Source organism: Microcaecilia unicolor, chromosome 3 (genome assembly GCF_901765095.1).
Source record: "Microcaecilia unicolor chromosome 3, aMicUni1.1, whole genome shotgun sequence".
Taxonomy (NCBI): Eukaryota; Metazoa; Chordata; class Amphibia; order Gymnophiona; family Siphonopidae; genus Microcaecilia; species Microcaecilia unicolor.
In genome coordinates, this window is record NC_044033.1 from 197,520,966 (window position 1) to 197,575,976 (window position 55,011).

The window sequence follows — 55,011 nt, forward strand, 5'->3', positions numbered from 1 at the left end:
AGGCACATGCTGACCTAATTCAACAACCTCCTGCCACTTTTGCTACAGCACTGGAGAGTCTCAGCACCATTCGGGCCTATCTGGAGAACACTGGATGTCAGTGCTATGACAGATTTTACCGTCTGGCAGACTTAGTCTATGAAACTCAAAGACACCGTAGTGTGCAGAGGACTATCCCTGATTATTTCAAGAAAGCGATAGCACGGATGCCGAGATATGCGCCTACACGCAGGCAACGGCTGACGATGAAGCAGATGATCAAACGAGCAGCAAGGCACATGCTGACCTAATTCAACAACCTCCTGCCACTTTTGCTACAGCACTGGAGAGTCTCAGCACCATTCGGGCCTATCTGGAGAACACTGGATGTCAGTGCTATGACAGATTTTACCGTCTGGCAGACTTAGTCTATGAAACTCAAAGACACCGTAGTGTGCAGAGGACTATCCCTGATTATTTCAAGAAAGCCAAATGTCAGATAACAGAGACTGTATAGTGTACATTTAATAAAAAGTACTGTTCATATGTTTATCAGATGTCAAGCTTCTTTGGCTCACAACGGTTAAGCGCACGCTCCTGCATGTATTTCTGCATGTATTTCTTCGGTCCCAGACCCCTGCACTTAAGCGGATTGCATTGTATTTAATATATGTTTTATTGTACTCAGATATTTAATAGGCTGATTAGATATATTTTAAATAAATAGTCTGACATTGGGCTGCAAAGAATCCAGCTTCAGGGTGAAAGGGGTGGACTTGGGAGAAATCAAAGGTAATATTTCTTTCCAGAAAGGGTGGTGGTGGAAGGGAAGACTGTATTTGAATTTAAGGATCTCTGAGGGAGAGGAAAGAGTTGTAAAGCTGAGCAGGTGCTATGGATAAGCAGACTGGATAGGCTAGGTCTCTTTTTCTGCTGTCAAGTTTCCATGCCAGCTCTGAAAGTGTGGTGCGGATCGCTACTCTAGGTGTAGGCATCATATACCCATGAGCCCATGTTCAGCCACAGGTGGTAGACTGTGCAAGAGACAAAGACACAGCACATAAATCATTCTCTTTTCCTTCTTCCTAGGGGGCTTCCAAGTAGCTGAAAGCCGAGGAGTGCCCTCTTAACCAATGATGGGGAGTAGGAGAGACGTGGCAACCTCCCCAGACCAGAACCTGAAAGACCCTGGTACAAACAGAACTAGGACTCTACAAATCTCAGCCGTGCCCTGGGAATAACCAGAGCCCTTCACTATACTCTTCAAGGGTCCACCCAAAGCCCAGAATAGCTCAGCAGATGTAGACCTCGCAGGACAGCTCTGTGGGCACTTGAGGGATGAGGATGGAAGTGGGAAGAGTTTCTGCCTTTCTTTTACAGCAGAAACGCACCTAGAGCACTTCTTTTTTTTTTTTTAAAGTGGGAAAACTCTGCCTTAAACATTGCTCGAAGGAGAAGGGGACTTGCTGCTTTTCTTAATTCCCCTGCTTTTTTAGTCCCACTCTGCACTGAGAATTGCCCTGCGTAGCAGCTCCCAATGAGCTCCAGGGTAGTATTGTAGGGGTAGTCATCCAGCCATCGGCAGCAGCAGAAGAAACTCACCCTGAAGGAAGGCAGTCGGCCTGAACAAGGGCTTTCTGCAGCAAAATAAGCTCTGTGGTCTATGGAATGCTAAATATTATAATGAAATATATTTTAAGCACACTAGCAGCAGCTGCAAACTAGGCTGGAATTATTAAGAAAGTAAGAATGTGTAGGAATTTCAGCTTTTTATCTATATTTGTCTAGGTTTTAAATTTTTTTTACCACTGCATAAGCAAACATTGTTGCCTCCAGGCCCTTACTCTTCAAAGAATTGTTTCTGGACTTGCTTTTTGGTTTATCATTGAGAGAGATTGGTAGTGTTTATACTCACAATCCCTCTTTTAGAGTCAGGACAGAATTTGGTAGTTTATATCTATGCCATGCAGAGAGTAGGGCCATGTCTCTCACCCATGCTCCTCTGGCCACCACTGGGGCAGACTAAGGTGCCCCGCTCTCTCCTCTACAGCAGCCATGAGTACTGATGGCAATGTGACTTGATACCCTTATCACTTTAACGCCCAACTACTTGCTTGCAGCTAGAAACAAGGTGGATGACTGCACTATGTCTTCCATGACCTGTATATAGGAACTAGGAAGGGCAAGATGAATTAATGTAAACCACATCTCCCTATTTTTCGACCCATTTGTGCAGGGTTGTATTTCCACAACAAGCCTAGCCTAAGCCAAAAGTCACACCCTTCCATTTTAGCACACCAGGTCCATGTGATCTGTTCCGTATTTACTTACCTGAAAATAATCTGCTCTGTAACTTGGCGCTTTGCAATTTTTTTTGTCCGGTTACTCATTCTATGTCCCTGCTGCTTTGTGTATTTCTGTGCAGTGCAGGAGGCAGGGCAGTAGGCCAGAGTAACTAGGCAATTCAAAACAGGGTAATAAAGGAATCCTTTTATAGTCTGTAAGTTTTGCCTATCTAAACTATTTAAAGAAATATTTTTGCTACTCAGAAAGCTTTGAAAATTTCCACCCTTACAGCCACTGAGCTTAGCAGTCCCTTTTCTGAGAAGAATCTGCTTACTTCTGCTGCTGTAGGGGTGTTTTAGCTGGTATCCTGTTGTTTTTTTTTTTAAATCTGATAATAATCGCACTTCTCCTCGACTGTAATCGGAGCTAGTATTTGCACTTTCTATATAATTATCTGGTTGCCAAAGAAAAGAACTATGTGTTGTGATACTTTTTTTTATAACCCACCCAAATAAAACTGCCAAATGATTTGGTGTTTTTTTTTTTTTTTTAATCAAGCGTAAAACAGTGGCGTAGCCATGGATGGGCCTAGGCCCACCCAGTAGAAGCACACCTATGATGTGGCTGGCAGGGATCTCCAAGCCCTGCCAACTGAAAACTCCCGACAACTCTCCTTCCTGTATACCTTTTTTTAAATAACAGATCTTCGCCAACAGCGATTGATACACACTGCTTAGGCCAGTCTCACAGCCTTCCTTCTGACATATTCCCGTCTATGTGGAAACAGGGCATTGCATCGGAGGGAAGGCTGTGGGGCTGGCATGAGTAGTGGGCATTAGTCGGTGCTTTCTGCCAGTGCAGATCTACTGTCTAAAAGGTACATAGGGGAGGGGTTTGAAAGATAGTATGGCAGGCGGGAGAGGGGGAGACTGAATTGCCTATGGGGCAGGAGTGGGGAGGATTTCTTCTGCACACCCAAAACTGACTACACCCCTGAAAAGGCTGTGTGTTTCTCCTTTTAGTCTAGCATCTGTCCTTTTGCTCCTTTTCAGCTAATTTATTATATACAAGTGCCAGAGTGGAGATTTTTCCATCTTTATTCTAATCTTCCCAGTAGCGTAGGGAGGATCTCTAGTGCCTGGGGTGGGGGACAGACAATGTTTGTATTTTGGTTTCTTTCCCTCTTCCCTCACCCCCACTGCTACCCAGTCCCAGGGTTTTTGAATTTAGCTCATGCCTTTTTCAGTAGCAGCTCAAGATGTTACCTTCAGGTACACAAGAGTGCAGTTGGCAGTACAGTGCCTAAAGTGACTCTCTAGCCCATACGGTTCATGGCTCAGATCACCTCTTTGGCCTTCTTGGTACCCCATATATTTCAGCAGTGAACCATGTTGTCTAAAGAGCTTTGAACGAGGAAGAAAAGGTACTGGTAGCATGAAAACAGGTCAGATAACTGTTTGCCTATCACACTGTTAAGTTCATTCGTCTTTCACCTGGGATCGGGCTGCAGGAGCAAGAAGGAGACCAGAGAGAATGGTGAAGGATGGTGCCACTGAGCAACTGCACAGGCAGAGGAATTGCTAGGTACTTAAAAGAACCAGGACTCTGGCCCACAGAACCTTCTCTCCCCATCAGGAATGTGATAACTAAAACACTGATCGCAACTTCCACATTCCATTACTGATTTTATAAATAAATTCTCAATATTACATGAATCCCAATCAGGATTCCGCCCCCTCCACAGCACTGAAACAGTACTAATCACTCTCCTAGCCAAATTCAAGCAAGAAATAGCAACAGGCAAACGCATCCTTCTCCTCCAATTCGATATGTCTAGTGCATTCGACATGGTAAACCATAACTTATTACTAAGACTACTAGATTACTTCGGGATTAGTGGAAACATACTTAGCTGGATCAAGGGTTTCCTAACCACAAGAACATATCAAGTGAAATCAAACTCAAATATATCATCACCGTGGAAAGCAGACTGCGGAATACCTCAAGGATCGCCACTATCACTGATTCTCTTCAACCTAATGATGACCCCACTAGCCAAGTCATTATCCAACCAAGGCCTGAACCCTTTCATCTATGCAGATGATGTCACAATATACATTCCTTACAAACATGAACTGACAGAAATCACCAACGAAATCAAGCTCAGCTTGAACATCATGAACTCATGGGCAAATGCATTTCAACTAAAACTCAATAAAGAAAAAACACACTGTCTCATCCTCTCATCCCAATACAGCATGGACAACCCCACAAGTATCAACACTCCAAACTACACCCTCCCTATCTTAGACAACCTGAAAAGCCTTGGCGTTACGCTAGACCATAACTTAACACTAGAGAGCCATGTGAAATCCACAACAAAAAAAATGTTTCACTCAATGTGGAAACTCAAACGCGTGAAACCATTCTTCCCGAGGGCAACATTTCGTAACCTGATACAATCAATGGTACTAAGCTATGTAGACTACTGCAATGGAATTTATGCGGGATGCAAAGAACAAACCTTAAAGAAACTTCAGACCGCCCAAAATACAGCAGCCTGGCTTATATTTGGAAAAACGCGATTTTAAAGCGCAAAACCTCTCCGTGAAAAACTAAACTGGCTCCCAATCAAAGAACGCATAGCCTTCAAAATCTGTACCTTGGTTCACAAAATTATCTACGGTGAAGCCTCGAGATACATGACAGACCTCATTGACATACCAATCAGAAACATATCCAAATCAACACGAACATATCTAAACCTGCACTACCCAAGTTGCAAAGGACTTAAATACAAATCAACTTACGCATCCAGTTTTTCTTACATAAGCACACAACTGTGGAACGCATTACCAAAAGCCTTGAAAACAACATATGACCACCTAAACTTCCAGAAATCACTAAAGACTAACCTGTTCAAAAAGGCATACCCCGCAGACCCAACTTAAATGCCTGAACTCTGCAACACAACATAAGTAAAGTATGTAATGGACATACACAACTCTTCCGTTGACTGTGCCACATGAACTTTGTCTTACCACAACATCACATTGTATTTGTTATCACTGGAGTTGCAAATGCTTCTCTGGTACCATGTAAGCCACATTGAGCCTGCAAATAAGTGGGAAAATGTGGGATACAAATGTAACAAATAAATAAATAAAATTATTATTTCTGCCCAAAAGAATGATCCCATAGAAACATCTAATTAGACATAATTAACAGCAACACGCTTCCCTCCTCTGCCAGGCACATTATAAAGTAACGCAAAACCCAAACACACTCCCAACCTATAGCAAACCTGCCCTACTATAAGAGTACTCCTACTCCATTAAAAAATGACTTCTTGCCCACAGCAGTTGGCATTAATGTTGACCAGCAGAATTAGCCCTGGCTATTCAGAGCTGACCCATGTTCAGGTATAAGCCCTTAATACACTGAACTAATTCCTGCTATGGAAGCTGCCAGAGCTTATACAGGTCCTGGATTATATTCTGCTGGGGCCTGCAGAAGCATTTCTGGCCAGGTTCTGAACTACTTCCCCCCCCCCCCCCCCCCCCTTTCAATTTTAACTTTTGGGAAAAGGTATTTAGAATCAAAATCCACATTCAATGTATATACCAGCATCTGGCAAGACATATGTCTACCCAGCTTTCTCATCTTCTAAACACGGCCCTCATTTAACTGAGTAATACACTTTATCTTGATGCTGCCATTCCCTTGCCTTCCAATGCAAAGATGTTGCTATAGCAATATGTAAACCGGGATAAAGAGAAGTAAAATGAACGCACAAGATCCACCTGAATGAGATGTTTTCAAGCAGAGATCTGGAGCCCCCTAGCGTTCTACAAGATTTGCAAGGGATGTCAAATCTAATAAAAACTACTGAAAAATAAATATAAGACAAATAATTTAACTAAATTAGATGCAGAAAACAAATATGAATAAACAGACACCTCACTTTATAATATATATTCAGATATACACATTAAACATGCACACGCAGGTACATGTGCATTTTCAAACATGCAGCTATTGACATACATGTACACAGATGTACAAATCCACCACCAGTTCTATACACACACATCGTCGGATATATCTATGCAGACATTCATCAGTTTTGTGTACAACCTAAGGAGGATCCTGAGAAATTTTGGCCAGAGCTCTGATAGACCACTGAAGCTATATTTATAAGAATCACAGACACCAACTGGATCAAATACCCTGACGTGTGCAGGAAAGTACAAAAGTGAGCATTTGGTTTTATTTTTATGTGCAAAAGTTAAAAAATATATATACAAAAGGGAGAACATATGACTGTTGTAATTTTAGTGATAAAAGACTCCACAGCATGAGATTTAGTATATTTTGGGTACAAGTTGGGTGTTATTTTGTGTAATCTGTACTGAAGAGATATGCAGCGGCATAATCAAAAGAGAAGGACGCCCATTTTCCAACACAAATCGGGAGATGAGTGTCCTTCTCTCAAGGTCGCCCAAACCGGCATAATCGAAAGCTGATTTTGGGCGTCCTCAACAGCTTTCCGTCACGGGGACAACCAACGTTCACGGGGGCGTGTCGGCAGTGTACCGAAGGTGGGACAGGGGCGTGGTTAAGAGATGGGTGTCCTTGGCCAATAATGGAAAAAAGAAGGGTGTCCCTGACGAGCATTTGGCCGACTTTACTTGGTCCAATTTTTTTCATGACCAAGCCTCGAAAAGGTGCCTGAACTGACCAGATGACCACCGGAGGGAATCGGGGATCACCTCCCCTTACTCCCCCAGTAGTCACCAACCCCCTCCCACCCAAAAAGAAAATTTAAAAACATTTTTTGCCAGCCTCAAATGTTATACCCAGCTCCATCACAGCAGTATGCAGGTCCCTGGAGCAGTTTTTAGTGGGTACTGCAGTGCACTTCAGGCAGGCAGACCCAGGCCCAACCCCCCCTACCTGTTACACTTCTGCTGGTAAATGGGAGCCCTCTAAAATCCACCCGAAACCCACTGTACCCACATCTAGGTGCCCCCCTTTACCCTTTAAGGGCTATGGTAGTGTTGTACAGTTGTGGGTAGTGGGTAGTGGGTTTGGGGGGGGGTTGGGGAGCTCAGCACCCAAGGTAAGGGAGCTATGCACCATGGGAGCAATTTATGAAGTCCACTGCAGTGCCCCCTAGGGCATGTGAGGGGGACCAGTGCACTGGTCCTGGCATGTGCACTACGAATACTGGCTCCTTCCATGACCAAAGGACTTGGATTTGGTTGTTTTTGAGATGGGTGTCCTCGGTTTCCATTATGGCCGAAAACCGGGACGACCATCTCTAAGGTCGACCATCTGAACATTTAGGTCGACCATCTCTTATGTCGACCTAAATGTTGAGATTTGGGCGTCCCTGATCGTATTATCGAAAAGAAAGATGGACGCCCATCTTGTTTCAATAATACGGGATGCCTCGCCCCTTTGTGGGGACATCCTTAGAGATGGGCGTCCCTGTTCGAAAATGCCCCTCATGGTGTTGCTATTCTTATGTTCTTAAAATAGACTTGGGAAATCCGCTACTTATTCCTGGGATAAGTAGCATCTATTTTACTCTTTTGGGATCTTACCAGGTACTTGTGACCTTGATTAACCACAATTGGAAACAGGATGCTGGGCTTGATGGACCTTCGATCTGTCCCAGTATGACAATTCTTATGTTCTAATGGCAGGGCCCAATGCAGTCATATTTATTGTGATAGTCTTAAACTGACGCGGCCTTAGACTTTGTATAACAGTACCTTACTAGAAGAAAGAAAACATAGTGCTTCTACTTCAGAGCAAATAAAACCAGCCTCTTAGGTTAGTCAAGACCAATGAGAACTTGAAGAAATATAGAGACTGTGGAGAGAGTGTAGTATTTACATGGGTTCTTCCCCAATCTCCTCAATTCTTCTGAAAAAAACCCCTTAGAAGATTAAAAAATACAAACAAAGGACAAAAAAAGAAGTTGGGTAAAGGAAGACATCTTAATGAAGTAAAGGGCTGGAAAAAGAGCAATATTTTGTGCACAAAAAGAAATTGGATCAGCTTTCGCGCACGTGCTGAAACGATAGTCTGAACACAAATACTGTGGCTATCGGGAAAACTGTAGCTGTGCACAAGGTTTTAATGTTCATATATTATGTGCATGTGCTGGAATGCTACCATGCATGTCGGCAGACAGCACTTTACTGTTTATTTCAGCATATCTTCTCCGAAGCTCCTCATCCCTTGCAACAAAACCAGACAAAAAGTTGCAGGTACTTCATGCTTGCAGTAAACAGAAGCAACAGGCATGAAATCCTCACTAACTCTGTCCGTAGAAAAATGAGCTAACCTTGTACTCCTTCTCAGACCTGGCATTAAAAAAAACATGCACTCAGCTTTGCACACTTCTTTGCATCTGGGTTTATTAGCTAATGCCTTCATTACAACGGGAATTATAAGATATCAATGCAAGTATTTGGGCATAGTAAAACACCTTTTAGCAGTGGTGGAAGTAGAACAAAAATTGTGTGCAAAAGTGCCTCCTGGTGTTTATTGCATTGGCCCCTTAATATGGTACTGCTATTTTCCGGTGGATAAGCAGCAGGATAAGACAGACACGCAAAGGTGACATAATCGTATGACATTGCCAGTTCGGACCTGCTCCCTAGAACTCAAAAAAGTCTGGGAGTCTTTCTGAGCATGTGCCAACATGTAACTAACTAGAGGGTAAACTGCCACTGTAGTCACTTTTTTTTTATCTGCTACAACCTGCCAGATGGATTCTGCTCCTCTCCTACCCTTTCTTCTAAACTATGATGGCAGATGACAAACCGTGGAAGATGACTAAAAGAACGTAAGAATAAGAGGCCCAAGAACTCGTCTCAACGGGCCCAGTTAAACGAGGGCTGGGCCCGTTTGAGCAGGTCACAAGGCGGGCAGAGGAAGCAGGAAGAGTGGGGGGGGGGCAGGAATCAGGTCCACGAGGACACCTCAACGCGAACCCATCGTGTGGTTGGCGAGTTTAAAGTTAGGGGCTGGCAAAAGGGAGAGGCAGGAAGCTGATTGGAAGGAGAGACTGGTGGGGGGCGGAGCAAAGAAGAAAATAAAGCTGGAGGATCGTGACGAGGTCAGGGCGTTCCCTAGATCCTCGGAGGTGTTTACCCACCCGCCCACCCTCGCAAGGGGGAGGTGGGGGGATGGTGTTTTGTTTGTGTATTTCAGGAATAGAAGCTGTCGCAGTGGCAAAAAAAAAAAAGAACACAACAAATCCGAGCTACAGGAGAGAGTGCTCATGGGGGCTGAGCCAAGGCAGAAAAGGCGGGTCAGGGGGCCTGGGCTGCAGGTATGGAGATCCACACGGCATAGGGTTCTTGCTGCTGTGGCGGAGCCTGGAAGCGGAAGTGGCCGTTTTGCTGATATGGCGAACGGCTGAGGGGGGGGGGGGGGGCAGCCACTGCTGATGTATGCCTGGACTCTTGTAGCTCAAGAAAGGGGGGGCCTGTATTGTTCATGTTAATTGAAGTTAAATTGTAATAAAGTAAGCTGCGGTCTATGTTACCCAAAATTGGTTCTCAAGGAGTTATTTGTGAGGGGTTGGGGTAAAGGATAGTTGGGGTCGAACGGGGTCCCGGCTCCAAGGTTTATTACCACACCCTGTCCTACCAAAGTCCATCTAACCCAGTATCCTATTTCCAACAGTGGCCAATCCAAGCGCCAAGCACCTGGCAGAATCCCACAAAGTAGCAAGATTCCATCCTACTTACCCCAAGGGATAAGCAGTGGCTTTCCGTAGGTCTACCTCAATAACAGGTTATGGACTTACCTTCAAGCCTTTTTTAAATACAGCTACATTAACTGCATTTAGTACATTCACTGGCAATGAGTGCCAGAGCTTAATCATGTGATAAGTAAAAAAAAGTATCCTATTTGTTTCAAATGTATTACTAAGTAACTTTATGACATATCACCTACTCTGTACTTTTTGAAAGAGTAGAGTAAACTATTGATTCATGTTCACCTGCTCCATTCAGGATTTTGTAGGTCAGTTGTCTGTTCTTCAAGCTGAAGAGCCCTAACCTCTTAAGCCTTTCCTCATATGGGAGGAGTTCCATTCCCTTAATCATTTTTGTCTCTCTTCTCTGTACTTTTTCTAATTCTGCTATATCTTTTTTGAGATGTGGCAACCAGAATTGCACACAATAATCAAGGCGTGGTTGCACCATGGAGTCATACAGAGGCAATATGAAGCCGGACCAGGAGCAAAGCACTCAGAACCAGCTCAGTTTTCTATTTCCACCTGCTGGTTGATAGACACAACTAACCCACAGGTTCTGAAATAGTGGAAAGCTATGTAAAGGAATGCAACTCGGTCCTTCATTAACCTAGCCAGTATGGTTTCCAGATCCCCAAAGAATATGCGTGAGATAGATTCACATGCAGTGGATGTAGAAAACAAGTTACAGGCCAAAAAACAGCATTAACATCTTTGGTGCATTAAAAATTTATTTTATCTATCACACACAATTAACATAATAAAAACAGTGCAATTTTAGATCGTGTCACTTTAAAGCACGCTCTTTCGCACTCTCACGGTGCAGGAAGAGCTCAGTGGAAGGCAGTTTGAGAGAGCACATAGCTATTATCTGCTATGCTCTCCTAAAGTGGGAGAGATGCTAAACCCCAGCAAAAGCTTGCAAAGAGACAGATTACATGAGTAACAGAGGTAGAATCAATTTTTTTTCTTTTTGAAGTTCAAATTGACACAAACAACAGAAGAAAAATAAACTAATGAGATTTTTGATCAACAGAATAGTTTCCCGACATTAACAAGGCATACAAAAAGACCGCTTAGCACCATTGTATTAGAAAAATAATTTCTTACTGTAAACTTGCAAGAGTCAGCATCATCTCAGGAAGAACCTAAAAGGTGAGATGTGGTCAACTTAAAGACACTGAAGGCTCGTTTCCCCCACTTGTGAGAAAAGGCTTAGCACAACGGGCCTAGTGTGTTTTTTGATATTTAAAATCTCTATACTTTTCAGTAGGCCCTTGTCTTTTGACTAAGAAAATTGAGAGGAAAATCAGCAGAGTAGAGAGCCACTTCTCCTTCGTAACTAACATTTTAGATGATTTGTAAAAGTTTCTAAACAATCCTCAAGTATTCTGCTTGTAGCAAAGAAGACCCAACACTGCCCCTCTCTCCCACCACCCTGCAGCCCTCCATTCCCATCTTAGTCAATTTTACTGTAGTCTCTGAAATGGAAAATGCTGTTAAAAGGCTATGGGGCTAACTAGTTTCTCCTATTTTATACCCATAGAGAGAGAAAAAAAAAACAACCCTCTCTCATACACTAGACCCCCAAAATAAGGGGCAAAGTGGCTTAGTTGTCTCAGAAAAAGCAGGTTTCTGACTGCTCCTGCCCAACCTCTCGATTCTCAGCACATCAGCGAACCCCAAACCTTTAAACTGCAGCTTCACGCTAAGCCTTTCATTCACACTGTACTATTGGTATCAGAGCAAAGCATCTTCTGATATGATTTAAGGCCATTTCAAAAAAGCATCCACCAGTATCTGATTATATTCATTTCTGCACAGTTCTTTTTTTTTCTTTTTTGTCTCATTTGATATGTTTGACTCAAGAAAGTGTCTTGTAAACCTTGTAGATATGAAAACCTGCTATTGCACTGCTAGAAATCATGTTCCTTCATGTAGGAATTCTTTGTGCTTTTGCTCCTAAAGGTCGCAAGCAACGTCAGATGATTTTGGAGACAAAGTATGATTACAGAAGTGATTTCTCTATGGATAGCAGGCGGCCTTCATATGAGCTTGGCTCCTTTCTCTTTTATAGTTCAATCCAAAAAACATGCTGGGGAATTATTGTACACCTGATCTTTGCTTTTATATAATAGCAAAATGATATCAAAACTTTGGTTTTGTGAATGCTTTAGGATGGGTGTTTTCTCAGAATTCCAGTTACGTTTTGAGTTTTGACCACTGTTGCCAAAATCACATAGTTTGAATCCTGATCTCTGTGCATGTACGATAGAGGAGGTCATTAACCTTTTTTTGGTGTGGAGCAGAGTCCCAGCACAGGACAGCCCTGAAGGCTCACAAAGATACAGACACGCACACAGGTTGAAATGTCTCAGTCAGGAAGACTTACTGCTATACTAAAAATTATTCCTTAATCTTCCATGGAGGAGGCAAATTTATGCAAAGTTTGGTTCAGCCCCTGTGAGCAGGCTGAATATTTTTTTGCATTTCCTTAAATTCCCATTATCATCCGTGCAAGCATCCAGCCTCCTGGGTGCAGACTGATAACAGCATAGGCTGCTCTGTTAATGAATAATGTGGGTAATGAAAGAGTAGGGGCTACACTCAGTGCAACATTTATGGTTCCGTGTCATCTGCCTCCTAGACTTCTATTCTGCCTTGCTTCCCCTTGCCGCAAATAAGGAGATGACAAAATGATAAGCACTCACCATAGAGGACATTATCAGTGAGATGAAATGCAGAAAATCAAAAGTTACAAGATGACAGCAAGTTTGCAACATACAGAGAACTGAATTCATCCCAGTAAATTGCAAATACATGATCAAAAGAGCAGAAAGTATATGATAAAGAGTTTGAATAAGACTTGTATGAATATTAGTCTAATGCAATTACAGAAAGATTACATGAGCCATATGCAATGCATGTCAGAGTGCTCAGTGATTACAGCACTGGACACCCACTAGTGCAAATTCTTCCAACTGGGTTCTGAATGAAAATGAGGGAAAAGATAACAAAACTCAACTCTTATGAAATAAATAAATCATATATTATTCTGAACAAAATTTCAAAACAAAATGTACAGACAGAAAAAGAAATAAGGCAAAATGGTGTGCAAAATAAAGAGCTGTACAACACCAGAATGAATGACAATATATTTACACCCTTCAAAAACTGTAAGGAAGAAGTCACAGGCTCTGATAAGGAAACTAGCTGGGCCCTGGGTGTCTTTCGCTACCTATAGTGCTATGGTCTTAGCCTTCTCCTGCTTGTTGCAAGGAAGTAACAATTTGAGGAGCAAAGATGCCAACTAAAAAAAGCTGTAGTAATTTCCTAGAGGTGATTCTGCAGAAGTGTAGATATTTAACTAAAAGAAGTCATTCTTTCCTTACTTATGACCCACCTCCCACCAATATAAACTTGGAAAGGTTGCAATAAGGTTTAACTAGGGGAAAAACAACCCGCAAAGCAGATTTATAAAGGAAAAAAAATATACATATCAAAAGGAGACAGTCTCTCTCCCCAGCCCCTGTCTGTAGACAATTGATAACCTGTACATAAAATATATTCCAGAAAAATCTTTACAAGTGAGATTCCTTCCTCCCACCCCTCCTACTCTTCTACCTAAGTATATTTACAGAAAGTAACCCCCTGCCCAAAACAAAAATTGTGCAAAATTTATCATTTACAAATATACAACCCTGAACAGAATAATGAAAAGTGCATGGGGAGGGAGAAGAAGCTATTCAGACTAAAAAGTCCCACATATGCATGTCTCTGAGTGCACACAAGAGAAACAGTCTGTTCCTCTTTCCGTGATCTGCCATCTCTATTGTTTCCAGGTTTCTTCATGTTATAACTTCTTACGTGCCATCCAGACAAGGCCAACTGGGTGAACACATCTTAGTCCTGAGGATTAATCACTGCCACTAATTAATACATTGCACCAGTTCTCTTCCAGGGACTTTTTCTCTGCTCCCCACCAAGATCAGTCTTGTTCAAGCAGCACCAGGGATACAGATGGCAAAAAGGCCCCTTTTCCCCGAGGTTCTCCAGGATTTCCAGTCTTACATCCAGAGAAGCACATATGCCTTCCGTTCTCCTTCACGTGAAAGGAATTCCCCTTTCCCCAAAGACTGGGGATGAAAATATGGCACCAAGCTTGACAAAATAGTTCATAGAAAAAGAAAAGGATGTCTTCATATTCTTTTAAACAAACTGTCACAATAAATAGAAAGCATACACACACACAAAAATCCTGTTGTCACTTGCATGGCCTGAGATTTCGTCCAACTGAGTATGGCTCATTTTCTTGAAAAATAAAAATTAAAAAAGAGGTGTCTGTCAAGTTCTTCAGAAAAGACAGTGGACTACAGCTTGGATGGTTCTGTTGCACATTTAAGAGAATCAAGAATATAATAAAAAAATGTAGTCTGTGTTTTCTTCTCCCCAGAGTAAGCAGCAACAGTGGTTCAGAGGCACTTCACAGTGGCAGTGGCTGTTCATAGAATGTCATCTTCCAGGCTTATCATCTGTCTCTGTAGAAAGAAGATGCCAAAAAAGGAGAAATTAATTCTTGTTCCAAATTTTTAGCTTTACAGTCAGACAAAAAATTGTGCATGAGCAGCGATTCCTCTAGGTTTCCTAGCAGGACACATGGGGATTTCTCTGTTCTTCTCTATATAAATGATATTGGTATCAGAGAGGGTCCCCTTGAAAGTCAGGACACCAAATAATGGCTACACTGGTTCTTTCCACCTCTCCAGCCGTCCCATCTTTTAAGTAAAACTGACTATTAAACAGACATACTGCCTGCTACGGTTATCCTCAATACTGCACCAAGGTGACAGAAATCTCTGTAGGTTTAGTGGACTCCCTTGAAAAACAAGTGACAAAATTAGCTATTGACCTCTGGGCTGTCAGCATCCTGAAAGGTTCTTGACCTCAATCTACTTTACACCCAAGTAATAATTCAACAGCTGAATGCAACTATAAAAGCAGATTTTGGCCACCTGCTTAGTTTTATTGTAAGTAATCAAATGATCACCAAGCTCCAGAGGTTGCCATTCCATACGGAATAGTCTGACTTCACAAAATCCGTAGCTGGAGGGGCAGAGGAGAACCAGGCAGCTCAGTACATGTAAGAAGGTTTTGGTTTATCTAGCTGTCTCCAGAACAGGCTGCTTACCGATGGGTAAGTGTATCCGTCCTGATTCCTGCAGATGTGGATCTCATCTTCCGTGGTCTTCTGGTACACTGGGTTATCAAAGTTTATGCTGTTGGTGTTCTTCAACCGCCAGTTCCTCCATAGCAAAAATGCACCAAAGGCGATAAAGCAAAGTATAACTGCAAAGGAGCAAAGAAACAGCTCACCTTTAATGCTTTTAGCATTCATATCCCAGGAAAGAAAACAGAGCACATCAAAACAGAAATTGAACTGCATGGCTCTATTTGTTGATTCCTAAATCATCTACATACCTAGTGGTAGAACTATAGACAGGACTGTGTGACCATTTTCCTTCTCGGTCTCTGCGGCAATACCATTCCGAGCTGTTAAAAAAAAACAGAAAACGTTAGTAGGCTTAACCTGACACGTGCAACTTTGTTCTTTTTAACTATGTCTGAGCTGAGATTTCTTATGGAGGAAGTGTAGTCTCTGCCCAGTAAGCTGTAAGCCAAACACTTTCAGAATACCCAAGACTTTCAGAGAGGAAGATGATAATCTTTTGCATACCTTGCTGGGAAAGCGTGATCATGCCCGGTGTGGTGAGCGTCGGGACTCCTTTTGTCTGTTTACTTGGTGCTGTGCTAGTGGTGGAAGGCATGTGCGTGGTCCTCCTTTTGAATGTGATAGAGGTCATGGTTGTTGTAGTAGTGGTCATTCTAACTGTATGCTCCAGTGCTGTAGTCCTAGCTGGTTTGGTCAAAGTCTTAGTGGCCATGGTGGCAGTGCTTTGGGAAGGAGGATCTAGACAGAGGAACCATAAACAATAAATATATTTCCATCTGTGACAGCTTTCTGACATGCCAACCAGTCACAAGAGCAGTTCAAAAATCAAACTGACGCTTTTTCCGACAGTACTATACAAAATAAATCTAGTGATCTTTGAAATTGTATGCACACTTTTAACTATAAAAACTTTCAGATGTGATCGGCAGAACTACAGGTTTGGGGTAATGGAGGTGTTTAGATGGCAGGCAGACTCCTACCTTTGGTACAGTTTCTCATGTCCAGTGCCAGATGCATTCCATCAGGACATGAACAGGTGTATTTTGGAGAGTGAGGGGTGATCTGGGGAGCTGGCAGACAGAGATATTCACAACCACCATTAGGAACGCTGTCCGTATTGCACCAGTTCACACCTACGTAGTCAAGAGAGAAAAACCCCAAATAAAAATTCACCAAGGAAACTGGAAACAGGCTGTGCAAAGTGGAATTAGTAAGGGAAAATAAAGAGAAGGACAATGTATATAGTGCTCCCAAAACTAGCTAGCTGAAGACTAACAGCAGGTAGCACTCCAGATCTTTACCTGTAGGCTGTCTCAGGTTGTGATACAGAACAATGTCCTCAGGAGACATTAAGTCTTCAGCCACCCGAACAACATCATTTCCTGTCAGCCGGTTCACACTGAAAATAGCTTCATTTTCCATATCCGTCCAGAACACCTTGTCCTGTGAAGAAAAGACCAAGTCACCCCATTAGGCTTTAGCCGAGGTTGTACTAGGAAAAAACACTAGCAAACATCTCAAAGAGAAAACGCAAATAGTGAAACAAAGGGAACTGCTGACTTGCGGGTTTTCTTTCCTCTAGTTTGTTGCAAATTTGAATAAAGTACTTTAGGGCACTGTTTACGGCCTGTAATATCATAAGAATTCCAGGGGAACTGTCCAAATAAAGAGCAAATAAATCATTGTCGTACAGGTGGCATCATGTTAAATGACAGAGATGGAATTGGAACTGAACATAGGGATGCTTCAATCTCAGTTCTAGCTTCTAACCATTTGGCGTTTCTGTATGATTGGAAACTGAAATACCAGCAATTTTCTCAAAACCGAAAATTCTGCACCCAGCAAAGGTTTAGTGAGTCAGGAATATCTGGATCACCCCATATAACCCAAACATTTAGGCACGTTTTTAAACAAATGCAAACTTATATCAAGTTTCTGTGAAATGCTTGAGACCAAGAAACAGTGGATTTTTTTTTTTTGGGGGGGGGGGTTAATTGCACAGCTTGACCTAGTTATAAACTTAACTCTTTGTTATTCGTGACTGGATTTGATATCTTGGCGCAGAATTAAGCACTGACTAAGAAAATCAGGAGAGTTCCTATCATTACCAGAAAATAGGCAGAAGCAGCGAGACCCACCTCAAAGACAGTGATGGCAAAGGGATGTGCTAGGTTCTCCTTGTCCGCTATCACCATTCTTCGGTTACCCCCATTTACATCAATGCTGGAAATAGTATGCAACTTGGAGTCCACCCAGTACAGACGCTGGTTGAGGTAGTCTAACAGGGAGAAAGAGAAAATTGCCATGAGATTCAGGGGAAAGAAAGTTGCTAGAATATGGGGTGTATTCCAAGGAGCAATGCAAAAACACAGTGCTGGCTTTCTGTCTACTTCAGTCCAGTCCTGAAGCTCTGCTTGGTGAGCAATACTGTGACATAGGAAGGAACTCACCTAGAGTAATGCCATTGGGCCACTCAATGCCGTCTTTCACCAATGGGTAGCGGTCCACACCATTCAGCCCTCCCTTCTCGATCTTAGGAGGAAGACCCCAGTCAGTCCAGTACATGAAGCTAGCAAGAGGAGGAGGAGAAGAAAATAAGGCTTGTTTTCTGGGGAAGCCTAAAGACTCTTAACCAGCAGAAAGCAGATCTTTAAATCTCTCCCTTGGCTCTTATTCTTACCCACAGCTTTAGAAATACATACCCGTGAGCAGGATCCACCACAATAGCACGTGGCTTTGCCAGGCCCTCCTTAAACAGGGTCTTCCTCTTGGAACCCTTTGTGTTGGCAACCGAAATGGTGCTGAAGACAGAATCGGTCCAGTAGATGTTCCCATGGATCCAGTCCACAGCGATCCCATCAGGAGCCTGGATCTCACTGCCAATCACAGTGGCATGGTGGGAGAAGTTGTCCGCCTTATCCATTAGAGCACTGTGAGGCCCAAGAACAGATCAAAGAGAAGAACATCAAGCTATGGATAGGGCTCCAAAATAACCTTGCTCCCTAAAAGCGCTGGAAATCAGAATCTATTCTAAAGTACTTGAGAGTTTACTCTGTGTGTTCCCTAGAAGTCCTAGTTGGCAAACTTATTTTAGCACTTTGTGCTTCCAATGGTTTCAAACTGAATTAGTTTAGCTAGTTTAGCTACTTTTCAGAAAGTGTGAACAGCCGACAAACAAAGCTGTGTCTACGATGAATCCTGGGAGTCTGCACAGCTATGTGCTCTCAGCCAATAAATAAGAAAGCAAACAGTTCCAGCATCTTAGAACCTAATTAAAGGATCCATGAACACAAGGAATTGGCAACAAAGAACCATCTAGAGTGCTCTTAAAGCCTTCACGGCAAAGCAAAGCTGGCACAAGAGATCCCGGTGCAGTCAGATTAGCAGTGTGTTGTTTACCTGTAGATCTTTTTCTGTGACAGATCGGCCCAATAGATCTTGTTGCTGGCAATTTCCATGTCTAGCGCCACCACTTTTTTCAGGTGTGGAATCAGGCTGGTGTACTCGCTGCGATCCAGAGTCATCTTCCTCACCTCATGCCGGTTGGTGAAAAAAAGGTATGGTATGGTGCCTGAGAGATTTACACAAACAGGCACAGTCACATTGCGGTTCATTCACCCTTTCAGTAAAGTCTTAGCCAGCTAGATTTCATTAGCTTGCTAACTTATGAAGAAATATACTGTCACTTGCTTGAAATACAGGTCAATGGCTCAGGGCTCAGGCTAAGAGCTAGGCCTGTAAGAATCAGAGATCACCTTTGACACAGTTACATTTCACTGTAGCAAGTGCTGAAAAGAAGGTAATTGAGAGCTGACAGAGGGTGGGGGAAATCTACTCTGTAAACAATAAGGAGACTGGCACCTACAAGACATCATGAGCAAGATTGTTATGGTTATGTAGAGATAGTACTGGGTCAGCTGCACCCCGGGTGAGAACATCCAAAGGAGGGGGCTAGGGGAAGGTTTGGGGAACATGTGGAGTCATCTCACAAGATGCGCTCTGAGCATATCTTGTTTATACTTAGAGCTTGATAACATGTGAAGTCAAGCCAAGAACCCTGGTGATAAAGCTAGGGTCCATTGGAACCAATGGAGTCAAAATGGTATATAATGACCAGTCTGAGGGGTATTAAATCAGAAGGAAGGCTACAAGAGAAGGCGGGTGACAGACGTGTCGTGAACTGCTGCTCAACCATATGAATACCTGATTTGCTTGTACTGCTATTGGTGAGATTGTAAGGTGAAATTAGATCTTACCTGCTAATTTTCTTTCCTCTAGACCCTCCAGACCGGTCAAGACGCGTGGGTTATGTCCTCCTACCAGCAGAGGGAGACTGAGAAAACACTAAGCTTTTGAAGCCTGTATATATAACCTGTGCAGAACCTCCACTAGCCAGTATAACCCTGACAAAGCAGAGAAACAAAAAACACTAACAACAACTAGCAACCCTGTATGTGGTCACAGTAAACTGCAAAAACAAGAAACATCTTCCGCTTGCTCTTACGGAAACATGTTCCTTTGCCTTTGATAAAACAGTTGGGCTTCTACAGGTGGACTATCAAAGAAGAGCCCCACCTGTCCCAGACTCCTATCACAAAACAGAAATAAACAGAGTCTGCAATTAGAGAAACAACAATCTACAGCTGCCAAGAATTATCCAACAAACACACCTCCTGGCCTCCAATACAGACAGGGCGGGCTCTTGACCGGTCTGGAGGGTCTAGAGGAAAGAAAATTAGCAGGTAAGATCTAATTTCACCTTCCTCAGCGACCCTCCAGACCGGTCAAGATGCGTGGGACGTACCAGAGCAGTAACTAACTTACGGGAGGGACCTACTAAGGCCAGAGGTCAAAACTGCTGCCCCAAAGCGCACCTCGTCCTTTGCATGCACAGGAATCCTATAATGCCTCACACAGGAATGCAACGAAAACCAAACCGCAGCCCGACAAATATCTAACGGAGAAATCATACTATTCTCCGCCCATGAGGCTGCCATTCCCCTAGTGGAATGAGCAGACCAGCCCCTAGGCACCACAGGACCCTTCAAGTAAGCAGATGCAACCGCCTCCTTCAACCACCGTGCTATGGTCAACTTAGGAGCCGCTGCACCCTTCTTTGGGCCACCATGAAGAACGAACAAACAGTCAGAGGCTCTGAAGTCCTGAGTTCCAGAGAGATAACAACTCAAAACTCTCCTGACATCCAGCTTGGCAATACCACGCTGCTCCAAATCTCCAGCCATATCACCCAACACTGGCAGAGAGATGACCTGATTAACATGGAACTCAGAACCACCTTGGGCAAAAAAGGAAAGCACCGTCCGCAACGAAACCTTTCCCTCAGAAAGGACAAAAATGGTTCCCTACAAGACAAAGCCTGAAGCTCTGAAACCCTCCGTGCTGAAGTAATCGCCACCAACAAGACCGTCTTTAAAGATAAATCCTTACAAGATGCCGATACCAGAGGCCCAAACGGAGGCCTGATCAAAACTAGCTTCAAATCCCACAGAGGCACCATCCGTCACTGAGGCGGACGCAGCAACTTAACACCCTTCAAAAAACGCACTACCTCAGGCACAGAAGTGAAGGACTTTCACTGAAGCTTCCCACGAAAACATGACAAAGCTGCCACCTGAACCTTCAGTGTAGACAAGGCCAGACCCCTATCAACACCATCATGCAAAAATTCCAAAACTTCCGCCACCGAAGAGCGAAACGGCCGAACTCGATGGTCTTCACACCAGTGCTTAAAGATTCTCCAAACCCGGACATACGCCAAGGAAGTGGATCGTCTACGGGAACTCAACATCGTAGCAAAGCCACTGGACGAAAGCCCCTTCTTCAACTTGTGCCGCTCAAGAGCCAAGCCGTAAGCGAAAACCGAGCTGGATCCGGCATGATTATCGGGCCTTGACACAGAACTGATCCCAACGAAGGCAGGGCTGCCGCCCCTGCCAACCGCACCAGGTCTCTGTACCATAGTCGACGCTGCCAATCCGGAGCCACCAGGATCACCCGACCGGACTGATGTTCAATGCGCTATATTACTCGACCGACTAACAGCCACGGAGGAAACACATACAGCCACTCCCGAGGCCAAGGCAACAGAAGAGCGTTGATTCCCTCCGCTCGAGGGTCTCTTCAGCGACTGAAAAAATCTCTGAACTTGCGCATAGCGAGCCGTTGCCCTAAGATCTATCACCGAAAGTCCCCAGACCGACACAACTCGCTGGAAGACTGACTGAAGAAAAGATCACTCTCTGGGATCTAGAGTGTGCCTGCTGCGATAATCTGCATCTATGTGACCTACCCCGGCCACATGCGCTGCCAAGAGAGCCTGAAGATGAGTTCAACTGCGCCGCCAAGGCTCTTTGTCCCCCCTTGACGGTTGACATACGCTACTGCCATGGCGTTGTCGCAGAGCACTCGGACTGCCTTGTGGCGAACTACCAACGGCAAGGCCTGGAGCGCCACCCAAATGGCCCGAGTTTCCAGCCAGTTGATGGACCACTCTGCTTCTGCCTGAGACCACCAGCCTTGAGCTACCTGACCGAGACAATGTGCCCCCCAACCTTGCAGACTGGCATCCGTGACCATTACCAGCCCCTGTGGGGACTCCAACGGCATTCCTTTTCCCAAATTGCGCGGGTTGAGCCACCAGTGCGGAAAACACATCTCCAAGTCCTGCGACAGAGGGGACCAACGACTGAGCAGAGCTGACTGTACCTGACGCATGTGCGCCCTGGCCCACGACTACCTCTATGGTCGCCGCCATCAGGCCCAGGACCTGACGATAAGTACGGGCCGTCGGCGCCTTCTCTGCAAGGAACCGACGAATTGGACCCTGCAACTTGGAACCAAAAGGCCGCACGAAGGAAAGTGAAGATAAGCTTCCGTCAAATCCAGGGAAGTGAAAAACTCTCCTTTCCGGACCGCACCAGTGACCGACTGCAACGTCTCCATCCGGAAAGAGGGCACCTTGAGTGCCGCATTAACCCTTTTGAGATCTAAAATGGGATGAAAAGTGTCCTCTTTCTTGTGGACCACAAAATAGATCAAATAGCACCCCGAGCGTTGCTGATCTGAAGGAACAGGAACCACAGCTCCCAACGCGAGCAGCCACCGCAGAGTGTCCCTCACTGCTGCCCTCTTGCTCCAAGACCGACAGAGGGATTCCAGAAACACTGCGGGAGAACAGCTTTCGAATTCCAGCTCATATCCGCCTCGAAACACCTCAAGAACCCACTGATCTGACCTGATTTGGGCCCAGCTCTGGTAAACAGACTCAGCCGAGCCCCAACATGCACCAGAGCCTGAGCCCGCACACCTTCATTGGGAATTGCGGCCTGAATACTAACCTCCCGCGGAAAAGCCACGCCCTCCGCGACGACTCTCACGAAAGAACTGTGTGCGCTGGAAAAACCGACCCCTAGAGGTCCTACTACTACTACTACTACTATTAAACATTTCTATAGCGCTACTAGACTTACGCAGCGCTGTACAAATTAACATGAAAAGACAGTCCCTGCTCAACAGAGCTTACAATCTAAATTGGACAGACGAACAGACAGCTAGGGGTAGGTCCCACTCGATCTGCCCGGCCTATACCGCTGAGCCTCCCTAAACCGTCCCCGAGAGGAACTAGTTCTGGCCCCTGCCTTGAACCGAAAATCTGGAGCCATAGAACCTTGGTATCACTAAGACCTCACACTAACTTGTCCAAATCTTCTCCAAAGAGCATAGCTCCCTTAAGTGGCAGAGAACACAACTTAGCCTTAGAAGCTGCATCCGCGACCCAACCTTGTAAACCGAGGGCCCTACGCACTCCCACAACCATAGCCATATTTTTGTCTGAAGTAACAAATCATAAAATGCCTCAGACAAAAAGGATGAACCCATGTCCAAGTTGGCTAACTCCTGACCCCCAGAAGAACCAACATCTACCGAATCATCCAGGAGCTTCTCGGCCCAACGAAAACATACCCGAGCTACCAGACCCCCACAAACCGAGGCCTGCAGGGCTAGAGCCGACAAAACAAAACTACGCTTGAGAAAAGATCCCAACCTCCTATCCTGAGGATCACGGAGGGCCGTTCCTCCATCAACCGGGATAGCCGTAGCTATAATTACTGCCGTCACTACTGCATCTATCGTGGGAGCCTTAAAGGAATCCCTATCTTCGTGAGGGAGGGGATAAAGCCTCGCCATTGCCTTTGCCACCTTACACGGCAAATCCCATTCCTGACAAATCATCTCCCGGAGATCCTTGTTCATAGGGAAGGATCACGCCTGACGCTGAATGCCCTTCACCAATGGATCTGGCCAGTTTCCCCCAAAGCCACCTCAGGACCAAACTGAAGGGTGGACGACACCCGATCTATGAGTTCTGACAGCTCATCTCTATGGAAAATCCGCACTACTGAAGGATCCTCTCCAGGAATCCAACAATCCTGCTCCTGAGAGCCGTCAATTCCATCTGACTCCCCCAGATCACTAAGCGCAGCTTCTGCAGCTACAGGAGAAAAACAATGCCTGTCCTCTGACCACTCTAACCGCGGTCTCTCAGCCAAGACGGAAACAGCCCTCTCTTCCAATTGGGGGGGGGGGGGTCCCGATCTCCAGGCCTGATACCGCGTCCAGACAAAATCTGGAGGAAAGCCCACCATTCCTGGACCGTCATTAGGCCCTTTTGTGCCAAAAACAGAGGCCGCAGGCCCAAGAACAGCTGGCTCCATGGGTCGCGTCGGACTCAAGATGGCGGCCATTCCTGCAGAAACTGTTCCCGCTGACAGCGGCCCTGCCTACGCTCCCGCTGACCCGGAGACTCCCAACACCATCGATCCCTCCGAGGTCAAGTCGGGGGGAGCCGCAGCCACCTTTATAGGCGCACCGCAAAGCTTACACTAAGCGCCCGGCGCCTCTACCCCTCGCCACGAGCACGCGCGACATCGGAGGAGCTGGGCCGCCATAAACCACGAGGGAAGGGAAAAGCTGTTCCACAAACGCGCCAAACCAAAAACTCACTCACACTGCAAAAGCACTGAAGAAAGCGCTGCTGCCTCATTCCAGCAAGGAATCGAAACCCCCGTTCGGTCCGCTGAAAATAAAGAAATAAATGCCCTTAAAGGCACAGTACTCCAACTCTGGCAGCTGGAAATTGTAAGGCACTCAAGGCTACAATACTGAGAAAGCAGCCGAGGCACAAAGTTGCCAAGCAAACAGAAATAGAGAGCAGCACAGGGGGAGGGACCCAAACATAGGTGTAACACCTCAGGGGGAAAAAACTGGGCCCCACCGGACCCAGGGCCCCAAAGCACTTTTTTTTTTTTTTTTTTTTTTTTTACACACACGTACAGGGTACTGCAACAGAATAAAGTTTGGAAGGAAAAAATCCTACGACCCAATGACTCACTACCTCACCAGACTCTTGGAGACTGCACAGGCTGTCAACTGCTACCTCTGCTGAGACTGAGAAAATACTGGCTAGTGGAGGTTCTGCACAGGTTATATATACAGGCTTCAAAAGCTTAGTGTTTTCTCAGTCTCCCTCTGCTGGTAGGAGGACATAACCCACGCGTCTTGACCGGTCTGGAGGGTCGCTGAGGAGTAAACTATCTTCTTATATCCCAGCAAGTCCTTCTGATTATGGAGTTTGTTAATTCCTAGACTGTGTAAAGAGCAGTCTGGGGAGGATGAGGTCAGAGTAATTGGTGGGAACACGCAAATTATAAACAGGCCTAAGTCTAGTGGTCCACAGAGCTTGGTGGGAGAACAGAGAAGGTGGTGGCATCAGAGTTTTAGGGAATGAGGAAGCGATGTATGTTTGGTTTGAGGGGTTTTAGTTGGCTAAATCTTCAGCAAGCAGATCAGTAACTATTATACAATCATTTAAAGGATAACTTTAGAAAAACTTTCAGTCAGAAGCTAGCTGGCTGGATTCTGATTGAAAATTCATCTAAATTTGTGTGGCTCCTCGTCTTCCCCCCACCCTCTCTTTCGCAGACTGCAAGTGTTTTTTCAGCAGGTGCTACAAGCCTTTGTAATGTTGGCAGTGTAACATTATATCAACTTTGAGATGTACATTTGGCATGCTATATTAAATTAAAATAAATAAACAAGTGACAATTATGATCCACACCTGGTATTCCCAGTTGCCAGAAGCCTCAGGGCTTGGCACTCATCTCATGTTACTTGGTGTGAGAAACACAAACACAGGACCCCTGTGCTTGGATCTTGTTCTGAGACCCAATTACTGGCTCCAACTCACCAATCGCTTTGCAGGTTCTAGTCATAGGATCAATCTGGTATCCATCATTGCATTCGCATTTATAGCTTCCTTCCAAGTTCACACAGATCTGGCTACAGGTATCGGAGTTCTCACATTCATCAATGTCTATCATACAGAAAGACAACAATGTCAAGAGTCAGCAGGAAAAACAGTAAAACTGATGCACCCTTATTGGTGTTTAAGGTTTTAAACATCTGAAAAAGAAAATCCTTCCAAGATTTACCTTCACATCTTTTCTGGTTTACCAGTCGGAAGCCCTCGGGGCAGAGACACTGAAAACCAATCTTTAGGTCATTGCAAATGTGAGAGCAGTCCCCATTGTTCTTCAGACACTCATTTTCACCTAGTAAAGGGAGAAATGTGGATGAACAAAGAGTTAGCGGACCACCCTGCCAGTGACCAGCAGCTCAACCTTGGTGCCCCTCTGTACTTTAGTCAAAATGTGGTGAGGCATGTCAAAGCAAAAACATAAAAGCCCCTTTGTGGTATGTTTGAACATTTACTGAGCTCATCTAGGAAGCTGAAGGAGGAAAAATGTTCAAGTAGATTTCCTACAGCTGGAGGATAGCAGTAAACCAAATCCGAGCACCAAGTGTGGTGGCAGGAGCATTTTCTCACTGGCACAGAGTTTCAGAGTGAACCCCAGCCACCTGGGAAGACATGAACGTAACAATACATTCAGAAAGTTCACTTACGACATTCTTTGAGGGGCTCGTCGGACCAGTCATTGCAATCTTTCTTCTCATCACACACTTGGTCGTAAGAGATGCATTCCCCACTGCGGCACTTGAACTTAGTAGGCCCCTCACATTTGGTCACTGGTACAAAAAACAGAGTTATAAGTTACTCTTATTTTCTCTTCCTTTCTCCCCACCTGAAATATTTTCATTCTCATGTCTCATCCCAACACAAAGCCAACAATAAGTTTCCTGTTCCCCTTCTCCCCTTCAGGGCCTGAACTATTTTAAACTCTGCAACAGCCTCTTGAGGCAAACACTTCCAATACAATTCTCTGCTGACCACTACCTGGCCCTGGAAAATGAGTGCTAATCTTCAAAGGGGCTACTTCACCCCCAGTACCTGTCACTTGAAAACTACGCAGTGCTAACCAGTAGACCTGATGTAAATCGTCTTATGAACACTTTTGACAGAGTTTATGTTCAGCTGTGGTTCCCAATAAAGCAGCAACACTAAGCATATAAAATTCAGCTCAGAGGATTACAAGAAGCAAAGCAGCGTTAGAGTGGCAACTGCTAAAATCAAATCCTTATGTGACCCAGACAACAGAAACATATTTTTCCGCCATGTTGCCACTTGTTATCACTCCTCTGTGCTGGCAGTGTTGAATGACTGTGGTTGGGTTTCTCCTGAGGAGGCTGATTCTGAGCGGAAGCTTCCCTGGAAAATCCGCAGGAATAAGAAATGACTAAAGTTAACTAGTAGTGGAAGGGAATGTCTCAGGTGTCAATCAACAAGTGCAGTGAAGAAAAGCCATCCATTTTGTATTTGAGCTAGACTAAGGCACTTTACTGGAAAAAAGAAGCAGTAGAAACCTGAAGTCAGGCCAAACTTCCATTACTGACATTACTAACAGAAGGAAGGGCTCTTAAGTCTCAACTGTGTGATATGTGAGGCTTGATCACACCAGGATTTGTAGTCGGAAAAAGAGCTGACATAGCAAATAGTGCAGGGAGAGGAGGAAGTAAGAAGAAAATGAATGAAAATGACTGTAAATAGTAAATGAAACATTGAACACTGATTCCTGGAAGGAATGTGATTTATTTACTTATTGATTAAAATGTATTAACTGCCCTTTTAAAGAGATTCACCCAAGGTGATCTGCAACAGGTGCAGCATGACATAGGCAGCTTATATTATAGTAACAGTATGACTATAGTGATGTCACCAAATGCCAGTGTAAAAGACAGTTAAAACAGTGGGATAAGCTTTGAAACGGGAAAATGTAAATTATAGTAATAGTAATAATAAGATACATGTGTTATTATAACAGCACAGTAGAACATTCAGATAACAGACATGATCTAGACTGAGCATTCATAGGTACATGATACAGCAAGATAGTCCCTGATGCCGTGTGAGTGACTTGGCTGAATTAATTGTGGCATTTCTAATAGGCAAGGATTAGGGAACCCTGATGAAGGAAAGAGTATGAAACACTGCAACTGGACTGCAAGAAAGAAAGAAAGAAAGAAAGAAAGAAAGAAAGAATTTGAGCTGTGAGTGATCTGCTCCTTTCTCCCTCCATGTAATAAGTCTCACTCTCCTTCATAAGCACATCTGTCGTTACCATTCTATGGAGAGAAAACTGCAAGGCTATGAAAACAAGACAATTTTAAAGCTATGCTGTCAACCAGCTATGAGCTAAAAGAAATCAAGGTTTCTCACTAAAAAGGCAGACTTCTATTGCAGGTCAGGAAGAATACAGATCAGATTTTGAATGTGTAGTGGCTGTAGTCCAGTGCCCTTTTCAATATAGCAGTTCCCTTCTTAAATTTCCAAGCGATTGCAATCTAGCACAGAAACCTTATGTACGAAGAGAACAGAAACCTGTACTTTGCAAGCAATAACCCAAAGAAGGGTAAAGAATGGTAACTACTCAGACATTTTAGTAAAATTTGCCCTAGGAGTTGAATGGGACACTTTACAGAGGAAAAAAGGCTCTAGAGATAAATATGAAACAAGTGTTGCCACAAAGGTTGAAGTGTGAGAAACGCTGAGCGTTACACAGTAACATAGTAAATGATGACAGATAAAGACCTGTATGGTCCATCCAGTCTGCCCCACAAAGCAGCCAGAGTGGTACCTGCTGCTCTGTGTCTTGTTTAAAGTGTGCAGGTCATTTAAGTTTTGCTTTGCTTTCATCCTCTTTCTATTTGGGGATCCTCTGTATTTATCCCACATGTTTCTGAATTCCGTCACTGATTTGTCACCACCACTGGCACTTGGAGTTGAAGTTTACCAGAGAGGCCTTGGCGGCAGCATATTGCCTTGCTTTCCAGCTTAGGGGTACAGAGGAAGGACGTAAACTACGGATGAGACCAGATTAGAGAAGAATTTTAAAGAGAAAGAAGTTGGGTGAGTTTGACTATCCAGGAATAAGACTAAGGCTCAAACACTCAATAGTTCAACAGATGCCAAAGATGTGAGTTGATCTTTCTGAATTCAATTTCTACTTTAATCTAGATTTTCCAGCTGTATTCTCAGAAAAACAAAAAATTTGTATTGGTCTGAATCAGAAGCAGAACTGACTCGGGGAACATTTCTTAGTACAGAAAACTAAAGTTTGGTACAATTTCCTCACCGATCAATTATATTAAGCTTAAAGAATTTTATGAAGAGGACAAGCGTTGGCTCCAAAGGATCATTCAAATTGATAAAACAAACCGGAGATAAAAAGAAGTGTAACTACGTGAAAGCATGGGGAAAATACTGGAAAACTATTGTCTCCTAGAGCGAGGGAAGCAAAAGGATCTTTAGATATGCTATGGTACTGGAGCTTGTATCTGAATCCTAACAGACTTTAAAAAATGAAAGGATAAGATAGGTATTGGAATTGCGCAAAAGATTATGAGATAAGATGGAGCTTTGGCTAGTTGTGCAATAAAAGCATGGGACATGTTTTGTTAGATAAAAAGTGCTGCTCACCATTGACACAGCCCATCTCGTCACTGGAATCCTTGCAGTTATATTCATCATTACACTGAAGGCTGCCATGAATGCAGGTGCCATCATTGCACTGAAACATATCTGGGCGACAAGTCACCTTCACTACAACAGAAGAGAAAGAGAAATGCATTTCAGGTTTTTACAGTTTCTCAATGGCTTTTTGTGCTGGTTAATAATTACAGCGCCTGAAGGTGCTCTGTGAAGTGAAAGTAGTTTGATAACACATACCACAATCTTCCTCATCCGATTTGTCCTTGCAGTCAGAGCTCCCATCACAGCGCCACTTAATGTGGATACATTCGCCGCTGTGGCACTGGAACTCCTGCGGAGAGCAGAGGTTGACAGGCTTTCTGGTGCCACAATGTTGAGGCCATTCATCCTCCCCATTGTCACAGTCAGGGTCCCCGTCGCACGCCCACAAGCGGGGAATGCAGATACCAGTGCTGCTGCATTGGAAAAAATTAAGATTGCAGGTGGAGGCAGGACAGGACTCTTCATCACTCCCATCTTCACAGTCATGGTCTTCATCACACACAAAATCCAAAGAGACGCATTTCCCATTCTGGCACTGGAACATGTCATCTGCACAGATCTTGGGAGCTGCACAAGCAAGGACAGAAAAGGAAATTGTTGAGAGCGGGATGGGGAGCTGTAAACAGAGGCTATGTAGGTGTTGCAAAGTGAACACAGAGTGCCAACATGCTGGTCCCTGCTGTTAGCTTTTCCCATTTTACTCCATGCAATCTGGTTCTCATCAGGAAGTTGCTATACATAGCCTCAAGTATTTTCCATAGTCCCAAATATAAGTCATATGCTGAAGCTCAGCAAAAAGGTAGCTACTTCCAGTACAACTCCGGTTGGCCACTTGGCTGTTTGCACAATGGTGGCACTTATCTGACTTATGTCATCCCCAATCTGGCATCTCCCAAAATGAGACAGCAGGCATGCGCTACTTACGACAGTCCTTCTCATCCAGGCCATTTTCACAGTCTGTCTGGGCATCACACTTCCAAGACAATGGAATGCAGCGATTGATACGGCCTCCACAGCTGAACTCTTCTGCCTTGCATGTCACGGATTCTGGACCAAATAGCAACACATAATTCCTATTTAACCATTAGGCCAACTGAACAAAGGTTTTATTACAAACACATACTATAGTCTAAAACTGGTGTGATTCTCTAAACAAAAATAAAAAGCACAACTGCTACTACACAAAACAATTTGTGAAGTTCCAAACAGCAGAATAACTGGTGCATGGACCTTCTATCAAGTAGACAATATTAAATCTGTTATACATGGTGGTGTAACGTGCTTGCATGGTTCTTCCCATTTGAGAGTCTGTCCAAGTTGAGCCTGTAAGTGCCAGATCACACCATTGACATCACCCAGATCTTAAATGTTGCCCTTCTGGGTACACCCCAGAAGTATCTTCATATCTCTGCCAGAAGGGCAACATTTAACATGTGGGCGATGGGTGCCATCTTTTTCCTGGCTCCTTTTACCTGGAACACCACCCCTCCCTTTCCATTTGTAGCGAGCTACCTTGCCCAAATTCAAAACGCTTACAAAAACATGGCTTTTCTCCCAGTGCGATGTGGTTTCAGCTTGGTCTCTCTGTCTCTATCTAATTGCATGTTGCTCTTGTGAAAAATGTTTCTTCTCCACTGTATCTGCTGTTCTTTTTCTCCTGGACTATATGATTTTTTTTCTTTCTGTCCTATCAATTGACTTATAGTTCATTTTCTTTTTCAAAACTTTTTTTGTATTTTTTAAATTGTACACCGCCTTTTCCCACTTGCCGGTATTGAGTGGTATAGCAAATAAATAAACCATAAACCATAACATCATACTTATTGGTTTCCAGTCAGTGCAAGGTCTTAGAGCACTTTGTCAATACCTCCTCCAAGAGATTGCCCAACAGACAGTTATGTTCTTAGATCTGAATTTAAAACTTACGGCAGGTCTCAAGGGATTCATCGGACCCATCTTTGCATTCAGCTGTACCGTCACAAATCCATTTCCGCGCAATGCATTTTCCATCTCCACACTGGAACTCATTCCTGCTGCAGCGCTCAACCCCTGCAGCGACAAAGCAAAGAGGAAAGATATCAGACCAATCTGCAGTCTGCCCAGACAAAATCACAAAACAGAACTAAAAAGAGCAGAGGAAAACCAAACAAAAAATTTGACCAACTGAACAGAAATGCCTTCCTTATACATAGTAACGTTGAGGCATTTTACTAAAGCTTAGCGTGGGCTAAATGCTAAGAAGCCCGTTTTATACCTATGGGCTTCTTAGCATTGCTAAGCTTTAGTACCAGGGCCCATAATTAATGACAGCACATAAAGCCCCACATGGTCCATCCATCATTGAAAAAGATGAGCTATAGCCTGCTTCTTATGATTCAGAGCAGGAAACGGTGAAAATATATGTAAATATACCTAAAGGGTTATATTTTCACTAGGGCTCCTAATTGAAAACCTGTATGCATACCTTTAAGCTTGTACAGAACAAGACAATTTTCAAATACAAGGTACCCACCTAAATCAGATTTAAATATGGCACAGTTGTTTGGCAAAATACACTAGTGAACATTTAAGCACTGCAAAATGGAGTTGTAAGGTTAGGTGCATTTCCAGCAGGATGTTTGTAGGCCAAACCTATGAAAACATGGGGTGTGTTCTCATTCTAATACATAAACACAAAATATGGTGACTGTGTCCAAAGTAAATTCAGTTAAATATAATGAATTATAAACAACATCAAAATGCCCTCTGTGGAACGTGTTCTCTATGTGGCCAAGTCTGAGTGCATTATGAAATTATATACACACTCACTAACATATGGCTGTGAAGCTATGAAGCGTCTGTTTACGCTTTCCAAAAATACTAGGACTAGGGGGCATGCGATGAAGCTACAATGTAGTAAATTTAAAATTAATCGGAGAAAATTTTTCTTTACTCAACATGTAATTAAACTCTGGAATTCGTTGCCAGAGAATGTGGTAAAGGTGGAGTTAAAAAAAAAGGTTTGTAACAAATAAATAAAATAAATAAATAAGCATTTTGTAATATGTCTGATGAAAATACTGTTCAATGTCTGACTATAGAGTCAGCTTTTAGGCTCTCGGCTTCTTGTTTCTCCACAGCAATTTTTTAAAATTTTTGTTTTATAAAATCACATTTGCATTTATTTCTGCATGCTTGGTGTGGACTATACTACGGTATATAGTTTAATTATATCAAAAGAACCGCTTATGTGTCTTACATATATTTTTGAATACCTGTGCTGCAGGTTAGTGTCTGAAACAGCAATTTTTGGATTATTGTTTTATAAAATTATACTTGCCTCTGTGATTGCTCCAGAGAGGTGTACAGACAGATAAAAGAGGAGAGATACCGAGAAGCTACAGAATGAGAAGTTTGAACTGTATGCGGAAACGGATAGTGAGCCAATAAAGTGACTGGAGAAGAGGGGTTATATTAGGATAGTAATATTGGCAGAAGACAAGTAAATCATGCAGCAAAAATTAAACAGATGGAAGGGGAGAAAGATGGTTCAGTGGAAAACCTGTGAGGAGCAGGTTATAGTAGTCTGAGTGGGAGGTGATGAGACTATAAATAAGGATTTTGGTAGAGCACTGGTCTTGACATCTAGAGGTGGCCGTTTCAAATCCCACTGCTGCTCCCTGTGATCTTGGGCAAGTCACTTAACCCTCCATTGCCTCGGGTACAAACTTAGATTGTGAGCTCTCCTGGGACAGAGAAATATCCAGTGTACCTGAATGTAACTCACCTTGAGCTACTACTGAAAAGGTGTGAGCAAAATCCAAATAAATAAATTGTGGAACTCCTGAAAACCAGGCTGGGTTATGGCCCTTGAGGACTGCATTTTAGGATCCTTGCCTTACTGAATAGTGCTTAGGTGTTTACTGCCACTTATGTAAGTGTATACTTCCCTGTGAAAGTGCTGATAAAGATAAGGCAGAATTGCATAACAAATATTTCTGTTGCGTGTGTTCACTGCTGAAGGGCTGGGAGCAGGACTGCAGAAGACAAACACAAATAGGAATGGAGGGGTAGTAGTCCCTGTACTGAACAATATTCAGAGGATTGTGTTCATGAGGAGCTGGCTAAAGATAGACAAAGCAATGGGGCCAGATGGCATACATCTGAGGGTACTGGAGGAACTTATGGAAGTTCTGGCGACTCCACTGGCTGACATTTTCAATGTTTTGAGTTGGGAATGGTCTCAGAGGACTGGAGAAGAGCAGATGTGGTCCCTCTCCACAAAAGCAGAAGTAAGAAAGAGGATGGGAACTACAGGCTGATAAGTCCAACTTCTGTGGTAAGTAAATTAATAGAAACGCTTTAAAAAAAAACAGAATAATAACATTTTTTGAATCATTTTCAGGACCCGGGGAAATACAGTTTCACTAGAGGCAGGTCTTGTCAAACAAATCTGATTAAGTTCTTTGACTGGGTGACCAGAGAGTTGGATTGAGGGAGAGCAATAGATGTGCTGTATTTAGATTTTAGCAAAGCCTTTGACACGGTTCTGCATAGACGATTAATAAATAAACTGAATGCCTTCGGTATGGGTCCTAAAGTGACTAACTGGGTTAGAGACTGGTTGAGTGGAAGGCAACAGAGGGTAGTGGTAAATGGAGCTCATTCTCAGGAAAAGGATGGTACCGCATGGTTTGGTTCTTTTTAACATTTTTGTAAGCGATATTGCTGAAGGGCTGTCTGGTAAGGTTTGCCTCTTTGCAGATAATACCAAAGTTTGCAATAGGGTAGACATCCGTGATGGTGTGGATAACATGAGGAAGGACTTAGCAAAGCTAGAGGAATAGTCTGGAATTTGGCAGCTTAGATTTAATGCTAAAAAAATGCAGGGTCATGCATTTGGGCTGCAAAAGCCTGAGGGAACGGTAAAGTAGGGGTGAAGAACTTTTGTGCATGAAAGAAGAGCAGGACTTGGGTGTGATCTCATGTGATGTTTTCATGGTGGCCAAACAGGTAGAAAAGGTGACAGCTCAAGCTAGAAGCGTGCTTGGGTGCACAGGGAGAAGAATGGCCAGTAGGAAAAAGGAGGTGATGATGTCCCTGTATAAGACTCTGGTTAGACCTATTGTGTACAATTCTGGAGATGCACCTTCAAAAAGATATAAACAGGATGGAGTTGGTCCAGAGGCAGCTACTAAAATGGTCAGTGGTCTTCGTCATAAAGATAGAGACATTTAAATATCCCTGTTATATAAATACACAGGAGGCGAGTCTCTTTCAGTTGAAAGGAAGGTCTGGAACGAGGGGTCATAGGATGGATGAAGGTGAAAGGGATAGACTCAGAAGTAACTTCTTCATGGAAAGGATGGTGAATTCGTGGAATGGCTTCCCGGTGGAAGTGGTGGAGATGAAAACAGTATCTGAATTCAAGATAGCTTGGACAAGTGCATAGGATCTCTAAGGGAGTGGATAGGGAGAATAGATGGCATGGATGGGCAGGCTATATTTTTCTCTGTTTCTATGCAAGTGACACATTAAAGAATTGCACTTTATACATAAATATTAAACTTTATTTTGTATATACCCAATGAGGGTAATTTTAAAAAGCTATTTACCTGGGTAAATAGGATATTTGCATTCTCCCTGTGCATAAATGTACAGGCTGATGGTTCTTTTGAGTTTGTGTGGCTGTTAGTACTATTGCTTTGCTTTGACTGCTGCTGTCCTTTGATGCCTCCCTTGAAGCTGCTGCCCTAGGTGGCTACTTAGTCTTGCCTAGTGGTTGGGGCAGGGCCTTTTCCTCAGTCCCCCTGCAGTGGAAAGAGGGCACTGCTGGCCCCAACCTGGTACCTTTTATTTCTTTATACATTCTTGTATCCCACTATTTTCCATAAACAAGTTTCAATTCAAAGTGGCTTACAATTTGACAGTTACACTTTTACAGTTTTACAGTTAGGTGAAGTTTAAATTAGAAGGTGTTCTTAGTCATATAGATAGTAAGTGATGCTTCTTTTGGCCTTGGGTATTGAGTTCCACCATTTGGAGCCTAGATAGATAAATCCAGCTATGTAGATGGCTCTGTAGATTGTGTTTCTGCAGTTTGGTAGGTAACATCATCTGCGTATATGAATGGGTTGGTTTGAAGCCCATTTGTTCCAGATTTTTTCCAAGTGGGGCCATTATAATATTGAACAATGTAGGTGAAAATGCATAACCTTACAGCACTAGACAACAATCTAAAAACAAGCTACATCCATTAAGGAAGAAATCATTTATTCATTATTCTCAGTACTTGGAAAAGCAAGAAATTAGGAATGAGGCAGAGGAGGGAATTTCACTTTTCATTTGCCAGTGGAACAGTAATGTCTTATTTAAGTTGCTGAGTGCTCCTGGAAGTGTTGTGGTAACCACAATCTCATTGCTATGAGTACAGAACCTCCTATAATCTGCTAACACACACTCTTTTCATTGCTAAAGACATCGCAACTTAAAACATAAACATTAAACAAAATTAGAAACACATCCCTGTGGGATTTCATGCTCGGAGGAGTGTTTTCTGCTCTAAAATTTATGATGTTATTCTGTAAATCAAGAAGAGCTAAGGTTCAGTTTTAACGGTCCTTAACCAATAAAATAAGTAAGCGGTTACCATTCTCTTGATGTAGCCCTGAAAAGCTACTGCAGTTAAATAGATCACTAGCCCTCAATTACCTTGGGATTTACAATCCTGTCTCAGTTTTTTTGTTCCTATTTCATTTGACAAAATGTGTTTGAACCAAAGTGATGTGCAGTATCTAGATTAGACACAGTAAGAAAAGACACCTATTATACCAAGGAAACACACAGAGAAAAATAATGCACACATTTAAAAACAAAACAAAAAATGGTGAGATATGAGGTGTTTCTTACAAAAGTACATAAATTAACAGGTAGACATACCAGTATGTTTGAGCTGGGTTCACTGAAATAGCAAAAGGCACTCAAGACACAAATCACATCTCTAATAATATAGAACGTTTGGAAATGGATCTGCTAAGTTCTATCTCTCATCACAGAAACATAGCAGATAACAGCCAAATGGCCCATCCACAGCAATAATAAGGGGCTCAGGAGTATCCCCTTTAGTGACATGTATACTGGGTAGGACTAGGAGGTGACTTAAGGAGGAGTCAGCATCACACCACTAGCTCAAGGTCCCAGACCCAGCCCTGCTGTGACTCAGCCGGATGCACAGGGTGGGGAACCTTGCACTGACTCTGACTTTTTATTTGTGTGTGTGTGTGATCATTTCAAATACAACCAGAAGATAGGTGTGTTGCAAAAAAGGAGTTATATTGATGTATTAACACAACATCCTTCAATAGAAAGGAGATATTTCAATTGTTTTATGCCAATTGTATACATCATTCAGGAGAAAAGCGATAGCAACAAAATACATCAAATGAGACACATTTAAAGGAAAACTCCTGGAACAATTTCCATTTGAAAATCTGGAGCTAAAACCAAGGCACCCACCCTCCACAAGATCCAGAAGCAGTTGTAAGGGCGCCCTCCTTCTTTCTTGGGCCTCCCTGCACTGCAGAGACTGCTTGGGCAGTATTTATGCGGTTAAAACTTTGTTCATTTCCCTCTGAGTAATAAATGGGATAAGACACAAAGGCCATGGCCCCATCAACTTTCATAGCACTAGCAACTAGGAAACTTGGGGGATAGGGGCAGAGATAGCTTTGCTTGCCCCTCAAAAAAGGTATTCCACTGCCCTTATAGTACTCTAGAACAAAATTGTACTGGATATGAGCCCATCAACAAGTGACTAATTCCAATTCTCTGATTTGTACTGGGAAGAGGTGAATTTACAGGCACTGTTTAAAAAAAAAAACAGCTCTGGTGAGAGAATTATTTTTGACACCTCTTCACTGTGCTGGTGAAATGTTCTACGTGACTAATAGAAAAATTAGTTACATTTGGGTCTGATTTACACAGAGAAGTTAAAATGACTTGAGAGTATAAATTCTGTTGATCAAATAACCCTGGTAAAAAAAAAAAAAGAGGGATAGAAAAGATTATTTTGAAGTTTCAAATGTGCTACAACCCTGCATCTTAATATGAAAAAAGAAATTAGGGGAATTTCCTGAGAGCCCCATGTCTTCTTGAATTAATCTGGTACTCTTTGATCACACTTCCTGCAAATGTTTTTTTTTTTGGTCAGGATAGATCAGAAAACATTTTTTAAGCGTAAGTTTAATGACTCACATTTTAGGTCTGTTAAAAAGAAGAATGCAACCTACAGACATTGCACATAAAGCATGAGGCACAAAACCCAACACTTTCAACTACTGAGAAACAATTAAAGCTGTTAGCAAATGCTATGTCTCCTTACTCTAAAAGCTGTAATACATTACAACACCTTGAGTGGCCCAATATACCAATACGTCAGTTATATGGTCAAGGTTAGGGATACGATTTGATAATGCAATGCTTGAGTCACTGAAGATGTCTTCACATTTTGTGCAAAAAAAAAAAAAAACCACAGCCCACACCAAACCAAACAATCATGAAAGAACAAAAGTCCTATACTGATCAGGAATAAGGTGTTTCCCAGTGATTAATATATTCATTTTCCACTAGTCACCTTACCAAGCATGAAGAAACCTCACAAAATAGAAGCTTTCCATGCAGTACTTCAGGTATGTGGGGAATGGTTTGGGCATATATGATTTTAAAACAGAAAACACTTTTTCTAAGCTTTAAAAGCGCCAAACCCCTCTAAGAAAAACTGCACTGGCTACCAATCAATGAACACATTGCTTTCAAAATCTGCACCCTGGTCCATAAAATTATCTACGGAGATGTCCTGAAATACATGACAGACCTCATAGACCTACCAACAAGAAACACAATCGGATCATCACGAACATACCTAAATCTCCACTACCCAAGCTGCAAAGGACTCAAATACAAATCAACTTATGCATCCAGTTTCTCCTACATAAGCACACAAATGTGGAACACACTACCAAATGCTGTGAAAACAACGTACGACTACCTAAACTTCCGGAAATCACTAAAAACCAACCTGTTCAAAAAGGCATACCCCAGCGACCCAACTTAAGTGCCTATACATAACTCTTCCTTTATATAATTCCCAATGTGTCTCTAACACATGAACCTTATTTGACTACATCAACTCTTTGTATTTGTTTCTCTACTGTAGATGTCATACAACTCTACGGTACAATGTAAGCCACATTGAGCCTGCAAATAGGTGGGAAAATGTGGGATACAAATGTAACAAATAATAATAATAATAATAATAAAAAGGGGCACCTATCATCTCAATGGTGATAATGTGTGCGGTATTGTTCAAGATTTCCTTATCTTTACTGGCACTTGGTTAGTGATAAAATTCCAGGAAGGCTGCAGGAGAGACAATACTGCATAATTTGACCATGCTAATAGATATATGGATCGCAGCCTTGACCATTTATTTATTTTACATATTTATTAGAATTTATATACTGCCTATCTGAACAAAACAAATCACCCAATGTGGTGTACAGCAAGAATAAGTTGAACATAAGCACAGATAATTACAAAAGCAGTACAAGTATTTGAATAACAATGTAAGGCATAATATGCTACTTAAATTGACAACACAATACGCAATAAAATATTTTAATAGACTTCATAAGTTTTAAGCAAAAGTGGTACACATACACTTATAAGATAGAATAATAGGAGAAAATAAGGGGACTAATTTAAAGAAACTTGTATGTGAAGTCAGAAAGGTGCACGAATATAATCTCATTTGGCTCTATAGCATTAGTTTGAATATTTAACTTTAAAGATGATGTTTCTCAACATATCCTTGCTGTGCTTATCAGACTAACCCATTGTGATCACCCCCTTTATCACAGTAACTAAAGTAGCTGAGGAGTGGAAAGCCCAAACTTAATACTGCCATACAATTAAAAGATAGGCCATGTGTAGAAAAAAAAAGAAAAAGAAAGAACTACCCCAGAAAGCTTGTGGAATGGTCAAGAGGTTGGCAACTACAATTTAATGCCACCCCCCCCCCCCCTCCACACACACACACACAAAATTGAGTCATTATTGCACAGAAATTTAAGGGCAGAACAATATATGGTGGGAGTAAAGGGGTAGGAATGAGATATTGATATCTAATTATCTCAAGGGAGCAGAAGAGTGTACTAAGGCCAGAACCACTGCCAAAAAACCACAGCATCCTGGGCAAAGGCCACATTCTGTGCCGTTTCCCACATGGGCCGGTATTGGCCAGCTGGGGGAATGAATAGGCATGTATAAGAAGCAACAGTTTGTCACAGGGCTGGTTCTGCAGTAGCAGATAAGTGGTCGCTTCTCATATTCAATTGTGGATATTCATTTAATTGTTTTGGTCTCTTACTTATCTTTAATTGAAAAGATTTTGAATAAAGTTTAATTCAGAAACTGTGGTTAATGTAAGTGTTAAGGTAGAGACAGTGGAGGCAAGCCATTGACCACAAGACATAGGGCTGGGATTTGAAACAGCTGGGGCTGTAAGTGATCCAATGACCTGTCACACGTGAATGTTTGATGTCTTCCTGTCATTCCTTTTTATAATTCATATATTTGTCATGTTGCCTTTTTCTGCTTTCTCTTTTGCAGTTTCTATTTTAGGCGATTTTTCCCTTTTTCTATTTTTGTTTTATGTATAGGAGCAGGGCAGAAGATATAGATGAGAACCAGGCCAGTGCAACCTTGTGCAATAGTGCAGGTTGCCCAGCCACATCAATAACTCAGTATAAGGTGGTGGCCAGCACCAGGATGTTAGAAAGTATAGAAGGTAAAAAAGGTGGTGGTGATAATGTCTCTCCATGCAGGGTGCTGGTCAGCCCTCAACTGAAGTACTGTGTTCAACTCTTGAAGCCATAACTGATACCAAAGTATATTGACAGGCTGGAGGCAATCCAGAGAAAGGCTAGCCAGGTTGGGCCACATCAATACCAAAAACCCTGTGAGATAAGGTTCAAGAACCTAACTCTGGCTACCCCTGAAAAGAGATATTCAGATACCTCAAAGGTATGAATAATGCATAAAAAAAGAAAGACTTTCATTTTTTTATTGCAGTTTATGCATTTTGATTAAATTGTAAAGGTTTGGGTTAAACTTTGGAATAAAGAAGAGGGAACCTAACTCTGGCTATCTCTGAGGAGACATTCAGATACCTCAAATGTATGAATAAAACATTAAAAAAATATATACTTTCATTTTTTATTGCAGTTTATACATTTTTATTAAACTGTAAAGGTTTGGGTTAAACATTGGTATAAGGAGATTAAGAACCTAACTCTGGCTACCTCTGAGGAGATAGTCAGATACCTCAAATGTATGAATAAAGCATTAAAAAATGAAAGACTTTCATTTTTTAATAGTAGTTCATGCATTTTGATGTTAAACTGTAACATTTTGGTCTAAGGAAGAAGGTATATAAATAGAACATAACATTTTAAAAAGTCAAGGGACAAACATGGGGAAGCAACTGCTTGCCCTGGGATTTGTAACAGGGAATTTTGCCCATTTGGGTTTCTGTCAGGTACTTGTGACCTGGCTTGACAACTGGAAGGAGGATACTGGACTAGATGGACTATTGGTCTGACCCAGTATGGCTACTCTAATGTTCTTATGTTATGTAAGTCATAATTGAGTGTGAGCTCAGGAATAACATAAAGAAATATTTCTTCCTGAAAAGGGTGATAAGTTTACTCTGAATAGCAACATTTTCAAAATGATTTGGGGTGCCCAAATGACAAATTAAATTATCCCTCCTTGGGAAAAGGAGTTAGGGTGCTCAGCATCCACAGAGCTGGTTCCTATGCTGTCAGTGAATGGCTGCAGGTCAGAATTATAACATAACTACTACTACTATTACTTATCTTTTCTATAGCGCTACTAGACGTACCAGCGCTGTACACTTGAACATGAAGATAGTCCCTGCTCGACAGAGCTTACAATCTAACTCAAGAAAGGCTGAGAGAATGAAAATTGTGTTTTTGTTAAGGAACCAGGGTAACAATGAAGGCCATTTCCTTGCAAAAAGGGCATGGTGTGACAGGACGTGAAGGGGCTGCAGCACCTCAACTCCACATGAGCATCTGAGGAAAATTACAACAAGGTACAAGGCATGAGGCTGCCTGCAACTAGGCAGGAAACTAGACGCAAAGGGCAGAGGGAGAAGCTCGAGCGCGTCCAACCCCAGCCAGGCAGGGCTCGAGCCTCGCACAGCCCTCATCAGCGCTCGCACGGGAGGAGGCAGATTCCAGCCCCACCTGCTCCATCCGTCATTCTTCCCAGCCCACGCCCTGTCTCGCGCGACCGCTCGCATTGGTCGTTGGGCAGGGCCTACCGATCTCCAGTTTTTACGACTGACCAATGGGAGCCGGCCTCGTGCGCGGCGCTGATCGCGCGCCGCGCGCCCATTCATATTAGTGGCAGGCAGCTCGAGGAAGAGTGAGGGGTGGTGGTGGAGGGTTAGGTCAGGTCTCGTTGCCCTCAGGAGCTTATTACGTTTAGTAACATTATAAAAATAATAATAAAGTCCAAGATTAACTCTACTTCCAGAGTGAAATAAAAGGGAGGAGGTACAGAAGTGCCAGTCAAATCCTCCCCTTACCCAAGAAGAGAGACTTTCCCTTAAAAAAAGTGACAATTGGTAATACGTTCCTCTTAAGTATGGCTGTTCAAAACTTTATTTTTAACTTTAATCCTTTGCAGCTGTCTAAGAGGGGCTTCCCATCTCCTCAGGGAAAGATGTGGCAGGGTGACCCCCACAAGCAGTTGGCTAAACAGTATAAATAAAGAATAAATGACATTTAGATGATGATAGTCTGTAGGCCATAAAGAGGGACTGCAGGTGCCTGACAGAAATCCAGGGCAAACACATTTCAGGGCCACCATTCTTGCCTAAAATCACAATTTAAAAGCATGCCCTACCCATAGGAGCCAACTTTTTTTTTAATTATTGGGGGTGCTAAGCCCAATGAAAATAACCCCTCCCTGGACACATCAAGGAATTTTCTCAATATTGTGGGTCGGCTCCTGTGGCCGTACCCTTCCCAGTCCCCCAGAGTGTCAAACATAATGGCAAAAAGTGAAACCTTGGTTCTATTTAAAAGCACCCCTTACCCTTCCCAGTCCTTCCAGAACATCAAAGATTAATGGCAAAAAGTGAAACCTTGGCTCTATGTAAAAGCATTACTTACCCTTCCCAGTCCCCCAGAACATCAAAGATTGTAATGGCAAAAAGTGAAACCTTGGCTGTATTTACCCACCCTGCCATAGAATGTAACCTTTCTTTCTTGCTTTCCACTGATAAAACACACACACAATAGATATGCACATACAAATATAGAAGAAAAAAAAAGAAAAACAGAAAATCTTGCAAAAGGACAAATACAGAAATCTGAGTTTACCTGATGTGGCAGCAGCCAGTAGTAGGTGTAGAGATAGTATAGAGATCAGCAGGCATGCTGGATACTCTGCAGCCCTCATAGTACCTTGCTGCTTCTTTTCCTTCCACTGGATGCCTTTATTATTAGTATTATTTAGAGGGTTGCAACTGGTGCCCTACTACTGCCAAAGCTACAGACCAACAGATGTAACCTTGTTGAATGGACTGGATGGATACTGCTGGCTACTCGCTCCTTGTAAATGCACATAGGGCTGGGGCTCTTTGCAGCATTTCAATGTGCTTCCCTTTCCAGCTGTGGGAGGGATTTAAAGTGGTGTGATTTTCAAACATCCCCCCAGCCCTCAGTAGCAAAGGAGGAGCATTGAACGCATGATGTGACATAAGCAGCCTTGGCCCAAGCTGACTGCACTGTAGCCCAGCCCAATGGCCTGCTGGAAGCACGCCCTCCTTTCAACCTGCCTGCCTCTCCTGTCATTTGCAGCCTTTCCTTTAGCTTAGCACCTTCCCCTGAGTGGGGTTGGGCCAGCCTTTCGGCAAGACTTGGTGGTCTCCTAGGGCAGCTGCTTTTGGGGGGAGAGCTGCAGTCAAAGTAAAGCAATAGACCTTGCATAAACTTAAAGAACTGTCTATGTGAACTTTTACCCGCAGGAAGGGTGCCCTCATTATTTGTGTGTGCTTTTTGTTCTAGATGTTTTGTGCTCAGTGTGTTTTTCTTTTTGAGACCATTTTGGAAAAAAAATATCCAAAAGAAAAACAACAACAACAACAAAACAGCCATAGGGATGTCAAGGGGCCATCATTCTTAGTAGACTGGACACACAGACATCCCAGCTGAGCAGTGGGGCTGTCTAGAGGGCACTGCAGTGGTCATCACATAAAGGTGCCAGGTATACATCTCGCCATAACCCCTTTATATTGTATGCTGAGCACTCCAGAAACAGAAAAACCTACTGTCCCTCACTGTACACCACTACAAAAACCTTCAAGTTTGCAGGTGTCACCTATATGTAGGTACAATAGGTATTTAGTGGGTTTTGGAGGGCTCATACATTCCACCACAAGTGTACCAGTTAGAGTGGGATACAGACCTGGGTCCCCTTCTCTACAGTCCACTGCACTGTTCTTTACAGAAGAAGATGTAAGAGATCTCTACCTGTAATCAACAAGACAAATAACAATACACAAAGGAAGTAGGAATGTAGGAAGGCTAGACAAATCTCAGGATCAATAAAGTTAAATATTTATTGCTCTGGTGTATATATAAATAGAATAAACATAAAATCACTACATATAAATCAATGTATGTAAAGCAATACACAATAAAATAATAGTGCTTAAAAATTGGCATTTCACAATAAATGTAAAGTCAGTGCTCTAGACTCGACACAGCACCGTGTTTCGGCATATAATGTGCCTGCCTCAGGAGTCTGACAATGAGTAAATACTGTCAAATGGTAATGCTGGGGGAAAAAAGCAAAACGGTCTTTAAAAAGACCGTAAATACATGAACTGATGCACTATGTGACCACCGAAGGTATCAAAAATACAAAAAAAACAAGTACTCCAAATGCGTGAGATGTAGAGTGGGTTTCAAGGATAATGATGCAGAGGAACTGAAAGAAATCTTGGTGAACCTGAAAGCCAAATCGACAAATTAAAGAGTAGTAAATCACCTGGACCAGATGCCATATACCCTAGGGTACTGAAAGAACTCAAACATGAAATTGCTGATCTGATCTGATGTTAGTGATCTGTAACCTGTCATTAAAATCATCCATAGTACCTGAAGATTGGAGGGTGAGCAGTGCAATGCTGATTTTTAAAAAGGGTTCCAGGGGTGATCTAGGAAATTACAGACCAGTAAGCCTGACATCAGTGCCAGGCAAAATAGTGGAAATTATTATAAACAATAAAATTACTGAACACGTAGATAACATGGTTTAATGGGATAGAGTCAGCATGGATTCAGCCAAGGAAAATCTTGCCTCACCCATTTGCTTCATTTCTTTGAAGGTGTAAATAAACATGTTGATAAAGGTGAGCCGGTTGATGTAGTTTCAGAAAGCTTTTGACAAAGTTCCTCATGAGAGACTCCTGAGAAAATTAAAGAGTCATGGGATAGGAGGCAATGTTCTGTTGTGTATTAGGAATTGGTTATTGGACAGAAGACAGAGAATAGGGTTAAATGGCCACTTTTCTCAATGGAGGAGGGTGAATAGTGGAGTGTCACAGGAATCTGTATTGGGACCGGTGCTATTTAACATACTGTATTTATAAATGATATGGAAATCAGAAGGACAAGTGAGGCAATTAAATTTGCAGATGACACAAAACTATTCAAAGCTTTTAAAACACATGCGGACTGTGAAATGTTGCAGGAAGACCTTAGGAAACTGGAAGACTGGGCATCTAAATGGCAGATGAAATTTAATGTGGACGAATGCAAAGTGATGCATATTTGGAAGAATAATTCAAATCATAGTTACCTGATGCTAGGGCCCACCTTAGGAGTCAGCACACAAGAAAAAGATCTAGGTGCCATTGTAGACAATACGCTGAAATCTTCGGTCCAGTGTGCGGCAGCTAAAAAAATTAAACAGGATGCTAGGAATCATTAGGAAAGGGATGGTAAATAAGACCAAGAACACTATCCAGCTTATTTTCGAAAGAGAAAAACGCCTATAGTGCGACCTAAATCAGGAGATAGACGTTTGTCTCGCAAAGGCGCCCAAATTGGTATAATCGAAAGCCGATTTTGGGCATTTCCAACTGCACTCCATCGCGGAAACGAATAAAGTTGACGGGGGGGGGGGGGGTGTCGGAGGTGTGGTGGAGGTGGAACTGAGGCATGGTTATCAGCCGAGGAGAGATGGGCGTCTTTAGCTGATAATCAAAAAAAAAGGCTTTTTTACCGTGATTTTGGGTCACTTTTTTTGGACCCTTGTTTTTCACGAACAAGTCCCAAAAAAGTGCCCCAACAGCCCAGATGACCAATGGAGGGAATCGGGGATGACCTCCCCGGACTCCCCCAGTGGTCACTAACCCCCTCCCACCAAAAAAAAACCCGACTTTAAAAACTTTTTTCCCAGCCTGTATGCCAGCCTCAAATGCCATACCCACCTCCATGACAGCAGAATGTGTTCGATCCTGTCACAGCCTTTCCCTGGGTCAGATGTGGCTCTCGGGCGCAGTACAGGGTCACATCGGCATTGCATTGTGGTGGGTGTAGGGTATTGGGCTCCGTGATTTCATTAGCTTGTGTTACAGTCTCACAATGTTGGTAGTTGGTAGGCTCTTCTCCCATGGTGCTTTTCCCCCTGCCTACTAGGTCAGAGTGTGCCCTGTTATGTTTCCTGTTGTAGTCCATGCGGTCGTGGCCATTTTTGTAAGCCAGTTTTAGTTCCCTTTCCTGTGTTAGCCACGTTAGACAACGTAGTTCTTCCCTTGAATGTGGCTGAATGAGGGCATTGTACAGCATTCTGCCAGTTCTGACCTACTGCTCATCTCAGTACCAGGGAGACTCGTTGCCAGTGGGGCACAACCTCTGATCTGCAGTTAACTGTGAGTAAAGGCGGTTATTCCAATAAAGGACGTTTTTGTAGAGATTAGTCTTCAGGTGTCAACTGGTGTGCCAAGGTTATATAGCAGTAACCAGTCCTAGAGGCCTGCGTGTATGCAGGTCCCTGGAGCACTTTTAGTGGGTACCGCAGTGCACTTCAGCCAGGTGGCCCCAGGCCCAACCCCCCCCCCCCCCCACCTGTAACACTTGTGCTGGTAAATGGGAGGCCTCCAAAACCCACTGTACCCACATGTAGGTGCCCCCTTCACCCCTAAGAGCTATGGTAGTGTTGTACATTTGTGGGGTTTGGGGGAGGGGGGTTGGGTGTTCAGCACCCTTGGTAAGGGAGCTATGCATGTGGGAGCTTTTTCTGAAGTCCACCGCACTGACGTAGGGTGCCCAGTTGGTGTCCTGGCATATCAGGGGGGCAAGTGTACTACGAATCGTGGCCCCTCCCACGACCAAATGGCTCGGATTAGGATGTTTTTGAGCTGGGCGTTTTTAGTTTCCATTATCGCTAAAAAAAACAAACGCCCAGCTCAAAAACGTCCATTTTTTCGAAAATACGGTTCAGCCCGCCCCTTCACGGATCCGTTCTTGGAGATAAACGTCCATGGAGATAGGCATTTCTGTTCGATTATGCCCCTCCACGTATTGCTCCATGGTGTGACCTCACCTTGAGTATTGTATTCAATTCTGGTCAAAGTATCTTAAAAAAAGATGTAGCGGAATTAGAAAAGGTTCAAAGAAGAGCCACCAAAATAATAAAGGGGATGCAAGTCCTCTCATATGAGGAAACAGTATAAAAAATATATACATTTAACAGCACTGGAATTCAAATAACAGAGATATAATACGATGTCAGCATAATACTAATGAAACATCTAATAAGCACGCATTAGAACATTCAAATAACATAGATATGATGCTAATGCTTTTCAACAATACAGCTTACCATGTAGCCAATGACCAAGTGCAGATATATAGATGGGGACAAGATTGGTGGTATAGAGTCAGTTGGAATAAATAGATGGGTGACTAAACTTGAGGCAAGTTCTTTGTACAGTTAAATAAGATATAAGAAACTGATCTAAATTACAGAATAATCCGGGGCTGTACTGTGCTAAATCCAGTGCCGTAGCAAGGCCGGCTGACACCCGGGCCGGGTCGCCGCTGCACACCCCCTCCCCCGGGTGCAGCACGGCTTGCACCCCCCCTCTGCGATGCACCCCACCCCCCTCCGCGGCGCATTCTTACTTGAGGGGGATGGGCGGGAGGGCCGATCCGCCCCGAGTGCACTTCGCTTGGAGCTCCGTCGGCTCCGCTGGTTCCCTGCTCTCTCTGCCCTGGAACAGGAAGTAACCTGTTCCGGGGCAGAGGGAGCAGGGAACCAGCGGGGCCGACACCCTCCCAGCACGTGCACCCCGGGCGGACCGCCCCTCCCGCCCCCCCCCTTCCTACGCCACTGGCTAAATCCTATTGAAATAAACACTTGATCTCTGATTTCACGTTGCTTCTTTTATTATTTGTTATGTTAAAGCTCAATACCCATCATTTGTATTGACATAAGAACATAAGAATAGCCATACTGGCTCAGACCACTGGTCCATCTAGCCCAGTATCATGTTTCCAATAGTGGCCGAGCCAGGTCACAAGCATATTCGTATTCAGCCAAATAATATTTTTCATTATTTGTATTCAGTCAAATAGTGAAATATGCTATTTGGTACCGCTCTGTGCGTCACTGGCTGCTCAAGGCCAATCATTCTAGATTATTTAATCATCAAACCCTCTCTCTCTCACTCTCGCTCTCTCTCATCTGTAACCTTGGGCATGTTTGAGGCAGATGAAGGAGTGCATCCAAAACACACATCCAAGCTTCTCTAATTAAGATTATTGTCTCTCAATAATGGATTTAGTCCATAATAAACAAGAGAATGACAACTAATTCTGTAGCCATCTACACCAGATTCCCAGCCTTTACATCCATCATAGGACAGATGGAAGGGTTTTCACTGCCAGCCATCAGGATTCCAACTGGGACATTATCAAAATCAAAGTCACTTATACTGCTCATGTGTCCCCTTTTATCTTTCTAACAAGCAGTTCCTCAGCACTCAGGAGAATTCAGATGGTGAGCGTCTGTAGACTGGCAACTCTATTCAGAAGGATACTGATACAGTATAGTGGCACAGCACCCTTACATCGGCTCATCCCAGTGCACCTGTTGTACAGTTGAACTCTACTACAACAGACCTATACAACAGCACTCAGCACTGAAATGCAAGTTCCCACCGCACAGCTCCCATCTGACCTGCCATTCAATAAAATAATTCTCTCCTCAGCTTGGTGCTCAGAATGGGCCTTCCTGAGCCAGCCTTAAATAAACATAGTCGGTCACAACTTCTATTTGTGCTCAGGGTACATGCTAGATTTACCAACACAAGGCCAGCTAGGGGACCTGCAGGTAGCAGAGTTCGGGCGGTCAGCTGGCCCTCTGTATGCATACACAGCCTGATCCTTGCCCCAAATCAGTACTGGATTCTTACAGCAGTAGACAGCAACCCAGAGCCCTAACAAACATGAGCTCAGTGCTTTTCTCAGCTTTGTTCATCTTTCCTGAAGACACCCTTCTAGTATCCTGGGGACGGTGATTGAACACTCTCAAGGGAAAAGTGCCAGCAGTGACAGGTGACAACTACTTCATGTGCAGGAACACCCTTACTTAAAAAAAATAGTTAGGCTGCCTTGCATGAGGTTGCCTTGTTTCTATAAAAGGGCCTTCCACACAAGTCATCAATGTTGTAGGAGGGTGGTTTAACACCCCTCTATCTAACCCCTGCTAGCATTATAGGAGGGACAGGGGTCTCCTCTGCCCCAGTGCCCTACCTTGCTTTTCTGTTCTTACATATTTTTAAAAATATATACCCCACTTAACACTAAGTGGCTTACAGCAAAAAACATAAACATACATAAAATGTAAAAACTTAGAAAAGCGGGGTGCTGGTGAGCACAGTTAAAGATGGCTGATTGTTGAGAGAGTTCCCGGAGATTACAGCTAAAATCTCATTCCATCATTTCTCCATGGTGCTTTTCTTCAATTTTTGCAATTGTGTATAATTTGCTAATACATGGCTTCCAATAAAACTGGTGAACAAGGCACATGAGTGTTGATTTCTGCTGGCAATAAGAGAAACAGAATGGATCCTCTCTCGCCATTAAAGAGTGGGCCCAGTAAGTGTAAAGCCTTGACCCTAATTTCTTTGCTTGAAGAAATTAAGTCCTTGAAGCCTTTGTTAACTGATTGAAAGTAGACACCATGGTTATTAAGTCTGAACTTGCAGAGATGCAAGGGTCATTGAGGAGGATGTGAAGGCCTTACAGCGCACTGCCAAAGGTGTAACACAATTAGAAAAAGAAATTGAGGATTAAGAATAATAGAGCAAGGAGATGCAACATTCACATTTTGGGAATACTAGAAGGCTGAGAGGGCTCTGATCCCATAAAATTTCTAGAAGATCTTATACATAAACTCAAAATTGAAAGAGCCCCCATGATTCCTTCACAGCGTGCACCTCAATCTAAATATCCAAGACCATTTATAATTAAAGTTTTGTGATATATGCATGTGGTGGAAATAATGCAAAAATCCAGCACGAGGTCACCTATTAAGTTTGAAGGCCATACTTCACTCTTCTTGCCAGATCTCAATAAAATACTGCACGTAAAAGCAAACAATTTCTTGCACTGCGACCGTGACTCAAAACAACTGCTGCTCCAAGCATTTTTCTGACCTCATTTGCAACTCTCCCCTTCTCTCCCTCTCCCCACAGTGAAAATGTATAAAAGTAACCCCCACAGCTCCATCCACTTCCCTCCCTCTCCTCACAGTGAAGATGAATGAAAACAAAAAAGAACTGCTGTGGCCTCATCCCCTTCCCTCCCTCTCCTCACTGTGAAAATTAAGAAAAGTACTACTACTACTACTACTTAACATTTCTAGAGCGCTACTAGGGTTACGCAGCGCTGTACAAATTAACAAGGAAGGACGGTCCCTGCTCAAAGGAGCTTACAATCTAAAGGACAAAATGTCAAGTTGGGGCAATCTAGATTTCTTGAGTAGAGGTGTAGTGGTTAGGTGCCGAAGGCTACATTGAAGAGGTGGGCTTTGAGCCGTGATTTGAAGATGGGCAGGGAGGGGGCCTGGCGTATGGGCTCAGGGAGTTTGGTCCACGCATGGGGTGAGGCGAGGCAGAAAGGGCGGAGCCTGGAGTTGGCGGTGGTGGAGAAGGGTACTGAAAGGAGGGATTTGTCTTGAGAGCGGAGGTTACGGGTAGGAACGTAAGGGGAGATGAGGGTTGAGAGGTAAGAAGGGGCTGCAGATCGACTGCATTTGTAGGTTAGTAGCAGAAGTTTGAACTATATGTGGTACCTGATCGGAAGCCAGTGAAAGTAACCACAACAGTTTAAGTACAAGGTGCCACTGTCTTCTCCACCATTTGGAGGCTATACACAGTGGCGTACCTAGGGTAGTTGACACCCGGGGCCGGTCATTTTTTAACACCCCCCCCCCCCCAAAAAAAAAAAATCCAGTACTAGGCATGCCGAGAATACAAAACACTCAGGACCTTTAGAGCAATTTTACCATACCATAAGCAGTCATTTCTACGAGTCACACAAGGAAAAGGAAAGCATCTTAAACACTACAGTGAGCACTAGAACATCAATTCACCTATTGTAAAACGAAACCAGACAGAATAGTACAGATCGTAGATCCTGCACAGTCAATGCCAACTGAAAGCCATGTCTTTTTCACAAACACAGATACACCCTCATCCACTATAGGATAAGTAATCATAAACTTTCTATTTAGACAAAAATTAAACCGAACCCCCGATGCCAGACTCTGTATACAATGCAACACCACAGAAACAGAAACTGTCCCCTAGTACTGTGCAAAATATAAAGACAGCAGATGTAAATTTGAAAAAAACTAACAAATATCACCACTTTACAAATTAACAAATAGAAATAAAACAAATATAGAAAGTAAAATGATACCATTTTATTGGACTAATACATTTAGCTTTCAGAGGCCAAAACCTCCGTCCTCGGGTCAGTACAGTATAGTGCTATTACAGTATCCTATCCTGACCTGAGGAAGGGGGTTTTGTTCTCCGAAAGTTAGTCAAAATGTATTAAAATTAGTCCAATAAAAAGATTACCTTGTTTACATGTTCTATTATAAACATTTATTAACACAGCTACAATACTACTTTATCCTAAAGCAAAAAACAAAAATATATATTTTATTTACAGTTTGTTGTCTCTGGTTTCTGCTTTCCTCATCTTCTTTTCACCATCTTCCTTCCATCCAGCATCTGTCTTCGTTCTCTGCCATCCAGTGTCAGCCCTCTCTGCTGTCTCCTCCATCCAATGTCTGCCCTCTCTCCCTGCCCCTTCCATCCACATCTGCCCTCTATCTCTGCCCCTTCCATTCACTGTCTGCCCTTTTCCTTCCATCCACTCCACTGTCTGCTCTTTCTCTCTGCCCCTTCAATCCACCATTTGCCCTCCCTCTCCCATCCATCCAGGGTCTGCCCTCCCTCTCGCTCCCCCTTCCATCTAGGATCTGTCCCCTCTCTCTCTGCCCCTTTTTTCAGCCCCCTTCTCCCCTCTGAACACCCTCACCCCAGTCCCCTTCTCCCCTCCCCTTCTCCTGTCTGTGACCCCCACCCCAGTCCTCTTCTCCCCTCTGAACACCCCCACCCCAGTCCCCTTCTCCCCTCCCCTTCTCCTGTCTGAGACCCCCACCCCAGTCCCCTTCTCCCCTCCCCTGTCTGAGACCCCCACCCCAGTCCCCTTCTCCCCTCCCCGTCTCCCATCTGAGATCCCCAACCCAGTCCCCTTCTCCCCTCCCCCTCCCCTGTCTGAGATCCCCACCCCAGTCCCCTTCTCCCCTCCCCTTTTCCCCTCTGAGACCCCCACCCCAGTCCCCTTCTCCCCTCCCCTGTCTGAGATCCCCACCCCAGTCCCCTTCTCCCCTCCCCTTTTCCCCTCTGAACACCCCCACCCGAGTCCCTTTCGCCCCTCTCCTTCCCTACCTCAGTCCCGTTCTCACTACTGTCTGAATCGGCGAAGCAGCATCGCAGGCAGCGCCTCGTCTGCCCTGCTGCTTGTAAAAAAATCAAATATCCTTCTCCTCGTCTTGATGTCTTGACGTCGACTCGGGCCTTCCAATCAATCACTATGTCCCGCCCGCCCTCGCGGAATTTACCTTAGAGGAGGGCGGGACATAGTGATAGATTGGAAGGCCCGAGTCGACATCAAGACGTCAAGACGAGGAGAAGGAGATTTGATTTTTTCACAAGCAGGGCAGGCGAGGCGCTGCCTGCAACACTGCTTCGCCGATTTTTGTTTAAAGGAGGCGGCGGGAGCGGAGCACCCCCCACCCACTGTCACCCGGGGCGGACCGCCCCCACCGCCCCCCCCTTGGTACGCCACTGGCTATACACAAAGCCAATAGCAAACTACACAGTTCATTCACTAGGTGTCACCTTACATAATAACTGAAGCTTAGTGTGTGCTAACAGATAGTGTGCACTAACTGCTGGATTCTATACAGCGCACCTAGAGATACATGCCGAAATCCATCTGTATTCTATAACAACGCGCGTAACTTAATTGGCTAAACAGCATTGATAACAGCACTTAACAAGCAATAATGAGCACAAATTGGCAATAGTTACAGTTGTACTGTTTTGGGGTCTTGCCAGGTACTTGAGGCCTGGATTGGCCACTGTTGGTAACAGCATACTGGGCTTGATGGAACTTCAATCTGTCCCAGTATAGCAATACTTCTGTACTTATCTATCTACAGTATATGTTCCATCTTGCTGTCTATTAAAATGTTTTATTGCGTATTGTGTTGGCATTATAACGTAGCATACTATGCCATACTTTGTATTGTTGTTTGAATATTTTTACTGCTGTAATTGTCTATTGCTTATGTTTGACTTATTCTTGCTGTACACCACCTTGAGTGAATTCCTTTAAAAAGGTGGTAAATAAATCCTAATAAATAAATGTGACTCTGGGCAAATCACTTAACCCTCCATTGTAACCACAGAAAGGTGATATATCAAGTCCCATCCCCTTTCCCTTTCTTATTGTGTCTGAATAGAATTTTATATTTTGATATTATCTCTTATAATTTTAATATGTTGAATATATCTTCTAGCACTGTATTTTGTTGTTGTTGTACTGTGGTTTGTCTTTTCTTGTTATGTTCTAAAAGAAATTAAATAAAACTAATTTGAACTAAAAAAAAACACTTACAAAAATTATATAAAACAAATGTAAAACATAAAAATCTAAAAAGAACCTGAAATATGAATCCTTTCTGCTTACCACTCACAAATTAATTTTAAAAACTTTCTTAAACTGTTGCAGAGTAGTACAGAATCAGATATGCCCCAGGAGCTTATTCCATAAAATTGGACCTGCTGTACAAAAAGCACATGCTGTTGTTTCTGCATTGTGAACTGTGTTTAGGGCTGCTGCAAAAAGTTGTCCGTCTCTGTTAGATCGTAATTACCAGGCTGGCTTATACAACTTGATCACTGATTTCAAATACCATGGAGCAGTCTGATACAAAGTCTGGAAAATCCATATCAGAACCTTGTATTGTATACGATACATCACAGGCAGCCAATGTAATTGTTTCAGCAGCAGGGTAACATGTTCAAACTTACCACTCCCAAAAATGATTCTAGCATTAGTATGTATGGAAGGGTCATGGTTAGAGGAATAAGAGGGCCCTGCTGGAAACTCTCAGTTCTAGGATCATATGCCTCACTTCATCAATTCTATAACTGAATTACAGAAGTAATGCTTCAGCAAAAGTGCAAACAAACAAAAGGGACCTTATTGCTTATAGAAAATAGGATGTGAATGTTGTACCCATAAAGGGACTGAAATAGCATGCTTGAAACTTGTGGGCAGTAGTGCCAATAATCAAGGCTTCAGTTTAGCGTAGAAAGAAAAAGGGATGTCTGCTAAAACAAAGGTCTGTCTGTCTTTTTCTTTTACAATAAAGCACCAGGATTAAATAGTTCTGTCGCATGTAAAAAAAAAAAAAAATTCATACAAGCACCATCTGGATTGAAGCTTTGCTCTCTGAAGAGACTTAGTTGTGGTCTTAAAACTCAGACTGACTCTCACAGAAGAGTGGAGGAGTGGCCTAGTGGTTAAAGCACCCTTCTTGACATCCAGAGGTGGCCAGTCCAAATCCCATGTGGGCAAGTCATTTAACCCTCCATTGCCTCAAGTACAAACTTAGATTGTGAGTCCTACAGGGTCAGAGAAATACCCAGTGTATCTGAATGTAACTCACATTGAGCTACTACTGAAAAGGTGTGAGCAAATCCAAATAAATAAATATCAGAGCCTCTAAGGAACCTAAAATAGGACTTGGGCTGAGATTATGCCAGTGGTCTGGGGATCACATTGAAATTAATTGCAGAAGATTTATTGCTTTAATACAGCTCTGCCTTGGAGGCACTGGTCTTACTGAATTATTTGGTCATTAACTGATCTATATCTAACCTCCTAAACAAGCATCAACATACAGGCTGTCAATGCAACGGCTACCACAAGCCATTTTTGCCTTCATCTACCCCAGCTGGTGACTTGGGACTTTAGCATGTCTCCCATCTAT

The 55,011-nt window shown here is 43.3% G+C and overlaps 2 protein-coding genes across 3 annotated transcripts in view; one reads left to right on the plus strand and one right to left on the minus strand.

The window, feature by feature from the left end:
- KANK2 (KN motif and ankyrin repeat domains 2) overlaps positions 1-2,790 on the plus strand; it is a 61,228-nt gene extending 58,438 nt beyond the window's left edge. For both annotated transcript variants that reach the window (XM_030197013.1, XM_030197012.1), the window contains one exon: positions 1,069-2,790. In XM_030197013.1, coding sequence (XP_030052873.1) covers positions 1,069-1,083 — 15 coding nt within the window. In that variant the 3' untranslated portion in view covers positions 1,084-2,790. The remainder of the gene's footprint in view (positions 1-1,068) is intronic.
- A 9,079-nt stretch (positions 2,791-11,869) lies between these two features.
- Positions 11,870-43,002, minus strand: LDLR (low density lipoprotein receptor). Its single transcript, XM_030197014.1, has 18 exons — positions 42,735-43,002; positions 31,210-31,332; positions 30,208-30,330; positions 29,479-29,850; positions 29,230-29,352; positions 26,259-26,381; positions 25,787-25,906; positions 25,543-25,668; positions 18,675-18,846; positions 17,978-18,205; positions 17,726-17,844; positions 17,414-17,553; positions 16,577-16,718; positions 16,256-16,408; positions 15,780-16,013; positions 15,524-15,595; positions 15,234-15,391; positions 11,870-14,583 (listed from the first exon to the last, which is right to left on the minus strand). Exons 1-18 carry the CDS (start codon positions 42,811-42,813, stop codon positions 14,548-14,550), a joined length of 2,643 nt encoding a protein of 880 aa, XP_030052874.1. The 5' UTR covers positions 42,814-43,002; the 3' UTR covers positions 11,870-14,547.
- Positions 43,003-55,011: the final 12,009 nt, after the last annotated feature.

What these genes read in the sequence shown, in the direction of transcription:
- LDLR (XM_030197014.1), bottom strand. Translation starts at nt 42,813, where the DNA reads ATGAGGGCTGCAGAGTATCCAGCATGCCTGCTGATCTCTATACTATCT. An exon ending in GCCCAATGGCATTACTCTAG is followed by an intron (nt 17,554 to 17,725) that starts GTGAGTTCCTTC and finishes TCTCCCTGTTAG; the next exon opens with ACTACCTCAACCAGCGTCTG. An exon ending in ACGGATACACTTACCCATCG is followed by an intron (nt 14,584 to 15,233) that starts GTAAGCAGCCTG and finishes TTCTTTCTACAG; the next exon opens with AGACAGATGATAAGCCTGGA.